The sequence below is a fragment of the Perognathus longimembris genome, chromosome 28 (assembly GCF_023159225.1).
Source record: "Perognathus longimembris pacificus isolate PPM17 chromosome 28, ASM2315922v1, whole genome shotgun sequence".
Taxonomy (NCBI): Eukaryota; Metazoa; Chordata; class Mammalia; order Rodentia; family Heteromyidae; genus Perognathus; species Perognathus longimembris.
In genome coordinates, this window is record NC_063188.1 from 102,921,729 (window position 1) to 102,993,817 (window position 72,089).

General features: G+C 40.9%; 1 protein-coding gene across 1 annotated transcript; it reads right to left on the bottom strand.

Moving 5' to 3' along the window:
• Window positions 1-9,966: 9,966 nt before the first annotated feature.
• On the bottom strand, window positions 9,967-54,501 carry LOC125343232 (F-actin-capping protein subunit alpha-1-like). Its single transcript, XM_048335495.1, has 5 exons — window positions 54,472-54,501; window positions 53,754-53,879; window positions 16,677-16,808; window positions 16,512-16,562; window positions 9,967-11,024 (listed from the first exon to the last, which is right to left on the bottom strand). The coding sequence occupies exons 1-5, from the start codon at window positions 54,499-54,501 to the stop codon at window positions 10,161-10,163; spliced, it is 1,203 nt and encodes a 400-aa protein (XP_048191452.1). The 3' UTR covers window positions 9,967-10,160.
• Window positions 54,502-72,089: the final 17,588 nt, after the last annotated feature.

Consider the following 72,089-nt stretch of genomic DNA (forward strand, 5'->3'; position numbering starts at 1 on the left):
TTAATAAGTTCCAGGTAAGATGATGCTGAAAAACTATTTTTGTGTGGACCACCTTGTTGCCTTAATTGGAGTAAAGTGGCCTTATGTACAGACTCATGATCTGTGCTTCACAGCCAGCCCAGGCAGAGAAAAGTCCCTGTGAGAGTCTCATCTCTCATCAGCCAGCAGAGGGCTGGGAACAGAGTTGTGAGTCACTTTGAGGCTCAAAGTGGCAGAGTGCTAGTCTTGAGCTGGAGAGCTGAGGCACAGAACTCAGACCCGGAGTCCGAGTCCGAGTCCAAGTCCAGCGATGGACCAAGAGAAATGCCAAAGGTGCATTTACCTCAGAATGGAAAAGTCACTCCTGGGACAAATGGAGCATCCAGAGGCAGCAACCTCTGCTTGGATGGCAGAGACAGTGTCAGATCTTAGAGTCATGTGTGCTTGGTCTTTCAAAAGTTAATCAGAGCTGGGAGGTCCTAGAAGAATATTTTGTAAGCATGCCTTTCTAATGCCCATGTCTGTCTACTGGGCAGGAACTTACCGGTCATCTGTGATAACAGGTAGTAAAACTAAGTTTGTCAAATGGGGGATAGTTTAAAATCCCAACCCCCTGCATCTGCTCAAAGCCCTAACAGGCAGTGAGAATTTTGAGCTGGCATATCTGTTCAGGAAAAGAAACATGTGGACCTGACTGATATCATGTCCTTATTGAGACCTGTCTAAGGCCTGCAAAGAAAATGTAGACATTGTTAGGTCATCAGAGATCAGTTTCCGCAGCCAGTCAGGAAAATGCTTTTGCAAACCAGAGTGTTAAAAGGCTACACTGCTGTAGTCCAAGAAGTCTGCATAGTTGTTAAAAGTAAAATGTTTAATGTAATTTCCAGCTTGGAGCAAACCTCCTAATAGACATTTAATCCTGCAGTCTTTTGGTAAAGTAGACTAAGGTTATAGGTTCCTGGCTAGGTAAGGTCAATGCCCCTGAGTCAGCCTGAAGACGTTTCAGAAGATGGATGATCTTCGCCCATCAGCTCCCCTTTAGGATCAAGGGACCAGAGTAATTTTTGGAAAGATGAGGCAAGATAAACTAGAAGCATGGAAAACAGAGGTAACAGGTGTACAGGAATGGAGACTGCACTTGTGAGAAATGGTTACAGGCCAAGCCTGTTGGCCTAAAAAAAATCCTAGCCTTATTTGAAATATCTGATTTAAACTTATTGCCCTGGCAATATTACTCAAGGGCCACTGATTGCCTAAAGCTGTCTTGAAATTCAGTGGGGCACCAGCCTGCAAAAGCCAGTGTACTTAAAAGGCAACCAGGAAAATATTAGGAGATTTCACTAAAGTCAGGCCTAGGTTAAGTTTCTTTAACCGGTCTATGCAGAAAGTTGCAGGCAGCACAGCGGAAGGTGTGACATTCTACTGGAGCCACTGGGAGCCACTGCTGCCTGCTGCCGCCATGTCCCCTGCACATTCCATCATCTGGAAGGATCTACATCTCCACCCCGAGCACTACTACCATGGTAAAAGCAGATGGGTCTTCATCACATGCAGCTGATTCCTGCCGGAAGGCTGCCTTGGATCTGCTGAAACTAAGATTTTGGGGGGACATTCTTTCTGTGGTAACCTTCCCACTCCTCTGAGTTGACTGGAGTTGACTAGCTCTATTAAGACCATTGTAGGGGCTGGGGATATGGCCTAGTGGCGAGAGAGCTTGCCTTGTATACATGATGCCCTGGGTTCTATTCCCCAGCACCACATATACAGAAAACGGCCAGAAGTGGCGCTGTGGCTCAAGTGGCAGAGTGCTAGCCTTGAGCAAAAAGGAAGCCAGGGACAGTGCTCAGGCCCTGAGTCCAAGGCCCAGGACTGGCCAAAAAAAAAAAGACAATTGTAAAGCATGCATGGCAGGCTAGAGAGTCACTCCCAGGCGATGCTTGAAGTGGGAGGTGTGTCCAAGTGTATTAGAGTGTCCAGATGGATTAGGGTGTGACCTCAGAGAAAGGAGGGATGTAACTGCCACCAGGTGTGCCAGTTACCTAGGTAACTGGGTGGAAACTTAAACAGGTAAGAACACCTGCAGCTGTCCTGGGGGTGGACATCACATATAACCAGGTTCTTTCTGAGTGCAAGCTTAAGAGCAACAGTCCCATCGGACTGGCTCTTGTCTCATCCTTGCTCTCCTCAGCAGCCTGTGGGCAGAGTCACTTTACAGTCCAGACAAGATTAAGCTCTCCAAAAGAGAAATCAATGATTTGATTTTTATGTACAAGAAAAAAAGGGGGGAATGTAATATGGAGGTCAGACTGGCCAGCGCCATCATTGGCTGTTGAGGGGTGTCAGATTGACTCCATCTCAGTTAAAGAGAGCAGAAGCTGACTCCCTCTTCACTAAGCTCTCCCCCGCCCCTGAGCCTCAGGGTTGGGAGTGTGCCCCGTCTGCTCAGAACCCAGGGAAGCGTCCCTTCACTCTGATAAGATTGTGTAAACTGCTTGACCACCTGAAGCATGGAAGGTTCAAGGAACGTTCAAGGTTAAACCCGTGCCCTCCCATGAGTAGGTGTATCCACCTGCATGGTGTGAGCCCCGCCAAATCATGCGCCAATTCTAACTAGAATTGAAACCGATACTATGAGACAGACTGTAACACCATTGGCCACCTGCGTGTGACCTAGCATACTCTGTAAGTGTTGTAACCTCATTGGCCACCTGCGTGTGGCAGGGTTGACTATGTGATGTTTGCCTTTATAACCAGGCCTGGAAGGCCGCACATGGTTGCAGTTTCAGCTCCCAAGTCTGGGCTGCGACCCTGGCCAGTCGGTTTGCTTTTTACTTTCCCAATAAATCCATCCTTTTATCATCTTTTTGCTGGAGACTGAGTGGTGGACTCTTGGAGGAACCAGGAATCCTCTCCCTTGGTGTGTGTGTGGGGAGGGGAACTCCATTATATTTCTGACTACCTTATTGATAACTTTTTGAGAAAAGAAAAATCTCCTATAATGAGAAATCTTATACAAATTTTGCTTTTAGCCAGGCACAAAAATTTTATTTGCTTTGTATATTTTGAAATCATATGTTAACTCCAGAGAGGCTCAAATTGTTTTAATTTAATGATAGATTTTTTTCTGTTTATTTATTGCCAAGTAAGGTCCTAGTTTTTGGTTTTTTGTTTTTTGCCAGTCCTGGGCCTTGAACTCAGGGCCTGATTACTGTCCCTGGCTTCTTTTTTTTTTTTGCTCAAGGCTAGCACTCTGCCACTTGAGCCACAGCGCCACTTGTGGCCTTTTCTATATATGTGGTGCTGAGGAATTGAACCCAGGGCTTTATGTATACGAGGCAAGCACTCTACCACTAGGCCATATTCCCAGTCCCTAAGGTCCAGTTTTGTTTCTCCCATGCTTCCACTGATATTAACTCTCCCAGATAGATTTTTATTATTACTTGTCAATCTTACGTTTTAGCATACATTTATCATTATATATATTTTTTGTTTGTCTGTGTGCCAGTCCTGGGGCTTGAACTCAGGGCTTGGACACTGTCCCTGAGTTTTTTTGCTCAATGCTAGTGCTTTAACACTTGAGTCACAACTTCACTTCCTACTTTTGGGTGGCTAATTGGAGGTAAGTGTCTCATGCACTTTACTGCTAGAGCTAACTTTGAACCATCATCTTCAGATCTCAGCTTCCTGAATTCTTAGGACAGTGCCCAGTCTATTTTTGTTTTTAAAAAAATCATAGTCTATCTAGGCTATATCTAGCTTCTGCTTTTCAGTCCCTCAATATAAATGGATTTATCTATGCAAGATAGTGGAATGGGGGTTTGGCTCAAATGATAGAGTGCTTGCCTAGCAAGTGCATGGTCCTGAGTTCAATCCCCAGTACTAATATTTATTAGTGATTAAAGATAAGTATTTTAGTTCATGCCAGTTCATGCATGTAATTCTAGTACTTAAGAGGCAGGAGGATTATGTATTTGAGAGTGAAATCTGAGGTACATATTCAAACTGTCTCAAAAATCAAACAAAAACCTCTAAATAAAAGCAAAATAACCCCCCAAAAGTTAGTAAATAAAAAGATTTCTCATATAGTTGTGTTTAATTTTTGCTTTCTATTTATGTATTCCATTTTATCTTCTTCTTTTCTGGAAGTTATCTAGTCTATCTCTTCTTTATTGTCCATTTCATACACCCATTTCCACTGTCTCTTGACCTTTTATGCTGTTGATGAGATGTTTTCTGAAAGCTTATTGTCTTTCCTTTGCTTGGAACAGATCAAACACATGATAAATATTTATCCTGTGGAATAACATTTACTACATATTTGAGGGCTGTTATTGTGCAGCCAACGACATAAGTTAATATGTTGTTTTCCTTTCTGTGCATAGAGAGCAGCCTAGCTAAGAAAAGCTTCTGAAACTTTCTTTAGTGTTTCTGCAGAAATCATTTGAACCTCCTTCTTTTACATTCTTTTTTCTCATGATTTTTCATCAATAAAGAGGAGCCTGAAAGCCAGGCACACCTGTAATCCCAGAACTCAGAGGACTAAAGCAGCAGCATCTCAGGCTCCAGGTCTGCCTGTGCTAACTAGTGAGACCCTGCCAAGCAATCTAGTCCTGCAAAGTCAGTAGCTTTTATAGGGACTTTCTCTCTCTCCTTCCTTCTTTCCTTCCTTCCTTCCTTCCTTCCTTCCTTCCTTCCTTCCTTCCTTCCTTCCTTCCTTCCTTCCTCCCTCCCTCCCTCCCTCCCTCCCTCCCTCCCTCCCTCCCTCCCTCCCTCCCTCCCTTATTTCCTTCCTTTTGTCTCTGTGTGAATGTTTGGCCCTGTGACAAGTGCACCCTTAGCTGACTTTTGAAAGCATGCTACTTTGGAGTTAAGATTTTAACTGATAGCTCTATAATTTGTAAATGCTCATTAAGTACTCCATCCTGAGGATTTCTGTGGGTTGGTAGAGAATATTTTAGTAGCTATCAGGGTGGCAGGAGTCTTGCAAATTGGAACAGTTTTGAAATTAGCCAAAGGAATAGATAAAGATCAAAAGAAAACTAACAAAACCATACTAACTGTAGCTATAAAGCAGCTACAATAAGGGAGAAAATAGTGTGATCTCCTGGCTACCAAATCGGAAGCCCTCCTTGACTCTATTTTCTTCATAGTATTCAAAGCTCAGGACACTCCCAGTTTTCCTCCCACCCTCTGTCTACTGGCTTTTTCACCTTCTGCCTCCTAGCTACAGATATTTTCCAGATGTTGGTCTGTAACCCTCTTCTCTCTTACTTGATCCTCCCTGACAAAGACCAATCCATTCTTATGGCTCCAAATACAAGCTTTAGAGTTGGGCACTGATGTCTCATGCTTGTAATATTTAGCTACTCTGGAAGCTAAGATCTGGAAGATTTTGGTTCAAAGCCAGCCATGGCAGGAAAGCCCATGAGATTCCATCTCCAAAATGACCAGCAAAATATGTTGGGCTGGAGGCATGATGCCCGGTGTGAGAAAGATGTTGTGACAGGTGAGATGGGATGGAAATTGTCATACAGAGTGGACAAATACTTCTATAACATTGATCCCAATCCCAAACAGGCCACACATTCACCTGCTGCAGATGTTGGCCTCAAGACCATCAGAAAACACGTTTGGGAAGAAAGGGAACTATAATTTAGACAATTCTCCTGTTGGGACCATAGGGCGAATAAGACAGTTTATGTAGGAAAAAAGTTTCATTTGGATGAAGTATTTAGAATCCAATCTCACTTGGGTTCTAACACAAGCTTCTAACCTGGAGGCGAATCTTTAGTATACAAAAAAAAAAAATGACATTCGTTGATTATGTACGTTTCTAGATTTTCTCACATGTCAACATCTCATGTGGTCCTTAGTAGGGCTAGATGGGATAGCCTCAGCCTTCCTACTAGGTAGAGGTCAGAGAGGAAAAGAACTAATTAGAGTTCAGAAGAAATGGCACTTAAATCTGGTGCCAGAGTAGTCAGACAGTAACAGTGTGTGCTAGGAGCTCTCCAGGGTCCTGAACAATTCCATCACACACCACCCCCCCTTCCTACCCCCTCACCCTCAGAAGGAAACTTCCTCACATAATGGATTCACTACTTCTGCTTGCTTTGGCATTTTCCCTCTGGCCTCTGACTGCTTGACACTGTCTGTCTGTGAGTCATAGCTAACAAGAGACTTCAATCACTGCTGTTCTCAGCATGCACTGGCAGCTTCATTTAGCAGTATCTTTTTTAAAGGAAGTCTATTTGAGGTTATCTCAGCAGGAGAGAGAAAGATTTTACTAACTTTTGTTTGCCATATCAGGAAGGAAGGAAGCCCAGGGGAGGTAGTTTTAAGACATGAGTCCTCTCCAATCGGTAAAGCCTGCTGTCTGCCACTCTATTTGGTTTTTGGTGGGATAGTTGAGGAATAACTATTAGAAGAACATATATAAGAAGCAGAAGGGGAAATGTAGAGCTACTGTGTGACTTATCTGTCATAACTTTAAATATTTCCATGATTATATTATCAGTAGGATATAGCACAGCACAGTTCTAGTCCAGACTTTCGTTAATAAAGTAGTTGTGTAACAGTGGGCAAATAAAGTTTTCTACATTAATATAGGTTAACTGCTACAGCAGATGACACCCAAAGTCCAATCATTTAAGACAGTAGAGTTCTTATTCATTCAAGAATCCAATACATACTCCTGGCTGGCAGACTTTCCGGCACAACTGTCCTTGTAGTAGTGACTTAAGCTTTGTCAATATTGTAGCATGGTTCTTCGATTAATCTCTCTAGCTAGTCAGTTGAAGAGGAGAATAGGGACCTTGGACTCTTAGGAGGATACTAAGAATCACATCACTTCAACCCACATTCCATTAAATAGGATCTATCACATTTATAGAAAACCTTAAGGGATCCTGGGAAGTTTTGTCTTATTCGTTGCCCCGAAGTAAATAGGGACATGCTTTTGTGAACAACTGGCCAGTCTTCACTATACTGTCCAGGTCCTGTTATACAAACAATACTTTCCTTTCTTCTCCAGAGTTACTGGGAAAATAAAAGAACTCATCTGAGTCCAGTGCTCCTGGGTCATGACTGTAATCCTAGCTACTCACTAGGCTAAGATCTGTGGAGCATGGCTTGAAGCCAGCTTCGGAAGGAAAGTCAGTGACACTTTTACCTCCAATTAATTACCCAAAAAGCCAGAAGTGGAGTTGTAGCTCACGTGGGTAGAGGGCTAGCCTTGAGCAAAAATTCTCAGGGAGAGCACCCAGGCCCTGAGTTCAAGTTCCAGAACCAGCACACACACACACACACACACACACACACACACACACACACACACACACACAAACATCTTATGTATGGGAGAGAAATTTGGAAATTGTAGAATAGCATGTGAGAATCATTTTTATTGACTTACTTATTTTTGAGTGTTAAATATGGTAGTGAATAAAGGTGTTCATTCTTTGAAAGGATTCTTTATAGTTTCTAGAATATGCCAATATAAGTATACTTGATACAATCATGTAGATTTTTTTCATATGAGATTAAAATAAAGATTTTTTAAATGGACTTTTGGTATTTCACAATTTGAATACTCTGACAGAAGTATACAAGGATAAAGTTAAAGAAAAATACTTTTTGTTTGTGCTGGTCCTGGGACTTGATCTCAGGGCCCAGGTGCTGTCCATGAGCTTTAGTCCTCTAAGCTTGCACTCTCCCACTTGGCTCACAGCTCTACTTCTGGCTTTGGGGGTGCTTAACTGGAGATAAGAGTCTCAAGAGTCTCATGGACTTTCTTTCCTGGGCTGAATTTGAACCATAATCCTTAGATCTCAACCTCCTGAGTAGCTAGGATTACAGGTGTGAGCCACTGATGCCTAGCTGAAAGCAGAGTACTTTTTAAGTGGTGAATTCTACTGTCTTTGATAGTCTTCTTTGGGGTAGTGATTACAAAGAGTGTATTTTGATTGTTATATCTAATGATATCTTATATAGCAATCAAAATACACACACATCCCTCTCTTTTCATTTTTCTCAGACTCTTTACCTTTATCAGCATGTAGTTGCTATTGCTAAAGATCCCCAAAGCAAAATAAAATATAGCAGGATAGCCTGCTCCAACTTCTCAGGCCTTCCCTGACTCAGAGGATCTGATAGAATTACATTATGCTTACATACCCAGCAACACTCCAGTGATTTCCGAACACTGATCACTCTTTAGTTTCATTATGTTTTGGCCTGAAGCTAGCATCAGCCATCTGGGAAGGGCTGTTATTTAAGCAAACATCACTCAGCCAATGACTGAGGCATTGGATCATGATCACTGTGAGATTTCTTCTAGGGATGAAAGAAAGCAATAAGCAATCACAATCGTGAGGGACATACTTTGAGACCTAGCTTAGTTTTCTGAGAAGAGAAAAAGAAAAGATATTTGTTTGAAACCTTGGCACCTTTAGGCAGTTCACCAGAGCACACCTGGCCTTAGGAATAATATCTAATTTATCTTCAAGCAGAATGAGCTAACATGTTAAAAATTCAAAGGAAAGATTGTACATATTGTTATTTTGTCTCTCTCTCTCTGTCTCTCTCTCTCTCTCTATATGAATGTGAAAATGACCTAGAGGAAATGAGGCTGTATATAATCATGTATTTTGGTGCACCATCGTATTAACTTGAAGATAGACAGCTTTTTTTTTTTTCCAGTCCTGGGCCTTGGACTCAGGGCCTGAGCACTGGCTCCTTTTTTTTTTGGACAAATAATACAAATATATTTTATTTGAAATAAACAAAATCTTTACATAGCTTTCACTTAGAAACAAGCCGTTGCTTGACTGTATTACAGAGCAAAACAAAGCTGAAGCACAAACACCCTTCTGTTTTGACAATTATTTGAAGACAGGTAGGAAGACACTACTTGGTTTTAAAAAAACTGACCTTCCCTTAAGGCCTGGTCATAGAAGTATAAACAATGTAAATGAATCCACCATTACCAGTTGTCATATCATATCTATGTTACCTGCATATTCTGAGATCATAAATGTACCTGCCAATATACCTGGGAAGGGTTGCTTATATCACAGTTACATGAGTTCTTGGCAGGTTGGATCAAAGAAGAGTAATTTGGAACAAGTTTTACACCTATTTAGAAGAAAATACTAGTATTCCCTTAAATAACAGGTTACAATAGAAAGATACTGCCTGGAAGTTATCCTTTTCACTTTGGTTCATTTTTAGTTTCTGTAGTTTACATAGCTGTCTGTTTCATTTGCTTATATTACAATCCTGCCACAAAATCTTAAAGCACAAGATACCTACTATTCCTTCAACATCTGCATTTTTCAAGTTTCATACTCTATCACATCCACAATATGTCAGCAGTTCTTGAAGAGGAAAACAGAAATATAAATGGGTAGAACTTTCCTAAAAATGTAGATGTTTTGAACTACAATGGTACTTAATGAGAAGACAATGCAAGAAGGAAAAAAGAAAAAAGCAAACATTCAGGTGCAGGGAATGTGGTTTAAGACTTTGGATTTAAAAACAAGATCCCTCAGAGAAGTTGAGTATTGTGGAATTTCTAAAAATTTCCTCTTCCCCCCGCCCCCTAATAGACCTGAAAAGCCCCAATCTAAACTTCTGCAAACTACATTTGTGAGATGCTATAGAGGATGATCAAAGCAGTCAGGGAGAAGGATGAATGTGTCTTCCATTTAGCTAGTTTGTAGCATAGCCTCTTTAGCTGTTGGTGGATCAGTAAAAACCACTGGTACCAGAAGTGCTTTGAAGAATAGGGGTTAAAAACAACAACAACAATAATAAAAACCCCTACTGACGATATTTTCTGTTTAAATCAATAACTGGAATTCATGGCTAGGAAATTTTTCTAAATGGTAAAGTGACTCCAGAATAGATCTCTCCATTAAATGTAGCAGCGGGGGGTGGGGCGAGATTTATACTAATAGATATGGTGATAACAGAGAACTACAAGGTAGAGAACACACACACACACACACACACAAAATCAAGACAATGCTATAGGTTCAACAGTATTCTATGAGGCTAGAAAATCAGTTAACTTTGAAAGCCCTAGAAAAATATCACTCTTGTTTATAAATCACTTATTTATCATATGACCACGTTGAATCCTTTTCCTTTCATACACTGAAGAATCCTATAGTCAGCTTTTAAGCATTCTGCATTGCTTTACCAATCTTGTAGCTGAGTATCTTGTTCCAGTCGATTTTGGTGCGGGTAACTGGAAGCTGCTGGCGCAAGGCCTTGAATGTGGTATCTGACATTGTTTGATAGTTTTCACTAATTGCTGTCTGATACTCATTTTCTGCACTCTCTACGATTTTAATAAAGTCCTTGGCAGTTTGGACTTCGTTAGAAACAGTTACTGAATCTTGTACATCTTTATGACTAACCAACTGAACATTGCCATCTTCATAATAGTGAACCTGAATCTTTAGCACTCCAACTACCTGGGCTGTAGGTGGTGTGATTGTGAACTTCCACTCTGATCTCCAACGACCATTCCAGAAGTTTTTAGGCTGAAACTGGTGGCTTTCAATACATGCGATTATAGTCTGTTGCCCATCTATAGTTTTAGCATAAACAGTACAGAAGCCGTTGGAATAATGATCTTTCACGTAGGCTCTTAAAGCACTGTCACAGGATTCTCTCCAAGACTTCAAACCTCCATCAACTTCCTCTGGCTGGGGGTCACTTGCTTCTTTCCCTAAGTGATCAAACTTAAAGGAAATTTTGTTCCTTGGATCTAAAAATCTGCTATTACCCAGGTCACCGTGCTCTGTTATTAGGACCTGATCTTCATATCCTTCTATCTTCACAGGTGTGAATTGATCCATGTTATACTGGGCAAATGCATGTGCTGCCCCTTCCCTGAGGAGATTGTCATTATTGAGTAGTAGGGGAACATCATTGAATACTTCATTAAACTCTTCTGGGGGTGCATGGGTGATGAATTTAGCAGCTATGTGTACCTTCTCCTCATCCAACACCCGATCCTCGAAGTTGCCTGGCTCCTTTTGCTCAAGGCTAGCACTCTACCACTTGAGCCATAGCTCCACTTCTGGCTTTCTCTGTATATGTGGTGCTAAGGAATCTAACCCAGGGCTTCATGTATGTGAGGCAAGCACTCTACCACTAGGCCATATTCCCAGCCCCATAATAGACAGCTTTGTGTTTTGTGGGAGTAAATAGAAGTCAGACTGTAAAACAAAGTGAAGAAAGAGATGCCCTAGGAAATATGAATTGGTGTAAAATGAAAGCACAGTCAAGAAAACCTTTTTACAGAAAGACTATCCCCAATAACTGGGTGTCTAGGCAACCTCTTATCAGGAAAAACATGGGGAAGGGAATTATGCCAAAGTAGATCTCTTGGCTGAACATGTTTGTGAAGAATTAAAAACACATACCTACTCTTGACTAATGCTTCTCACTGTATCCTTTCTTCTCCTATTTTTTTCTCCTCCTAGCCATTTGCTGTCTACATTTCTACTTGTTTTACTCTGGCATGTACTGTGTTCATCTTATTTGTCCCAGGAATCCATGCAAATGGGTGCCACAGCAAGCATGTTAAAAATGGAGAGTCCTCTATGGTTTCTCTCATAGGGAATAATTAGCACAGGTTTAGGCTAGTCACAGCAGAGGATCACAAGAGCCTAAAAGCTATGCCCTTATAAACACATAAGATGATGCTAAGTGAAATGAACTCCATGTTATGGAAATGACTGTTATATCACTATTGTAATTACTTTCAACATGCCATGTGAAATGGTAGCTTTTTTTGTTGATGATCCTCTTGTATCCCCTTCCTGTGGTTGTCCCTGCGCTATCACTGTATCTCATCTGAGTACCCTGGATACTGTATATACTGGTATTAGAACTAGGGAAGTGAAAGGGCATATCAAAATCGAAAGACAAAGGATAAAAAGACAAATGACTCCAAAAGCAATACTTGCAAAACCATTTGGTGTAAACCAACTGAACAACTCATGGGGGGAAAGGGAAAGGGGGAGGGAGAAGGGGGAATGAGGGAGGAGGTAACAAACAGTACAAGAAATGTACCCAAGACCTGATGTATGAAACTGTAAAAAAATTTTTTTAAATTAAAAAAAAATAAAATTATTTTGATTAAAAAGTGGAGAATCCTGATTGTGGTTATCATTTATTTGCTGGAAACTTGTATTCATGAATATATTTTTTATTCTGGCTACTAAGCCAGGCTAAAAGTAAAGAGGCATGGTGGCTCTGTAATCTTAGCTACTCAGCAGGCCGCCAATGGGAGAATCACAGTTGGAGGTCAGCCTGGCCAGAAAGTCTATGAGACTCCTCAACCAATAGCTGAGAGTGATGCACATGGCTATCATCTTGGCTACACTGGGAAGTATAAAATAAGAGGATCGCAGTCCATGTGCATGTCTAGGTCAATGAGTGAAACCTCAGAACACACATTGCATGAAGAAATAGAATTGAAAGTGTGGCTCAGTGGTAGAGTTGCTACTTCACAAGTGTGAGGCTCAGAGTTCAACCTCCAGTGAAGAAGAAAAGGAAAGGAGAGTTAGTTTTGCTTCCAGAAGGATTTGAGTATTGAATTGCTACATAGGAGTAAAATCAGTCTCCTTTATAAGAGAACACATTTGGGTTGTTGCAGATGCTGTGAGGAGAGGACCTGGGAGGATGTAGAGTAATGAAACTGGGATTCGGAGGCTCTGAACACTTGACACTTGTTGTCTTTTCTTGAGTCTGGGACCTTGGCAAGTGGATTTCTCTGAGCTTCAATGTGTTCACTTACAAAATCATAATAACACTGGTAATGAGTAATTGAGAGGCCTAGTGGTATGGTATGTAAGTGTGCACATTTCAGCATGAGATTGTCAGCATTCGAGTGGTACTTCTGCTGTAATTACCTTTAACACTCTTCTACCTTGCTTTCTTTTTCTTCTCATTTTACATTTAACAGAAGCTTGAACCAATCACTGCAAAGTGGTACATAGGTCACAATTGCTGAGCCTACATGGACACATCATTCTCTCTCAAGGCTAATGTGAACTCAAAGTATGTCCCAATCCACAGAATATCATTACCACATTAGGATGGTGCAGAATAGTTTCACTGCTTTAAAAAAAAGCCATTGTGCTCTGTCTATACTTCTGGTCCCACAGTCCCTAGCAGTCACTGATTTTGAGGGGTGTGGTACTGGAGTTTGAACTCACAGCCTTGAGTTCAAGCTTGGCTTGCTTGCTCACAGCTGGCACTCTACCACTTGAGACACGCCTCCAGTTCTGCTTTTTGCTGGTTAGTATGAAGATGGAATCTCATAGATGATTCATTCCAAGCTGGCCTCAAACCACCATCCTCCAGAATTCATCCTCCAGAACAGCTAGAATTATAGATATGAGCCCCAGAAATCAAGCTTGCCACTCTTTTTTTTTTTAACTGTTTCCATAGTTTCTCCTTTTCCAAAATGTTATATAGTTGGGACCATGAATTACGTAGGCTTTTCAGGTTGACCTCTTTCACTTAATATTTAAATTTCGTCCATATCTTTTCATTGCTCAATAGCTCATTTATTTCTTTTTTCAATGAATAGTAACCAAGTGCTATATCTGACACAAAGTCCTATTTAGGGTGGTTGGATAGATGAGTATGTAAGAGTATTTGTTGTTCTAGATTTTGGAAATACAGCAATGAATAAAAACAGTCTATCTTTTCAGTTTACATACATAGCAATGGGATAACGTGAAGTTTTGATGTATATAAATATTACATAATGTTTCAATAAGGTTAGATATATGTATCCATTCAAGCATCATTTCTTTGTGGTATAACACTCAAGATTCCTTTAGATTCTAGCACTTATGAAATACATACTATATTACTTTTATCTATAGTCACCTTATTGTGCAATAACATACCAGAAGATCTTGCTCCTATTTAATCATAACTTAGTACCCACTGGTCAGCCCCCACAGTCCACTCCTAACTTCAATCTCAATGACTGTAAAACTTTCAAGCTTTCATATACAAATGCAATCACGCAGTACTTGTCTGTCCTGTACCTGCTTATTTAGCTTAGCACAATGATCCCTAGTTCTGATTATGTTGTTACAAATTGGGATTTCATCTTCTTTTAATGGTACTGGGGTTTGAACTCAGGGTGTTGTACTTGCTAAGCATGTGCTCTACCATTTGAGCCATGCCTCAGCCCTCTTTGTTCTTGTTCTTTTTTGGAATCAGAGTCTTGCTTTCACCAGTAGCCTGAACCATATCCTGTAAATTGTGATTCTCTTATTTATGCTTGCAGCTGGAGGTCACAATGCCCAAGTTTTTGTTGGTTGAGATGGGAATCTTGCGAACATTTTGTGCAGGCCACACTTGAACCACAATCCTCCTAATGTCAGCCTCTCAAGTAGCCAGGATTGCAAGCATAAGCCACCTGCACCCAAGCTTGTTTCCAAACATAAATTTCATGGCTCAACAGTATACTGGTACATGTGTATTACATTTCTTTTATCCATCTGTCAACTGCTGTGCAGTTAGATTGTTCCTATTTCTATTATCGTGAGTAGTACTACAACGAACATGGGAGTACATTCGTCTTTTTGACATACCAATTTCGTTTGCTTTGGGTATATACCCAGCAGTGGGAATGCTGGGTCATATGGTAGTCCTATATTCAGCTAATTGAGGAACCTCAAAACTGTTTGTCACACTGGCTACACTAATTTATATTTCCTCCAACAGCGTGCAAAGCTATTTATTCCAGTCTTTATTATCTGGCTCTGCAACCATATTGAGTTTGTTGTCACTTCCATATTTCAACAGTAGATGGCAACATAGACAGGAGTCTACAGTTGATGTGCTTACACTATTTTAACACTAGATGGCACCCCAAACCTAAGTGGTCTGGGAGTGCAAGGCTGCTAGTTTCAGGTTTTAGCATCAAAGGGCACTCCTAGCCCACGTGCACTTGATTTGTCACTCTGGATGGATTGGAGCAAAAGGATAGTTTGGCCCTGATGACTCTATAATCCTCCCTTGAAATTATATCCACTTGGTTGGTGGTGCTGTTGGGTTCAACCATGTTATAACTGACTTTCTGCTTGTGGGATCTGTCCACCTCAAGAGTGTGTAAGCTTCCAGCTATAATAGTTGATTTATCTATTTCTACTTGCAGTTATATCATTATATCACAATATAAGGTCTTGGCTCTCAGATAGGTCAGAGTTCTTGGGGAAATTGCCTATGGAAATATCTTCCTTTGCATTCCCAAAATGGATCCTGCAACAAGAATTTGACTGCAAGTATGTAGTTTGTTTGGGGAGGCAATACCAGAAAACACTGGGAGAAATGATCAGGGAATGGTGGCAAAGAATAGAAAGCTCATCAAAGGTACAGTTTAAACGAGTTACCAGTGTGGTCAGCCAGGACTCAATTTACTTGGGGAGCTCCGGAATACTGTAAACTGTGCCTCTGAACTCTCTTATCAGGGTCCATGACGCTGGGGTACATATTCCTCAAATCTCTCTTCATCATTGAAGGCTGGCTTCAAGGGCCATTAATTCCTTAGTATTTGCAGTTTGGCCCCACCTGGACTACAGATACAAAACCTCTCTGTGGAGCCACAGGTGTTCATAGTAATCAGTCTTCCATCTAGAGGGGAAAACCAAGGGCAGGGTTCCTGAGGCATCTACTAAGAGAAATGTGTTGAATATACAGTGAGGACACACACAGAGATTTAATCCTCCTAGCTTGACTGATCAACAAGAACTTCACAAAGAAGAGCTTCCCAGGCAGGAGCCAAGTTTTAAAGTGTTTGGGAAAATGCAATAAGCTCTGAGTGACTAGCCCCCTGGAGTGGAGGGGGAGAGAGAGTATTGAGAATGGAGGACTGGCAAGCTAGTGGGGGGAGTCTGCTCTCTCTCTCTCTCTCTCTCTCTCTCTCTCTCTCTCTCTCTCTCTCTCTCTCTCTCTCTCTGTGTGTGTGTGTGTGTGTGTGTGTGTAGGTCCTAGGGCTTGAACTCAGGACCTAGGCACTGTCCCTGAGCATTTGTGCTTAAGGCTTAGAACTCTACCACTTGAGCCACAGCTCCACTTCTGGCTTTTTTGGTGATTACTTGGAGATAAGAGTTTCATAGACTTTCCTGCCTGGGCTGGTTTTGAACCATGATCTCAGCTTCCTGAGCAGCTAGGATTATAGGCATGAGCCCCTGACACCTGCCTTATTTCCTTTTGCTTTTGTGTTGCTGCGAGCATCACCCCATCAGTGGCAATTTGCATCCAATCAGGTCTCAGTTTGCCCAACACGCCTACAAGCCACCTTCTTTAGTTCCCATCAGAGATCTGATCTTCAGCTGAGCAGTGTTCTCTCTTCAGAGACCTTGGTGGCAGCCCCAGATGGTCCATTTCTCTGGCTGCTAGGTTCTTGCCTTGTTTCCCCAAAGCTCAAGGCAGCTACTGCTTTCCATGACTTCCATCTGTGTGGTGTCTGATCATTCCCCACTTACCTTTTTGGTCATCATTAAATACTCATTTAAGCACCGCCTATACTTGGTTTCCTAAAACAAAAACAAAAACTGTTATACTTTGTCTTTGTGCCTGGACCCTAACTGATGCCAGGAGGAATATATGACATAGAGTATGTGAGGTGTGGGCTTAGACTGGAACCATACATTTTCAATCTCTGTGCTTAAATGAAGTGTCTCCAAAGCTCTCACCAGCCAGAACACAGGCATGGAGAAGGCAGATGGTTGCCTTGGGGTTTGTAGATGTTCAGTAGGAACATGGACCTCTAAGATGGTGGACTAGATAAGAGGAACAGCAACCACAGATGCACTTAGAATTTGTTTACTATGTGCCATGAACTCACTCTTTTAAAGGGCTTTCCATAGAGTATTAATTATCTCTCCAGACAATCCTATGAGATAGGGATGCACTATTCCCCATGTGACAGATGAGCCTGAGCAACGTTCCCAAGGTTAAAGAGTTGGTATAGAGCCAAGTTGCTATTTGTGTCTGATCAATCAATCTCCTCCTCCCACTCCCCGTTTGGGGTTCATAGTCATCATATAGATGATTTCCCTATGTTCTCTAATTCCATGGAAACATGACAAACTGCCTCCATGACAATCTGAGGCCTAGCTGGAAGGTTTTGGCATTGCCAAAGAAATCCAGAGAAAGCTAGACTTAGTCTATGAGAATAAAAAGGCTGGGAGAGCTGGTGAGCAGGGGCATAGTAGTGTCTGTGTGTGTGTGTGTGTGTGTGTGTGTGTGTGTGTGTGTGTGTGTGTGTGTGTTTAACTCAGCAGAATTACAAATGAATCTGAGGTGGAGGAAGTATGAGTTTATCATTCTCTGAAAGCTTAATTAGGCCATTGGTGAGGACAGAGTATTCAAAAAAACCTTATCAGCTAAAGACCTGTGGGATTGAATTCCCTTATTTCTGCTCTTTACTTTCAGAATACATGAAACCTTTTTCCTAGTTACCAAAATGATGTTGAAAAAATGATTGATTGCCCTAATGAGGAGAGAGAACAGCTGCCCGACTAGCAGATGTAAGTTTTCTAATCATTTCCTCTCCATTGGTTTTCTCCCTAATGACCCTGGCCCTGATGATAGTATTTAAGAAGGAGGGTGTGGGTGATGGCCAGAGGCCTGGAATGATCAGAAAGCTTAAGGCAAAGAGAGAAATGGTTGTCTGATGCCCTCACAATCAGCTGAATTATTTATTTATTTATTGCCAGTCCTGGGCCTTGAACTCAGGGCCTAAGCACTGTCCCTAGCTTCTCTTTGCTCAAGGCTAGCACTCTGCCACTTGAGCCACAGCGCCACTTCTGGCCATTTTCTATATATGTGGTGCTGGGGAATCGAACCCAGGGCTGCATGTATACGAGTCAAGCACTCTTGCCACTAGGCCATGGTCCCAGCCCCAGCTGCATTATTATTTTTTTTCAAATTTTTATTATCAAACTGATATACAGAGAGGTTACAGTTTCATACGTTAGGCATTGGATACATTTCTTGTACTGTTTGTTACCCTGTCCCCTCATACCCCCCTCCCTCCTCCCCCTTTCCCTTTCCCTCCCTGAGGTATTCAGTTCACTTTCACCAAACAGTTTTGCAAGTATAGCTGCATTATTTTTTTGGTACCAGTCCTGGTGCTTGAACTCAAGGCCTGGGTGCTGTCCCTGAGCTTTTGTGCTCAAGGCTAGCATTTTGCTACTTGAGGCACAGCCCTACTTCTGGCTTTTTTGGTATTTAATTGGAGATGAGTGTCTTGCCAATTTTCCTTCCTGGGCTTTCTTTGAACTAGAGTTTATGGCAACTCAAGCTCCCAGGACTGAGGGCTGGAACAGGCAGAAACAAAACCACCTATGATTTTAAACATGTGTCCAAATCTGCTTTAGCATCAAGAAGGCCTTAGAGAGAGCCACCCTGTAGGAAGGAACAGCCCCACTAGGGTACGGTTGGCAGCAAGTCTGAAAAGAAATTGGAAAATATTCAAAATGGTTGCTGCTGATGGTCACTAGCCTAGCCAGTGACTCTGCGTCATAATTCTAATGCTGCCACTTGTTTGAGAGCCACAGAAGTTTCCTGATCTTTGCATGCCTCTGTTTCTAACTGTGGTCTTGAGCAAGTTATCTTGACCAATTCTAGCTTCAGCTTTTTATTCTGCAACAAGAATGCCTAGCTCATGGTATAGTTGAGGAGACTGCCTAAGTAAATGTTGTCAGTTCAACCACTACTGCTTAGTAAAACTCTTTCCTATGTATTAGGGTAGCTGACCCAAGTTTTGGTTTGGTACATATGATTATGCTTAATGTTAAAGCGTAAACTTTCTTTTGGAATTGGCTTTTGAACTCAGAGCCCTGCACTTGCTAAGCAGCTTCTCTACCATTGAGTCACACTCTTAGTCCTCTGTGCTTTATTTTTCAGTTAGGCACTTGCATTTTTTTCACCAGTCCTGGGGCTTGAACTCAGGGCCTGAGCACTGTCCCTGGCTTCTTTTTGCTCAAGGCTAGCACTCTGCCACTTGAGCCACAGTGCCACTTGTGGCCTTTTCTATATATGTGGTGCTGGGGAATCGAACCCAGGGCTTCATGTATATGAGGCAAGCCCTCTTGCCACTAGGCCATATTCCCAGCCCAGGCACTTGCATTTTTGTCTCACCAATATGTGTTACCTTTCAGTTTTTGATAGTCATTAATCTAATGGGTGTGAGGTGATAGCTCATCGTGGTTTTAATGTGCATTCCTCTGTTTTGATGAGCATTTTTAATATATCTGTTGGTAATTTGTATACCGTCTTTTGAGAAATGCCTATTCAGATGCTTTGCCCATTTTAAAATGGGATTATCTATTTTCTTGTCATTGAGTAAGGTTTTTGTATATTTTGGATATTAGATTCTGTGTGTATATGTGTGTGCGTGTGTGCATGTGTGTGTGTTTGTGTGTACTGGTTCCAGGGGTTTGAACACAGGGCCTGAGCACTGTCCCTAAGCTTTTTGCTTAAGACCAGTGCTTTACCCCTTGAGCCATTTCTGGCCCTTTTTGAGGGTTAATTGGAGATAAGAGTCTCATGGACTTTCTTTATTTTGCCAGTCCTGGGGCGTGGACTCAGGTCCTGAGCACTGTCCCTGGCTTCTTTTTGCTCAAGGCTAGCACTCTGCCACTTGAGCCACAGCGCCACTTCTGGCCATTTTCTGTATATGTGGTGCTGGGGAATTGAACCCAGGGCCTCATGTATACGAGGCAAGCACTCTTGCCACTAGGCCATATCCCCAGCCCTCATGGACTTTCTTTTATGGGTTGGCTTCAAACCATAAGCCTCAGATCTCAGGCTCCTGAGTAGCTAGGACCACAGATGTGAGCCACCAGTACCGGGCTGAATGTTAGTTTTTTTTTTTTTAATTCAGCACATGATTTGCAAATATTTACTCCTAATCTATGAGTTATCTCATCTGGATATTAATTTTTTTGTTGTACAGAGATTTTTTAGTTTAGTTTTTTTTTTCAGAGGTTTTTCATTTAATGCAATCCTATTCACTTGTGCTTCCTCGGGTTTTGGAAGCAATGCCATGAGGCTTTTCCACTATGTTTTTTTTTTTCTTTCTAGTAGTTTTACAGTTTCGGGTCTTATGGGTAAGTCTTCAATCTATTTTGAGTCGATTCTTGTATTCAGGGTCAGATAAAGGGTCATTTTCTTTTTTCTGCACATGATTATCCACTTTTCCTACTACAATTTATGGGAGACTTTTCTTTCCCCATGTGAGTTCTTGGCACCTTTGTTGAAAACTGATGGAATCTGAAGGCCCTATTTTAAGAAGCTCTTTGAAAGTGTCCTCTTATGCCTCATTGGTCCGAATCTGGTCCTATGCCAAACCCTGAACTAATCCTGGAGGTTGGTATGGTGTCACCCTTCCACACTGAATAGAGCTAGCTTATGTCACCAGAAGTGGCAGTGTGTGTCTTCCAAGACTAGGTTATAAAAAGCTGGAAGCTTCTGCCTTGGTTTTCTTTCTCTGGGGGAAGCCAGCCACCATGCTATAAAGGTGCCTCTGTGTATCGGAGGAACTGAAGCCTATAGACATCAGCCTGTACATGCATGATCCATTTGGGGAATGAATCTGGTACACTGCCAGGCAAACCTCAGGTGATGAAAGCCCTGGGTGACTTCTTAAGCACAAGCTCATCAGAGCCCGGAGCACTCAGCTAAACGACAAAATCCTCACGTGAAATAACACTCCGTTATTGTTTTTTTTTTTAGCCATTAGGATTTGGAGTGATTTGTTATACTGCCTTATACAATCAGAGCAATCACATCCTTTCTCCCTTTTTATCTGGAACAAGTGGAAATAAAATGGACAGCTTTCAAGGAATCTCTTTTTACTCTCGGTTACTTGTCCTACTTCATTGACTATACAGCTACCTATGGAATATGTTTTCTAAGAAGGTGCCCCTGAGTTCTTAAAAATTCCAAACTTTCAAGTTGTGCCATAGACAAGACTGATATGATTAAAAAAAATGAACTAAGAAACTGCCTAGGTCCATCTGGATAGGTGACTTAAGGTTAATCCTTAATGCATACTAAGTCTGATAAAAACATCTTCACTCACAATCAAGGCAGAATTTCCTATTAACATTCTAGTAAAGCTGAAAAAACTGTAACCTCTCATTTATTTTTTCCCTGATTACAAAAGTGAAAACTTTTTATTATAGAAAACATGAAGGAAATGCTGAAAAGAATAAAAAACACTAGAAATCACCCATAACTTCACTACAGAGACTGCTATTAACATTTCTTCATTGCTTTCCTCCTTGCATTCACCATAAAATTAGGAACTGAAACATTCAGCTTTATATCCTGATTTGCCTGCAATGTTCTGAGCATTTTCTCGTGTGGTTAAATATTCATTGAAAATATTGTCTTCCATGGACTCTTATGGTTTATTAAATAAACTTGATCCTAGTCACTTCTCTATTATAGACAGAACGGAGAGGATATTCTCTGTACATTAACCATACCATACTTTTCTGATGAGTTCCTTAGTAAAATTTCTAGAATTAAATTACAGAGTCACGTTTATTATTTTTCTAAGGCTATTGATCTATATTACTCAATTACCCTTCAGAATTTTTTTATGCTGGTACTGGGGCTTGAATTTAGGGCCTTTAACTTTTTTACTCAAGTCTAATGCTCTACCCCTTGAGCTACAACTCCATTTCTGGCTAGTTTTTGCTGGTTAATTGGAGATATGACTCTCACAAAATTTTCTGCCTGAGCTGGCTTTGAACTGCAAAATCTTAGCCTGCTGAGTAGCTAGCATTACAAGCATGAGCCATCAGTGCCTGGCTCCTTCAGAAAATCTTACCAAATTATTTATGTTGATTGAAAAAGGCAATGATACTGTTCATGTTACTATATTTGGCAAAACAGCAAATTTTATTTTATTAGCATCAATTAATTGTTCAAGGGGTCTTCATTTTAACACATCCATTTATACATATAATGCATTTTTGGTTAGAGTTCTGCCCTCCTTCATCATTTTTCTTCCGCTTTTCTCCACCTCCCCCTTCCCAAACCTGCCTCAGCAAGTTTCCTTGATCTATTTGAACGGTTATATAGAGTATTTTGGCTATATTTGCTTTCCTCTCCCTTTCTCTCATAATAATATCTTGTTTTCATCTGCATTAGTTGAAAGTAGAACCTTCTTTCATATACTCATTAACCATATTTCCTTTGTGAAGTGTTTATTATATTCTTTAATTATTTTCTCTAACTATATCTAAAAGATATATAGATAAGATTATATCATTTTTAATGTTATGTTTTGGAGATCAGATCTTGCTGGACTTTTAACTCATGATCCTCCTGCCTCTGCCTCTCCCCCTCCCCCCCCCCCCGTGTGTGTGTGTGTGTGTGTGTGTGTGTGTGTGTGTGTGTGTGATATGCCTGCCAATATTGGAGCTTGAACTCAGGGCCTGGGTTCTACCTCTGAGCTCTTTTGCTCTAGGCTAGAGCTCTGCTAGTTTGAGTCACAGTTCCACTTCCAGTTTTCTGGTGATTAATTGGAGATATGAGTCTCATGGACTTTCCTACCCCGGCTGGCTTGGAACCACAATCCTCAGATCTTAGCCTCCTGAGTAGCTAGGATTAAAGGTGTGAGCCACTAGTGCCTGGCTAGGATTATATCTTTTTGAAGAGATTGATTTAAAAATACTTACATGAATAACACTAAATATAGACTTAGGTTGAAAGCCATATAGTAAGTAGAAGGAAGCTAAGGTAAACAGGTCTTCAATGTGAAGTTTTATATTTATCTGGCTAAGAGTAGGTTCTGTTTACTGTTCGTTGTGACTACAGGTGTTAGAGGCTACAGTTTTCTTTCTTTCTTTTTGCCAGTCCTGGGCCTTAAACTCAGGGTCTGAGCACTGTCCCTGGCTTCTTTTTGCTCAAGGCTAGCACTCTACCCCTTGAGCCACAGTGCCACTTCTGGACATTTTCTACATATGTGGTGCTGGGAAATCAAACCCAGGGCTTCATGCATACAAAGTAAGCACTCTACCACTAGGCCATATTCCCAGCCCTATTTCTTTTTCTTAATTACACTTTTTTCTTTATTGTCAAAGTGTGGTACAGAGGGGTTACAGATTCATATGTAAGGTAGTGAGTACATTTCTTATTCAACTTGTTACCTCCTCCTTCATTTCCCCCCTCCCCCTCCCCCTTTCCCTCTCCCCCCAAGTTGTGCACAGTTTTATTTCTTATGTGCTTTCCTTTGTTTCCCCTATTGTTTTTCAGTTTCCTTAAAGACTTCTTTTTAAGTAGTTGTACAAAGGAGTTGCCATTTAACAAAGCAGTTTATGAGCACAATATCTCTTGATCAATGTCACCCCTTTTAAGGTACAAACATAATTTGTTTAGGACCTTACTGATGGGGTGGCAAGGCACGGGGAGAGGAAAAGTATCCCACTGTCCTATAATTACATCTCAAGCTTCTAGTGAGCCTATGCACTTGGCTGTGACCTCCAACGCTTCTTAACTCCCTAATAGGCGAGCCAGGAAAAGCTGCAGTTGGCTACTTCCCTTTCTCCCGGGTCAGTTAGGCTCTGGTAAAAACCTCAGCACAGTCAGGCGCCCGTGGCTCATGTCTGTAATCCTAACCACTCAGGAGGCTGAGAGCTGAGGATCGCAGATTGAAGCCAGCCCAGGCAGAAAAGTCCCCGTGAGACTCTTATCTTCAATTAACCACTCAAAAACCAGAAGTCATTCTGTGGGCGCTGGAAATGTGGCCTAGTGTCAAGAGCACTTCTCTCGTATACATGAAGCCCTGGGTTTGATTCCTCAGCACCACATAAACGTGATCAGTTTTGGCTAATCAAATATAGGCTTGGCCCCATAAATCATCCCATGTGACCCTCCACATTCTTTGACTTTATTTATTAGAAAGCCAGATTCAGAAGAGCCACTGGAGTAGGGAAAAGATGTGTAGAGTCTGGATCTTGGAGTCACTATGTAAAGAAAAGCCACCCAGGAGCGCTTTTAAACTAAAAACATTCATGTTTGTATTTTGCATGAGTGAAGATATTAATTCGTCATTGGAGTATACTCTAGCTTAAGCTGACTAATTCAGGGGCACAGAATATTTAATATTCAAAAGTAGAATTACTCCAGAAGTTTAGAGACTTGAAATATAGGGGCAGGCATTGGTGTTTGTGCATATCAAAGGACAAACACATCTATTTTCATTAAGATGATGTAGTGTAAATAATTATAATTTCAAAAAGCATGGCAGCAGAATGATAAAATTTGTCAATGCTGCTCGATTTTGCTAAATTTCCTGGGGGTCTCATTGTCTCAGCAAGACATCTGAGTCAAGGTAGGAATAGCACATCATCATTCTCCATAATCTGATTCTGATTACACTGTCCAGTACATTCTTTTTTTTTTTTTTTTCTGTTGGTTGTGGGGCTTGAACTCTGGGTCTGGGCACTGATCCTGAGCATTTCAGCTCAAGGTTAGCGCTCTACCACCTGAGCCACAGTAACACTTCCGGTTTTCTGGTGGCTCATTGGAAATAAGAGTCTCATGGACTTTCCTGCCCAGGCTGGCTTTGGACTGCAGTCCTCAGATCTCAGCCTCCTGAGTAGCTAGGATTACAGGCCTGAGCCACTGGCACCTGGCAGCATGCACATTCTTTTTTAAAAACAGAAACCAGAAGCAATTTTCCAAACCCAGAAGACAGTTTACATTTTGGTTGCTTTCCATAGAGGTTGAAGAAAGAGATGAAGAGAACCATTCAGCCATATGTAGATAATAAAACAATCTATCCAATGGCAGATGTTAAATGGAGGCCAACCATCCAGATGTTTAATCCTTCACATTAATAAAAAAAAATCCTGTGGCATGTGAAGGGTTGGGGGACAACAGGTTAAATTTATGCATGTATTTTTTTCAGATAGTACTTAAGAAAATTGGAAGTTTCTTCCTCGAAAAATGCAAACAGCATTCCTCTATTTCCATATTTTATGTGGGAAGTGGCAGGTGTGAATTGAACTATGTACTACCTTCCCAATTGTTCCCCAAACAATGCAGAAACATAGAGAAAATTATATGAGAAAAAACTGATAATAAAGTTGGGGACTGAAATGAGTTCTAGTTCAGAGTGTATTCCATCATGGCACATTCTATAATCCACACACATCTGATCATGAGCGCAGCAAGCTCTTTTATGGTGTTTCTGACTGTCTGGATAGACTCACAGGAAGGAAAATTCATTCCTCAAGAAAAGTAAAAGTAGACTCATGATAGGCAAAGAAATAGCTTTCGGGTTTTAAGAATTCTTTCCCATCTGATATAAAATTCTTTATGAAAAAAAAGTTGGTTTTATGCTTTGGCTTTCCTTGGTTTTATGCTTTGGAATAGGGCCTATCATATATATAAATCATATGAAGGAATGAATATTATATGAAAAAATGACAAGTCAATTTAAACCTTTAGCCTAAAAAAGATGGAAATGAAGGATATCTTTGTAAAAACAAGTATTATTTTTGGCCAAGTTCTTCTGTGTATTGCTTCATTGAGTGAGGTGATTGGACCTTGGATTGAGTATGTACTCTGGGAAAACCTGTCTCCTTAATTTAGAGATCTCCCCTTCCCCAACTTCCTGTTTCCACTCCCTTCTCCTCGTATTCCCCCTCCTTTTCCCTCTTTTCCTCAAAGTGGTAGTGTGACCCATAGGGCTGTCTTGAGGTAGAGAGGGTTTCAGGTCTGGGGAGCAGAGCCTGCTGGAACTTCTTCGTTAATTCACAACATTCCTCAGGCCACAGGTGGCACATTAAGGACATTTCCCCGCTCCCCCCTTTCTTTCCTCACTCAAGGCCCTTTGAAAACTTGCTCTGTTTAAAGCTATCTTTTTATTCATGCTCATATCTATTTGGGGGGGGGAGACTCCCAAAGGTCTGATTTTTCCCAAGCAGGAGAGCATGATTATTGGCTGAATGGGACCAGACATAAATCAGAAACCAATCAAAGCTTTGCTTCTTGATGGTTTTGCCTGCTTCTTTTAAAATATTTTTGGATTTTGATTTAGATTATTATCTTTAAGTAGTTGTCCTCTCCTTCTCAAAATCACTTATTTTCTTGCATATGCTTGTTCACTAATCTTATTGCTTGCTTACTTTTCCATGTAAATGCTACTATCAATTTGTCAAGTTAAAAATTTTTCAAATGGAAATTTGATTGTAATTGTGTCAACCCAAATCATTGCTTTTCACTTAAAACTGAATTTGACACTAAATAAAGAACTAGATAGGACGTTTTGCTCACTCAGATACCCAGGACCCTATATTGCATGCTTACTGGATGTTATTTTTTTGGACACCAGGAGACATTTGAGAGAAATGGAAGGGGAAGGAGAGATCTTACTTGCTTTAACCCTAATCCTATCCCTCCTGGAAACTATTATTGTGCCAGTCCTAGGGCTTGAATTTAGGGCTGCATGCCGTCCCTGAGGTTTTTTGCTCAAGGCTAGCACTCTACCACTTGAGCCCTTGCTCCACTTCCAGCTTTTTTGGTGTTTAATTGGATGAGAGTCTCATGGACTTTCCCGCCTGGGCTAGCTTCAAATTGTGATCCTTAGGTCTCAGCCTCCTGAGTAGCTAGGATTGTAGGCATGAGCTACCAGTGCCCAACTAAATCCTATTATTATTTAATTTTTATCTGATCTACTTCATGGGTTTTTAATATTGATTTAAACGTTTTACAGTATTGCATTGAACTATAGATTTGAGCTAGGCACCAGTGGCTCATGCCTGTAATCTTAACCACTTGGTGAACTTTTTAATTTTGGGGGTTGGCTTGGAATTGTGATCCTTCTAATCTCTGACTCCTTGACTGGCTAGCATTATAGGCATGAGCTACTGATACCTGGCTTCAACATTCTTTTTGTACTAGGAGAGTGTTTTGCCTTTGAATTTGCTAGTTCCCCACAATGAAAGGTGCTCACTTCCCCAACTTCCTTTGCAGCTGGAGATCAGGGCTTAGACAATCAAACACACAAATTCAGCATTTGCTTGGAAGACGCCATTAGGACAATTGTAGCAACATCAACTTTCAGAAAAAGAGACCAGTATTAGTGGGTGGGTGTGGTGCTGCACTGATGGTGCAGAGGTATCTCTTCCAGATCAGTTCATGGATAAAATTTGTCACCATTATTCTTGCTGCATAATCTTTCAACTGGAGCTATAAGTGATTCTGTTTTCTGCAACTACAAACCTGATATAGGTGGTATGTTTGTTGTGTATTAATTCCCCAATACCTACATGGTGCTTCAAACAGCAGGAAAAGACTCTTACTTTAAGACCTACTTTGTTTTCAACACTATGATAGCAGCTAGAGGCATTCAGAAAAACAGCTGTGGATGCCTCATTCCAGCAGCACTTGAATGTATGTTCCTAAAGCTAATGGAGACATGAAAAGATGATTTTCTCAATGACACACAGCAGACCCAAGGACTAAAAGTATCAGATTTCTTCATATTCACAATAATTTCCCTACTGGGTAATGGGAGATAACTTTTCTGCCCAGTCTGGCTTCAAACCACAATAGTCAGATTACAGATTCCCAAGTAGCTAGGATCACAGGCATGATTGGCTATTGTCTGAGGCAAGAACCAAAAAGTGATTTTTGAGTGTGCCCTTATACATTGTGGTAGGAATATAAATTGCTGCAAACTCTTTGTACAATAATCCAGAACAAGCACTAAGACCTTTTGAAGTAAATAGTGTTATGAACATAGTAATTCAGCTTTTATCAAATCTATACTAAGAAGAGAATCAGAAAATTGTGAAAGATTTATGTGAAAAGGATATAGTGGGGTGCTGTAATCCTAGCCATTCAGGAGGCTGAGATCTGAGGATTGTGGTTTGAAGTCAACCTGGGCAGGAAAATCTGTGAAACTTTTTTTTTGGCCAGTCTTGGGGCGTGAACTCAGGGCCTGAGCACTGTCCCTGGCTTCTTTTTGCTCAAGGCTAGCACTCTGCCAACTTGAGCCACAGCGCCACTTCTAGCCTTTTCTATATATGTGGTGCTGAGGAATCGAACCTAGGGCTTCATGTATAAGAGGCAAGCCCTCTTGCCACTAGGCCATATTCCCAGCCCCTCTGTGAAACTCTTATGCCCAATTAACCACCCAAAAGAGCATGAAGTGGAGCAGTGGCTCAAGTAGCAGCGTTCTAGCCTTGAGGAAAAAAGATCAGGGACAGCACCTACGCCCTGAATTTAAGGCCTAGCACCAGAGCAAATAAAAAGTACAAACTTAATCATTCAGAAATCAAATGTTTGCAAAGAATAGGATATGGAAAAAGCAGAAGATAATATTGTGTAATGACATATTATATATATATATGTATTCTATGATATAATATTCAATGAGGCTATTCATCTCCATATATTGGTGGTTTCCTTTATTTTTTGTTAGATCCATAAAGAAAATACATGAAAGCAGTAGTTATTATCTGGGGTGTGGGACTGTGGGAAATCTTTGTTTTTTTCTTAAACACTTGTGATTTCCCAATGGATTTAAATAAGCAGAGAAGAAAATCTATTTGTTTGCCTAATTCTTACCTCTAGGCATTGTGATTGGTGCTGGGGAAATGTTTAGCAGATATTAGTGTAGGTTTTAGTCATGTTAAGATTGTACTGTTTAAAATTAGGTACACAGTGTTCAGAAGCCATCCAACCAGCATGACTACAGAGAGAGGATACATTGACAAGTAAGTGCCTTCCTAGGGGTTGGCTCTACTTTCTGAGTCTCATCGCCTTGTTTCTGTGAACATCTCTTAGAGATGGGTGTGCTGTCTGTACCCTTTTTCATGCGTTGTGGCTTCTGTTTCCTTGTCCCTAATGGCTTCCTTCCTCATTGTGCTTCTTTTTATTCCTTGTATGGAAATAGCCTCCTAGTCTGCTGTTTTCTCAGCTTTTCTCGCCACTGAGTTCCAGTAGTGGTTTCTTGGGGACTTCATCTCCTTTACCTGCTGTGTTTTGCTTTAAGAACTGCCTTGGGGATTAAACACTTACCAGGCAGATGAAAGAAAATGAGCTGCCTATTAAATAGATCACCTTTGGACTTTTCAGAGATGTCAACTTTGCTAAACGCCACAGGAGCCAAAGCCTCCCCTGGCAACACTTCCTCAAATGCATACTCACTTCCAAAGCCCCTGAAGAACACAGACCCGCTCTTCTTTCCCCTACACAAGGCTGTTGCTTTTGTCCCCCAGGTTGCTACCATGTGGAATGTCATGGTGTGAGAAAATATCAATACCCAAAATGCAGATTGCACTTGCTTTTCCATCAGCTATGAAGGGGCCATTAATCATTCTCCATCCTTGCATCTTTCCCCTGTCTATTACAGAGAAACTGTTCTTATAACTTTTGAGGAGTATCTGTGGGGGGTGACTAACCTTTGGCATTATCCATGTGGTCTGACTGATGGGGGAATACTCTAGAGTCTCCTAGCATCAGCCTGGAAAGTTTAAGGGCATCAGAGGTGGGTCTGTGGCCAGGTGCAGCCAAGCAGAAGGGAACAAAGATGTTGGATTGGGACCAGCCTGTGGCTGGCATTTGGAGGCCTGAGGGTGTTGCATTCTTGTTGCTTTGCTGAATGGGGTTCTGAAAGCATTTTCTTTTCTTTCTTTCTTTTCTTTTTCTGGTCCTTGGCTCAGCAGACTAAAGATTGCAGGTTCAGCACCATTCATCAGAAAACCTCTTGTGATGGAATACACGAAGTGTCCCACAGTTCCACTTCCACAAGCATCATTGTTCTTGCAGTCTTGCACTTGTCCCAATGCTACTGTAGTTCAAGTCCACAAGGCACTGTGATCTGTTGAATGTTCAGGGCAGGAAACAGAAGTCCCATTGCATGTTTACACAGAAAGGTCCTGAATTCAGAAAACCAAGTGCTTCTCATCTTCTAGAAAGGGCTGAATGAACAGAAGGATTTCTTGAATATTTGCTTTCTATAATTAGTTGCTTTGATGTTGGATGCATATAGTTAGACTTGTTATTTCCTTATCATTTTTCTATCTTTTTGTACTGCATTTGACTTAACACTTGTTTTTATATTATTTTATGTTGCCTATAACTTAATATATTATAATGGAGTTATTTTTAATTGGCCTTTATGTTCTAAGGATGTGAATGTTTTTGTACCATGCTTATGGAATTGGAGCATTCTGAATTTGTGTAATTATTTTTACCAAAAATGTATACTTTTTCCCCCTGTTTTCTTGTTTCTCATTATATCTCTTTGTACCAGTTGAAGGATTCCTTTATTATTTCTTCTATGATAAGTGTGGCAGAGATCTTTTCTCTTGGCTTTTATTTGTCTGAGACTGTCTTTAGTTCTCACTTATTTCTAAAGGAAACCTTTGTTGATATTGTATTCTTGGAAGCCAGTGGGCTTTTTGTCCTTTAGTGTTGTGAAAATCTCCTACTTACTCTCTCCTGGCCTATAAGATTTGTGCTGAAAACTGACTGTCAGATGAATTGGGATAGCCTTGTATGTTATTTCTTTTCTCTTGCAGTCTTGAGAAATTTTTCTTTATCTTTACCCTTGAAAGCATGATTATAGATGTTTTGATATAGACTCGGTTGAGTTAGGTTTGACTTGTACGTTTTGACCTTACTGTACCTGGATATTTCTATCCTCTAAGTTTGAGAAGAAGTTATCTGCTATTGTGTCCTTGAATAGCGTTCTACTCTTCAGCTATTCTTAAAACCTCACATATTTGCTCCTTTAATGGTGTCTTGACATTCTTACGAAATTTCTTCAGTCATTTTCATTCTTTTTCTTTTTTTGTTGGCCATGGGGCTTGAACTCTGGGCCTGGGCGCTGTCCCTGAGCTCTTCAGCTCAAGGCTAACACTCTACTACTTGTCACAGCGCCACTTCTGGTTTTCTGGTGGTTAATTGGAGATAAGAGTCTCACAGACTTTCCCACCCAGGCTGGCTTTGAATCACAATCCTCAGATCTCAACCTCCTGACTGTAGCTAGGGTTACAGGCGGGAGCCACTGGTACCTGACTTCATTTTCATTCTTTTATTTTCCACTGCCTATGTTTTTCCAAATAGTCTATCTTCAAGTTCAGTTTTTATTTCTTCTCATTGATCTATCCTGTTGTTGATTTTTTTCTATCATTGTTTTAGTTTTTTTTGAGTGTATTTTTCAGCTCAAGTGCAGGGAACATAGGACTTTGCCCTGGTATTTGGTGCCAGGCCAATGAAGCCTAATTTTCCTTGATTTAAAAAATGCTTATATATTTTTATTCTGTTTAGAACATTGGATCCTCTTTCTGTATTTTCTGGTAGCTCCTTGAGTTTTCTTCAATTAAAAATATTTATAAATATCTTTTGTTTTTTTTACTGGTAATTACTATCTGCTCAATTTCTGGGACCTTATTTTGACCATTTGAGATGAAGTCATAGTTTCCAAAAGCTCTTGATGTTTGTTGGCATATGACATCATGTAGGCAATGACAGATTAGGCGTTTATTACAGTGTTCCTAATCTGTCTTTACTTATTGCCTGTCTTTCCTGAAATGCTAAACAGGCTGCTTATTTTCTCTGAAACTATCCTTACTTCCACTATTTCAGCACTTGATGGTGTCCAGATCTGTCATTGGTGTGTCATCAGTTTTTCAGTACTAGAGGCTGATCCAAGACCAGGATTGTCCTAACTTCATAGTGTCGTAAAATGAACCAGGGGACTACATAGAGAAAGTAGTCTATCCCTATGATCCTCTTCCTGGTTGAGGGTATGCCTACTCACTGTGTCGTACCTGGGTATTGCAGGATTCTGCCCAGTTCTGGGCAGAATCACTGTGGATGGGTCAGCTCTAGGCATGTACATCCAGCCTATGGCTCTTAGTGCCACCAATTTGTTATATCCAAAATTTGTCAAGACCAGTGCATAACTGAAATAGACCACGGCTCACATTGCTCTGGGTTGCCTATTGATAAGGTAGGCTGTAGCCCAAGACTATTTGCAACCAGCCATGAGCGATGCTAGTTGGAATATAGACTGGGACTGTGGTTCTTCCCTTTGAGTACCTGGCCTGTTCTGTAGGCTCTACCTTCAGGCACACTTGAGCACAAGGGCTAAAGTTCCAGGACAAAGGTCTATGCTTACAACCAAATGGGATTGTATTCTATGTTGGATAGCCTGATGTTGGGGTACTCTTGGTAAAGGCAGATTCTTGGTTATCTAGACTGATGCTAAGCTGACTTGTGCCTGAATCTCACAGCTACAAGATTCTGCATTAGCAGGCCAAAACATGAGTCCATCTCACTGGAGTACAGGTCCTTTGCTTCTTGCTGGGGCCCCAAACTCTGCCTGCAAACACTGACCTGGCTGGAGTGATGAGTAGTAGGAACAGTCCCTGGCCACCAAAGATGCAGGGTTGTACCTTGGTTTGATAGGAATCTGCACAGTTGTGGAGACAGTAGGCATGCCCCAGGATCCTGGTAAGAACAGATATAACGTAGGCTGAAACTCTAGTCTGCTCCTCTGTCACACAGATCTCTGCCTAATTCTGGGGCTGGTCTAAAACTTCAGCTCTGCCCTGTGTCCAGGGTTTTTGCTTTCTAGTGGGTGCTTGGTCTCACTGCCGTGGGCTTGGCACTAAGATATGAGACAAAGTCCTGGAGGTAACTTTTATGTTCTGTTCTCCACTTTGTCCCTGAGGTTGGAGGAGGAGGAGTGGCGGCCATTTCTTTGCTTCTGGGTCCAGTAGAGCTCCAGCGGCCCAATAGGCTTGTGTCAAGTGTCAAGTGGCAGGCCTAGTGCTTGGGTTTCAAGTATAATGGCTAGAATTAATTCCATCTCCCTTCCCCAAGTATGAAATATTTCTCTCTGCTCGAAACTGAGATGGGTGTCATATGCAATTCTTTCTTCCAGTCCTGCCTTTTTTTTCGGTGCATCATTTGCTTTTGTGATATTAAGAACAAGCAATATATCCTCTCATCCAATTTCCTTAGCTCTTGTGAAAGTACTTTGTATGGGAATAGCTGGGGAGACAATCACCAAAGAACATGAGTCACCATGTGTTCAAGCTCTTTCTTTGGTTCTGCAACCCTGAAAGAATTTTGAAAAACCACATACTCCCTCACATTTGCACAGCCAATATCTGAAATCTTTCATACATTTCAGTACTGTAGTTGCAAAGGATGTAACAATCAATATGTTGTAAATGTTGACATTTAAGAGGAGAACTCTTATATTCTACCTACTGCAATCAAAATATCATGATGACAGTCACCATCATCCATGTAAAAGCTCTTCCTTTGACAGAAATTTTCCACCATTTTTCTTCCTGCTCTTTGAAATTATATTTGCATTTCATTTCTTCCTCCAAATTTTATCCTGATGTATTTTTATTCTTGAAGGTTTTTACTATCACATATCTGGTAACAAACATGTACAGATTTGTTGAACTTTTATTTTCTACAACTACAGGGATAGCTAATAAATACAAGAAATGAAAGCCAGATATGGTGGCACATGCCTATAATCCCAGCACTTAAGAGGTTAAGTCAGGCAGATCAAGGCCAGACTGTGTCATACAGCAAGTATGAGGTCAGCTTGAGCTATGTAGGGAGACCTTGTTAAACACAAAAAGAGAGTTCGAGGCATCTGAGTGATAGAGACTCTGCCTGGCACGCACAAAAACCTGAGTTCAAACCTCAGTACCACACAAAAGAATATAATAATGGGTAACAATAACTGGGACAAAAAGAAGCAAAAGTAACATTTTACTGGAAAAACATTTTCTCTGACAAATTGTTGCATTTTATTGAGTGTTAATAATATATGTGTCAAATGATCACATTTTTGCAAGTAACTTTTGAATTCACGTTGTATGAAATTTAATTTAGAGAAATATCAGTTGTATGATTTGCCCCTGAAATGGACATATATGAGCTTCATTACAGGTGTTCCAAAAGCATTTTCTTCTCTTTTTTTGCAGTACTACATTTGAACTCAGTACTCATTGCTTGCAAGGTAGGCATTGTAACACTGAGCTCTTTTTCTGCTGGTCAGTTTTGGGCTAAGGTCTCACTTCTTTACCTAGGCATGTACCTGGCTTTTGATCCACCTATTTTAGGCTCCCTGTTATAGCTGTGATGACAAGCACATAACCACCATACTCAGCTGTTGGGGTTTTTAGCCCCCCACGCTCCCCTGACCCATGGGAGAGATGGGGAAGGCACACCCCGACCGGATGAGCCAAGCAAGGAAAGGGTCGACAGACCGCCGCACCCAGCCCTCCCTCACCGGAGGACAATCAGAGGGCCTGGGAGTCAAGTCAGCGCAAGATCTCGTTTATTGGGGAAGTACGTGCCACTAATATAAGGCACAGGAGCCAATCAGGTCTAAGATCAGCAGGAAGGGGAGGGGTGTACGTGCACCTATCTAGGGACTGTAAGGGGAGGCCTGAGCTGTCCATCAAGGGTGGAGGGCCGAGGGACCAATCCTAAGAGGTGGCCTAATTTTATGTCACAGCCCACAGGACCGCCTCCGGGTTCACCATCAGGTGCCATCTTAGGCACAAGTGGTCCCAAGGCTGGGAGGCGTGGCCAGCTAGGACCGCCTTTCCGGGTTCTGGCATAATAGCCACACATGACCCGGGGGCTGGGAAACAGGCAGGGCCAGCTAGTTGCCTCTTTCTGATGTAACATGCCCTGGCATGTCCCACACTCAGCTTCTTCCACAGAGATGAAATCTTGTGGATTTTACTTCCATGGGCTGGCCTGGAGCCATCATCTTCCCAATCTCAGCCTCCCATGTAGCTTGAGATGACAGGCATGTGCCACTGCACCCAAATACAGGTTGAGAAAAGGACTGGTAAACTTTTATGCCTAGGCTGACAAGGAACCATGATCCTGGAACCATGGAACCATGATTTTCAGCCTTCCATATACTTAGGATGGGACTTGGTGGGACTGGAGTCTGAACTCAAGACCTTGTGATTACTAGGTAGAAACATCATCACTTGAACCTCTCCTCAGTTTTTTCTTGAACTAGTTATTTTTCAACTAGGGTTTTAGTTTTTGTCTATACCATACTATTTATGGTTTTCATGTAGCTAGGATGACAGGTATGTCACTACACTCAACTTTTTATTAGTAGAGATGAAGTTTAGTATACAATGTCAGCTGCCACCACAGTGAATTAGCAATGCCTTTTTCCTTTTTTCTAGGCATCAGAGAGCTCTTGGATTTTTGTGTGATACCAGAACAGGAAATAGAGCTGTGATAATGTAAAAAAATTAATCTTTTTACAAACATGAAAGGGTGGTTGTTTAGACTTACTCAGCTTCGAATAGTACAATGAGCCAAGCACAGTGACTCAGCTCAAGTCTGTAATCCTAGCTACTTGGGAGGCAGAAATCAGGAGAGTACAGTTCAAGGCCAGCTCATAAGACTCCATCTCAATGAATAGCTGGGCATGGTAGCACAGGCCTGTAATCCCAGCAACAGGGGAAGCGCAATGGCTGGTTGTAGTGGACCTGTCATCTTCTGGGACACTAGGAAGTACAAGCAGGAAAATCACAACTCAGATCAACCCAGGCCTAAAAGGCAAGACCTGACCTAAAAAAGAAGGTAAAAAGAGATTGGCTGTATGGTTCAAGAGTGAGGCTCTGAGTTCAATCCTCAGTAGCACCAAAAAGAAAAAATAAGGCAAACACAATGAAATGAATTTCTGGTATAGCTGAATTCCTGACATTAAATTTCATGCCTGGAAAGAAGGGAGACAGAGAGCATTGGGGTTGCATGATAATCAGAGGTGAGACTAGCTGTGTGTTCTCACCATCTCTTAATAACTGAGTGACCTCAGGCAACTGCTTATTGGGAGTCCTTTTCTTTCTTTCTTTTTGTCAGTTGTGGGGCTTGAACACAGGGCCTAGGTGCTGTCCCTGAGCTTTTTCTGCTCAAGGCAGGTGCTCTACCACTTGAGCCACAGCACTACTTCCAGCTTTTAGGTGGTTAATTGGAGATAAGCGTCTCACAGACTTTCCTACCTGGGCTAGCTTTGAACTGTAATTCTCAGATCTCAGTCTCCAGAATAGCTAGAATTATAAGCAGGAGCCAGCAGTGTCTGGCTCCTGTATTTCATTGTCCACCTATAAAGCAGTGTGAAAACTTGTCCTGGACAAGTTCCTGGGTTTTTGGAAGGCTCATTTGGAATCCAGTGCTGCTTGTCACATCATCTTTGAAATTATCAATGCCTCTTATTTTTATTAAAAAGTTAAAGCTCTTATTTTAAAAAACATTATAGACTCACAGGAAGTTGGAAAGACGTGAACTGGGAGGTCTTGTGCAATCTACATCCACCTCCATTGTGACTTCTTAATTATATACAATATTAATGCCAAGAAATGGACATTTGCACAATCCTCAGAGCTTATTCAGACTTCAATAGTTATAATATACTTAATTGTTTGTGTGCATTTATGTGCACATACCTGCTTCTATAGGCTCATGAAATTTCATCACGTGTAATTTCATGTAGTAAAAATAACAATGAAGAAGTCAATTATCACATTATCCATTATCACAACTCTCACTCTACCTTCTTATAGATAGCCACCCCCACAATGCCTAATCCCTGATGACACAAATCTGATGTTTTATATCTCTATAGTTTTATTAATTCAAGAATGTTATAGGGACTGGGGATATGGTCTAGTGGCAAGAGTGCTTGCCTTGTATACATGAGGCCATGGGTTCGATTCCCCAGCACCACATATACAGAAAATGGCCAGAAGTGGCGCTGTGGCTCAAGTGGCAGAGTGCTAGCCTTGAGCAAAAAGAAGCCAGGGACAGTGCTCAGGCCCTGAGTTCAAGGCCCAGGACTGGCCAAAAAAAAAAAAAAAGAATGTTATATAACAGGAAACCATGCTATGTAGGCTTTTTTCATGTAGCCTAATGCCCTTGAGTTCTAAGTTGGTGCCTGTATCAATAGTTTGTTCCTTTTAATTGCTGAATAATATTTCATATTATGAATATATTACTGTTTAATTATTCATTATTGAAAGACACTTTTTTGTTATTTAAAGACACTTGTTTTGCTTTTTGGAAATTATTAATAGAACTATAGACATTTGTGTACAGGATTTTTTTCTCTCTTTTTTTGTGTCAGGACTGGGGCTTGATCTCAGGGCCTCAAGTTTTCATTTGGCTTTTTCACTCAAGGTAGCCACTCTATCACTTGAGCCATGCCTCCACTTCTGGCTTTTGCATGGTTCATTGGAGATAAGAGTCATACAGACTTTCCTGCCCGGGCTGACTTTGAGTCCTAATCCTCAGATCTCCGCTTCCCGAGTAGCTAGGATTACAGGAGTGACCCTTCCTCTCCCTGCCCCATGAGATTCTTATCTCCACTTAGCCAGCAAAAAGCAGAAAGTGGAAGTGTGGCTCAAGTGGCAGAGATTCAGCCTTGAGTGAAAAAGCCAAATGAGAGCACAAGGCCTTGAGTTCTGGCATAGTTCAAGGCTGTAGTCCTGGCACAAAAGACTAACAAACAAGAAGTTGTTGGGATGCATCTTGAGAGTGTTTTTGGAGTGGGACTTCAGTATCTAAGGTACCCTTGCTTGATTGTCACCTCCATGAGGACAGGCATTGGATAAACTCGTTGGCAGGTCTATTTCCAGAGCTGATCTAACATCTTGGTTAGTAGAAAGCCCTCATCAGTACTGAAGGAAACAAAGAGGAACAAATTGCCAACTTGCTTCAGTTCAAAGGTTTCATGATTTCCTCATTCCTAAATGGACTTAGCTGGTGTACTCTGTTTCCCTAATGACCCTATGAAGGTGAGGAGAAGTTGCCATAGAGCTCAATACCCACACATTTTCACATTACACTTTTGCTGGAGTCTTTTTGGAAGAACTCCTGCCATTGACAGCACAGTTTGCATCCTGGAAAACCTATCCATTCTATCGGGCACACTTTATTTTGCTTTTGTATCCTGTGGGTTTCATCTGGTGCATGAACCTTTTTGCACTGGATCTTGAAGGAGGATTTCATTTCAGAGAGCTGTTGCCCATTTGAAAAAGTACATGTAAGGTATTTCCTCGCCGTCGGGCTCCTCTGCCCAATGAAAGGCAGGGGTTCATAGCAATCACCAAAGACGTCTTTAGTGCTTGGCTCCACACACAGGTTGAGGAGGTAGCCTTTTTTTTTCCTGGGGTGAAGGAGGCTTGAGAGGGACACAGGCCTTCAGAGCTTGCTATTTGGAAAGCAAATATTATGTGGAAAAGAGAGAGAGGATCCTAAAGAGACAAATCATGGTACTTGACAATTCTGCTGCTGCTCAGAACTGTATCTCTATGGAGTGAAAACTTAAGTGTTAGTAAGTTCAAAAGAGTTACTCTGATTTCAGCTGCTGAAGCTGACTGGGGTTATTAGTAGTGGCTGCCTGTAGGAATGCTGTCCACTCCCCCATCGGCTTTGGCACTTTCATCCAGCCTGGTGGCCACAGGACCAGCGTGGGACTACCAGAAGCAAAGGAGGAGGACAACCTGCTCCTGCCATTGGGCTTGTCGGCCCTAGCATGCAGGCCCCCAGAATTCTGACAGCAGAGAAGAGAATTTCCCAGATCACCACCCATTTGGGTTTTATTTCAAAATCTGAGCTATAGCCACTTTCAATTTCTTGGGTTAATTTCTACTCCACTATAAACAAACTCTTGTAAAGCTGAGTACCCACAAGGGGAAAAAAATCTGTTTTTTCCCGATTGTAGTTCCTTTCTCCTGATTGCTTTTGAAGTGATTTTTTTTTAGTAAGACACCCCAAATTTTGGCCTGGGGATCTGCATGGACTGGATTGGGGAGGAGAGGAAGGGGAGGTCAGTAAGAATATACTAGGGCTCCTCTCAGTGCCAGGGGCTTTCACGCTATTGAGTCAGGGTGAGGGAGAGATTTTTTGTCCCCTTCCTTCCTAGGGTCTGAGTTGAATGGTAATTCTCACCATGTACAGTGGAGCAAAATGTAAACACAAGCACAAGAGTTGTCTGTTTGGCTATCTTAGGCCTCAGCCTGTATGTAGTTAACTGCTACCTAAATCTGTCACTGAGTAAATGTGTTAGTATCAAGCTTTCCCCTAACACAAGCTTTCTATTTTACTTTCGGCATTTTGGGAGCATTGATGTTTAGGTTGTTTAATTTGATAATTTTCTGAGAGCTCTATTTGCCACTTCAAATCCTAGCTTGTTTGGAGATCACTACAATTGTTGCTCACTGACCTCAACAAAATTGCTTAAAAGAGCCAGATCTAGGATCATTTCCTCCTGTGTGTTCCTCCTCCTCCTCCTCCTCCTCCTCCTCCTCCTCCTCCTCCTCCTCCTCCTCCTCCCCTCCCCCCTCCCCTCCCCTCCCCCTCCCTCTCCCCCCTCCTCCTCCCCCTCCCCCTCCTCCTCCTCCTTCTGTTTGGAAGTACTAAGATTTGAACTCAGGGCATCAGTGCTTTTCAACAAGGTGCTCTGCCACTTGAGCCACTTCACTAGTGCCTTTTTGTATTGGTTATTTTCAAGGTGCTGGTTGTTTTCTAGATAGAGTCTCCCTTTGTCTTGGCCAAATTGCACTACAGGCTTCCTACTTGTGCTTCTCTTTATTACTGACTTTTTCCAGACCTGCTTTTTCCTGGTTATTTTGGAGATGGAGTCTAATAGACTTTTCTACCTGGGCTGCATTTGAACTGTGATCCTTTGGATCTCAGCCTCCTTATGAGCTATGATTACAGGATGACAAACATGAGCTACTTAGGCACCCAACTCCAGCACATTTTTTTTCTTATTTTCATTCTATAACGTTCATAATTGCTTTTCCTATTCTATAGTTTGAATACTAGTCCTAACAATAATTTCATTTTAGTTGTGTCTAATAATAAAACTTAGAACACGTCTGTTTTAATATCAGGATTTTTTTCTAGATATGGTAGTAAAATGAGAGTTTACTGAGTAAGTACACATGATTTAAAAAAAATATACACATAGTCATCTCGTATGCACAGGAGATTAGTCCCAGGACCCTCATAGGATTTAAAATCTGTGGATGCTCAAGTGTCTCATATAAAATGGTAGATTATTTGAATAGAACCTTTGCATGGTGTCCTGTATAATTTAAATAATGTCTGTGTTACTTATAATACCTATTCCAAAATAAATGCTGTGTAAGCAGTTGTCATATATTGTCATATCATACTGCTTACTAAGAGAGAATAATGACAAGCAAAAAGTTAATACACTGTCAGTACAGGTACATTTCTTTCAAATATTATCCGTCATTGAACTCGTGAATACTGAACTCAAGGATATGAAAGGCTAGCTGTATATGTAAATGGAGTCCATGTTTATGATTGCTGAAAGATTGCCTTGACATATTCTCTTCCAGGCTCTAGTTAAATGTAGTTTATACATGACTGCTGTGGTTTGGGATCCTTTAAAATATTAAAGTATGAACTGAGATTATTTTAATTCTAAACTTTATGTCAGCAACAGATTGTCACAGGAATAGTTTCTTATGGGGCTCTGAATGCACTGGGTTTATACAAAGTCTAAGATTTAATAAGTTGGAAACGTTGAGGCGCAGCAATGTCTGTTCTGCCTCTGGATCTTTTTTATTTTATTTTGCGACAGTCCTGGGCTTGAACTCAGGGCCTGGGCACAGTCTCTGTGCATTTTCACACAAGGGTAGCCCTCTACCACTTGAGCCACAGCTCCACTTCTGGCTTTTTGGTGGTTAATTGGAGATAAGCATCTCACAAGCTTCCTCCCAGGCTGGCTTGGAGCCTGTTCCTTAGAACTCAGCCCCCTGAGTAGCTAGGATTACAAGTGTGATCCAGTGACTATCTTTTTCTCCAACATACCCACCCATCACTTACAGATAAATACAAATCAAAGTCTCTTTGCAATTCCCTTCCTAGTGCCCTAGTTATGAGTTTGACAACACCTGAAGCTTAAAGCCAGTTTTGACCCTTTGGGGAGCTTCATGCCAAGCTGGATTGTTCCTATTGCTGCTCCCTTCCCCATCTGAAGTCCCAAACCCCAATGAGATTCTATTTGTAGACATGGCATATAAGGAGGTGATTAAGGTTAAGTGGAGTTTTAAGTATGAGGACGATAGGACTGGTGACCTTAAAAGAAGAGATCCCAGAACACCAGAGCCGTTGCTCCCTCCTGCAAGTATACAGAGAAAATGCCACAGGGCATGCAGAGAGAAGCTCGCTGTCTACAAGCTAGGAAATCCCTAAGTAAGATCCAAATTTGCTGGCTTTAGTCCTGTCAAAATCCTTTCTGAGTACCTGTAAGTGCTGGGCACTGCCATAAGCTTGAAATCACAGCATGCTGAAGTCCTGAAGTGGATTAATCTATCCACATTTTCAGATGATGGCTTAGTCTCAAATGTCAATGAAAGGATCTGAGGTTTTACCAAGCTCTTTATGACCCATGGTTCTTGACCTTTCTGTATTATGCCTCATAGCACTTTATACAGATAGAGGCATTCTAAGTGTGGCTAAATATATTAACAGTGAGAGAAGCCAAATAGAAATTTAGATTTCTAAAGAAGTCTAGGCTCTGAGAGGTGAATTAGAATAGTACATAGCCAGGCTGAATGTGTAGAGGAGGATTGATGAAATAGCTATAAACATTCTCCCGGGGGTGATCCATTCAGACTTGAGGCAGGGTCAATGGTGTGAGCCCAATCTTCTGCTTCCGGTGGCATTGTCTTGAGTGCCCATAGCTAACAATACAACCTTACTTTCTGCTTTTAGTATCATCTTACAGAATTTTTTGGGATGTAATCATGTTGAGTGGTATGGTGTAGAGTTGTGTTTCTCAGGTTGTAATTCCAGGACCAGCAAGCAGTATCAGCATTACTGGGAACTTGAATTTGTTAGAACTGTGGACTAGCAAACTTGGCCCTAGACTTGCTGGATCCAAACTGTAATGTTGAGCCTCAAATATTGTGGGTTTTTTCCAGGTGATTCTAATGCATGCTCAAGCTTAAGAAGATGTTGAAGAAAAAGGGTGAGAAGAGACAGTTAATAGTAAAAGGGAACAAAACCCTCCAGCTGGAAATTAGAAAATCTATAGTCCAATCCTATTTTCTTGTTTATAAAATGGAACTGAACACATCAGCATCACTAAATAATCTGCAGGATTAAACACAAGGGACTTTTTTTGAGAAGCAGCATAATCCATAGCAATTAAGAACACAGGTACTACAGTGAAATCTGGGTTTTAATGATTAGTTTGGACAAGTCATTTCTTTATATTCTGTTTATATATGTATATATACATATGTAAACACACAGAGTACATGCATATATATACACACGTACTATGTGGCACACATAGTAACTGCTCATTAAAACACTCAAGAGAGAAACTGGCATGAAAACTGGCATGGAAAAAGGAGTAGGGCACCCCAGAGAATATTTCTGAAATAAGAACACTCTACCAACTCCTAAAGACCAAGAGAACCCCCTCTTTGCCACATGAATACACTCCCTCACCCCAAGAGACCTATGCTAGTATAATTGACAGATATGAACAATGTCTGTTTATGGTGATTCAGAATGTGGTAGAAGTTGTCTGTTGGTGGGATTGCAAACTTGTCCAACAACTTTGGAAAGCAGTATGGAGGTTCCTCAAAAGACTAAACATATAACTCCCTTATGATCCAGCAATTCCACTCCTGGACATTAACTCAAATGACCACAAACAAGGCTATACTAAAGCTACCAACACAACCATGTTCATTGCAGCATTATTTACCATAGCTAAGATATGGAACCAACTCAGATGTCCCTCAGTAGATGAATGGATCAAGAAGATGTGATATATATATATATATATATATATATATATATATATATTTATACACACACACACACACACACACACACACAAAGGAGTTCTATGCTTTCATAAAAAAAGAATGACACTGCCCCATTTGTAAGGAAATGGAAAGACCTAGAAAAAAATTATATTAAGTGAAGTAAGTCAGACCCAAAGAAAAGTAGGTTGCATGGTATCCCTCATTTGTAAGAATTAGAATATGTCTATGACATTCTTCTTAACAGGGGATCTCAATAACCCAATTGCTGGCTGGGAATGTGACTTAGTAGTAGAATGCTTGCCTAGTATACATAAAGCCCTGTGTTTGATTCCTCAGTACCACATTAAACAGAAAAGGCCAGAAGTGGCATTGTGGCTCAAGTGGAAGTGTTCTAGCCTTGAGCAAAAGAAGCTCAGGGACAGTGCCCAGGCCCTGAGCTCAAGCCCCAGGACTGTCAAAAAATAACTCAATTGCTTTATGCATAGGACCATATACAATGAAGCATATCAACATGAACTCCAAGATATGGGAACAAGAGGTTCTTACTATGTTCTATATGTATATGTAGTTTGTCTGTCTTCCCTCCCTCCCTCCCCTCCCTCCCTCCTTCCCTCCCTCCCTCCCTCCCTCCCTCCCTCCTCTCTCATTCTTTCTTTCTTTCTTTCTTTCTCTCTTTCTTTCTTTCTCTCTTTCTTTCCTTCTTTTCTCTTAGTTTTCTGTACCTTGTGTCCTGTATGTAAGATGATTTGATATGAAGAAGGGAAAAGGAATCACAGAGACAGCAGGACAAAGGATGAACCAATGCAACATTGATACTAGTCACTTTGCTGGATATCAACCTCAGTACTTGGGGTAGAAGGGAGTAGGGAGGGGGAAACAGGAAAGAATGAGGGATGGGTAACAGTATTTAAAAACAAATGCACTCATTACCTTACTTATGTAATTGTAACCCCCCTGCTCATCACCTTTTAAATAAAAAAAGTTTCTGTAATAAAAAGAAATTGTTTGCTGGGGGAAACTAGCCTCTGAAGATCTCCATTCAGATATGAGCATGTAGAAACCAGGTTAGTACCATCGATGGTAGCCATGCCATCCCCCCCAAGACAACTGAATGGATTCTGGGGAGGTTCCTGGGGGTCTTGAGCACAAGCAGACTACAAAGGGAGAAGCTATAGGATGAAAGGGCTGGTGTGCAAAATGTCACTCTTTTTCCCCCTTGGTTCTGGGGTTTGAACTCTGGGCCTGGGCTCTGTCCCTGAGCTTCTTTTGCTCAAGGTGAGCACTCTACCACCTGAGCCACAGCGCCACTTCCAACTTTTTTGAGTAGTTTATTGGAGATAAGAGTTTCATGGACTTTCCTGCCTGGGCTGGCTTTGAACCGTGATCCTCAGATCTCAGCCTCCTGAGTACCTAGTATTATAGGTGTGAGCCACCAGTGCCCCGCCAAAATGTCACTCTTAATTAAAACTTCCTTGGAAAATTTTACTGAGATGCTGAGATAAAATTCACCCATTAAAGTGTGTAATTTAATGATTTCAATCAGTGAATTTACCGATTTGCACAACTATCACCACACCCTACTTTCAGAACGTTTTAGAACTGCTGTGAGATTCATTGCATCCGTCTATCATTTATCTGTCTTTCTACCTTCAGCCCAAGACCACTGTAAATCTATTTTCTATCTCTATAGATTTGTCTGTTGAAATAGATAGACCTTTTGCATATGGCTTCTTTCATTTTAGCAAGATGTTTTTGAAGTTCATGCTCTAACATATAACACTTTGTTACTTCTCATTGCTGAGTAGCATTCTATTGTTATATCTGTACTGCATTTTGTTTATTGATTCACTATTTAGGTTAGTTATACTGGGAATATACTGGGAGTGATGTTGTGATGAGCATTTGCATGCAAGTCTTTCTGTGCACCTATGTTTGCATTTCTCATGGGTAGATACTTAGGCGTGAAATAGTTGGGTCACATGTTAAACTTATGATGAACTGTTTTCCATTATCAACTATACTATTTTACATCCCCACTAGCAAGGTAATGAAGGTTCCAGTTTCTCCATAATCTTACTACTGCTTGGTATTGTCTTTAAAAAAAATTAGCCATTATTGTAGTGTCAATTTTCATTTCTCTGATGACTGATATTGAGCATTCTTTCATGTGCTTATTGTCCATACATATATCTTCTTTGCTGCAATGTTTGTCTCTTCAAATAGATGGAGTTTTTCATTTAAAAGTAAATATGATGTGGCTGCCATACTGCTCTGCCCTTGTATACTCAGACAGTAGGACTAACTACAAATGGATCCCAGTCCTTCGGCTTGGCCATAGGCTGCATTTTCTAGGATGCTAAGTCACTTCTACATCAGTCACCTCTCCACAAATCTCTAAACTGCTTAACTGAAGGGAAATACATGGGACAAAATGAGTCCTTGACTTGCTTTGTGTGAAGTGCATTTTTCCTTTTTGTATCCTTGTGCTTGCATGCACACATAAGCTTGCACACACATGCACACCGGTCCTGGGGCTTGAAATCAGGGCCTGAGTGCTGTCCTTGACCTTTGTTATTTTCTTCAAGGCTAGCACTCTCCCTTATGAAACACAGATCTACTTCTAGCTTTTTTGGTGGCTAATTGTAGGTAAGACTCTCATTGACATTTTTTTTTGCCTTGACTGGCTTTGAACTGTGATCTCAGCCTCCTGAGTATCAAGAATCACAGGTATGAACTCCCAATGCCCAGCCTTTTTGTATCTTTTTAAAGCAAGGTAGTTTTTTGTGGACAATGAAGTTCACCAAGATAGAGTGGGATTTACTAAATTGTCCTTACGATACGCATGTGTCTTAGAAGACAGAGAATTTTGTGGTTTTTCTATTTATTTACTATTTCTTTTTTTATTCTGAATACCTTCATTAGCAAGTGAGTTTGCAAATTCCAAGCAATTTTCATTTGTGTGAATCTGATTAACAAATGATGCCACTAAGGAAGACTGTCAACTTTCTTGGAGGAAGATATAGATGACACATAGTGGGTAAAAGTAATTCAACTAGCAAGTAGCAGTAGATTATTTGTATAATGGCATATTGAGCTCATGCCATTAGGGATAATGGAGAAGGGGTGATGAATGGGAGCTAATATTGTTTTCAGAGCTTTGAGTGATGGTCCTGATAGGCTGAGCAGGAAAGGTTGTATTACAGAAAAGCTCTCCAGTGCTTGTAGAGAATCACCACATAGTTTACATTTGGGTATCCCTGAGGTCTTCTAGTCGGTCCATCCAGAATGGCCTGTAGCATGTTCCAATAATGCTACTGTCAAATCTGGCCAACACAGATGTAGTGCTGGTAATGGTGGTGGTGGTGGTGGGGGGTCATGGTACGATGCATGATTATTTTTGTGTGTCAAAGCTTCCTTCAGTAGTCAATTGTGGCCATTAGTCAATTGTGGCCATTGGTTTGCAGGAGGGCTGTCAGAGGAGTTGCTATACAAATAGGCTGAGAGGGAATAGAGGCCAGATTTCCTCCTTATTCCATCTATCTTTTTTTTTTTTTTTTGGCCAGTCATGGGCTTGGACTCAGGGCCTGAGCACTGTCCCTGGCTTCTTTTTGCTCAAGGCTAGCACTCTGCCACTTGAGCCACAGCGCCCCTTCTGGCCGTTTTCTATATATGTGGTGCTGGGGAATTGAACCCATGGCTTCATGTATAGGAGGCAAGCACTCTTGCCACTAGGCCATATCCCCAGACCTCCATCTATCTCGTCCCAAACACTGAAGTATATTCTTGAATGGGGCACACAGGAAAGGATGCCAGCCATAAGGAATTCATGCATAACTTGGCTTATTCATTTTTAAAGTGCACAGAATAAGTTCACCCTAACATTCATGTCATGTAATATTTTTTTTTTAGGTCTAGATTCACATACAAGTGAGAACAGGATGTTGAGCTTGATTTATTTCATTTAAACAGAGATCTATACTTTTAGCCATGTGTCTGAAAAAAATATAATTTCCTTCTTTATTGCTGAAAGCTACTCCACACTGTGTATGTTTGTGTGTGTAACACTACATTTTCGTTATCTATTCATCTGTTGATAGATACCTAGGCTGATTTTAAACCTTGGCTGTTGTGAATGCTGCACTATAAACATGGGTGTGCAGGCATCTCTTTTGTATGCTGACTTACATTTCTTTAAACATATACCCCATGGTATACTTTGCCTTGAGTATCAGCTAGATAGCACCAAGTGTTCAAGGCAAAGAGAATGCAATGATGCATAGAACAGAGTCACTATCCTCAAGTTGTTCAAAGAGCTTTTCAGGTAGTTCATTCTAGAAGACTGTGTCAGTGGCTTTGACAGAAGGCCAAATATAAGTATTATTGGAAGAGCATGTTCATTGTACCTGAGGATAAGGAAGAAGTCATAACAGGCACTGTAAAAATAGTGATATTTAGGATTGATTTTTAAGGATAAGTATGCATTTATTAGGTAGAGCTGGCAGGGATATCATTGCTAGAAGACAAAACAGGAAATAATATGTGTCTAGTTGGGGTTTGAAGAACTCTAAGTCTCCTAGTAACTAGAAGAAGGGCATGAATTTGTGTGGTGGTCGGGTGGAGGGAGTATGAACAGGAAATCGATTTCAGGTTGGAATTTCCTAAGGCCTTAAATAGCATTTTAAGGCTTTAAGCTAGGCAGTGTAGGTACAAAGAAAACAATTAGTTTTAGGAGGAACAGTATGGCTATTTTCTTCAAATTAATAGGATTTTTCAGTTTGCTAATAAACCTAGTCCAGTCATCTAATCTCTGAAGAAAAATGGCTTATGAAATGGGAGATCTAAAATTCAATAGGCAAATAGGTAAATCACTGGACCTTTGACCAATGATTTTTTGGAAAAAAAAAAAAGTCTTACCACAATAAACACCATTAGAAAGACCGCCTGCTACAAAGCTATTTCTGTTTCTAAGCAGATGGCTCAGGCATAACATGTTCTTTTTTATCTAGTCACAATAATTTATGAACAACAAGTAACCTGGCACAATAAATTCCATCCTTGTTCCCTGTGTGCTTAACAGTCCCTTGCTATAGAGAAAGTAACTGTTGCGATACCGCATGCAGGAAGAGGAGGCCGGGTTCAACTGGAGCTGAACTCCATTTAGATTTTCTTTTGAATCCTCAACTATTCCGTCACTCTCTTTCCTATCTCTCCCACAAGTGTTCCAGTCCCTTCATCCAAGAAGGTCATTCAGACTCCCAAACCACCCACTCAGCTTCCCAAGCAAAATGCCAAATATCAGGAGCTCACAAAAGGAACCTTTGTTTAATCCCAAATAAGATGGATTCTTAGCATCTGAAGTTGGATCAACTGCCATTCCAGTTCTCTACAAGTGAATCTGATAGTCATTTCTCTTTTTGATGGGGGCATTAATTTTGAGTTCTGCAGCAGGTTTTTACTAAGGGAAGTCCAGCCAACTGCTAGTGTCTATATCTCAGGGTCTCCAGATGGCTATATTTTCTGTACTTGAGAAAAGAAATATATCGCACATATATATTATTTTTTATTGTGTGTTGGTTCTGGGGTTTGAACCCAGGGCCTGGGTGCTGTCCCTGAGCTTTGTTTCTCAAGGCTAGTGCTCTACCACTCAAGCCACAACTCCACTTCTGGATTTTTGTGTGCTTGTATGGAGCCTCATGGATGGCTTTGAACCATGATCCACAGATCTCATCTTTTTGAATAGCTAGAATTATAGGCGTGCGCCACCAGTGCAGGGCTCACACATACGTTTTTGCATGGGAGTTATATATTTAGTGAGGAATACTATGTTCCAAGAATAATAAGTAATTTGAGAATTCAAGGTCTACAAACATAGTGTTAAAGACCTATTCTGTTCTTTAACATTTGCTGATACTGAGTAAGGGTATTGTGTGTGTGTGTGTGTGTGTGTGTGTATGTGTGCACACGCATGTGTGCATGCACTCCCTTACACATGCACCGGTAGAGCCTGAACTCAGGACCTAGGCTCTGTCCCAAAGCTAGCATTCTACCACTTGAGCCAGAGCTCCATTTATGGCTTTAATTCTCATGGCATTTCCTGACCAGGCTGGTTTTGACCATGATCCTCAAATCTCAGCCTTCTGAGTAGCTGGAATTACAAACATGAGCCACTATTGCTTGACTTTTATTCTTTATTTTTGTAAAGAAAATATTCAAACTTACAGAAAATGGAAGAAATAGTATAACAGACTTCCATAAAATTTCTCCTAGATTTGCTTATTGGTATTTTCCAGAAGATAAGACAATCACAAGTCAAAATACCTATTGGTTAAGGTAACACTAGCTGCTCTCACAGATTCCCAAACCCTGTATATATGTGCATATATTTCTATATATTATTGTTAGTATTATGTGCAGGACCATTTGAGGCTACCTTGCAGACATCATGACCATTTACCTCTAAATATTTCAGTATGTAATGACATTCTCTCACAAAACCACAGTGCAATTATCTAATTCTGGAAATTGAACACTGATATGCCACCAGTTGCTAGTATCCATATTGAAATTTTTCTGATGGTTTCAATAGCATCTTTCAGAGCAATTAAAAGAACTATTCATATTCCAACCTAGGATCAAGTACTGCATTTAGCTGTAACACCTTCACTATCCTTTAATCTAGAACAGTTGGTAAGGTTTTCTTTCTCTTTCTTTCTTCCTTTCTTTCTTTCTTCCTTCCTTCCTTTCTTTCTTTCTTTCTTTCTTTCTTTCTTTCTTTCTTTCTTTCTTTCTTTCTTTCTTTCTTTCTTTCTTTCTTTCTTTCTTTCTTTCTTTCTTTCCCCTTCCTTCCTTCCTTCCTTCCTTCCTTCCTTCCTTCCTTCCTTCCTTCCTTCCTTCCTTCCTTCCTTCCTTCCTTCCTTCCTTCCTTCCTCTCTCCCTTCCTTCCTTCCTTCCTCTCTCCCTTCCTTCCTTCTTGGCTCCCTCCCTCCCTCCCTCCCTCCCTCCCTCCCTCCCTCCCTCCCTCCCTCCCCCCTCTCTCTTTCTTTCTTTTTTCTTTCTTATTATAACTGACTTGCTTTTAAGGAGCATAACCTCTTTGTTCCACACAACTCTAGAATTGGGTTTTCTGATGCTTCTTCATAATTGGATTCAGGTTCTATATATTGGGACAAAGCTTGGATTTACATTTCATTCTTGTTAATTTAGAATGTGATTTTCAAATAGTTCAGCCATTATAAAAATTCTTCAATGTAATATCATAAGTCAATTCCAAGGAGACTTGTGTTACTAAGATTTTTGCCCCTATACCTTTCAGGAAGGAGACACAGCATAGAGTCCTGGTAGGTCACTTCTTTCCAACATTGTCAACCAGTCCATGGTATCCGTGTGTCCAGCATTATCTTTTTGCCTCACCATGCTTCTAACCCTTAGTAATGCCTGTGACAATCAACCATGGAGAGCTAGTGGTGGCTCATGTTACTAAATCTTTATCAGTTTTACAAAATATACCACAAAAATCTCATAAATAATTCACATTATACTGCACTTATCAAAGCAGGAAAAGTTCCTTTGGTGATATAGGACCACTGACTTAGATCGTTGCAAATTCTTAATTATTCATTAAATGGACAAAGAAGTTACCCATTTGCTGACACTAGTAAGAATTCGCTGATTTAAATGGGGACTTGCTGAGTCTTATAAGATGGAATGGGGACACATGTCCCTCTCATCATTCTTCCTTCCCTCTTTTCCTCTTTTTCTTCCCCCAAATGAAAAGCTTCTTCTTGTATATGTTTATCTGATTTGGGGATGGAAAGGGGAATCACAGAATGGTGAGACAAAGGGCAAAAGGTGAAGCAATGCAAGAGTGATACTCACAAGAAACTCTGTTGAAAATGAACTTTAGAATTTGCGGGGAGGGGAGTCAGGAGGAGTGGAGTGAGGAGGAGGGAAAGTGGGAGATCATGAGGGAGGGTTAACCATGTTTGACAAGAATTGTTCTCATTTCCTTCCTTATGGAACTGTAACTCCTCTTTACATCATCTTTACAATTAAAATAAATGAGACGCTTTTTCTGACAAGCTCTGTGATAAATATTGAATTGTAGTGATTAAAGATCAAATGGCTGATCCTAAGGAGCTCTTAGGAAAACCTGATATTTAGACTAAAATATAGAACACCAGATCCCAAGGTTTTGTTTTTATGGCTTTAAAATATCATTCCTCATGCTGTCTTAGTTTGGATGGTGGTGAGGTCAAGAGATTCCTCTGAGAAATGTTGTGACACTCGCTTCAGTTCATCAGCACAGTGTCGTTGACATCATATCTAGGTTTTCCCTTGAACTTGCCCAGGAGCTAAAAGGACCTCGTGTATTGCTGTTCCATGCTATCATTGTGTCTTTGACCCTGCTATTGACCATTTTAGTCTGTATTCTCCCAACTTTCAAAGTCCCTTGATTGTGTTCTATGTTAAGGTCTGCAAAATGTCCTTCACATCTTGGGTTCTGCAAAGCATACCTATCAACACACTAAAAATCGATTACAGTGTGAACCTAGCATAAAAGAAATAACACTGGACTTGAAGCCAGGTGATGTGGATTCCTGGCTGTGGCTGAGATGGGCCAATGTGATTCTCCATAGTGTGTTCTCCTGGGGAAAACAGACTTCATTCCCCAGGCAATTTTATTTTGCCAGTCTTGGGGCTTGAACTTGGGGCCTGAGCACTGTCCCTGCATTCTTTTGTTCCAGGCTAGCACTCTGCCACTTGGGACACACACTGCTTCTGGCTTTTTCTGTATATGTGGTGCTGAGGAATCGAACCCAGGGCTTCACATGCATGCTAGGCAAGCACTCTACCACTAGGCCATATTCCCAGCCCCCTGCCCCCAGGCAATCTTGCAGTGAGATGTAACTAGTTCTAAGCAACAGAAGGTGAGCAGAAATGATAACTCTATCACTTCTGATCTAGCTATCTTTCTGGGCCTGACCACCAGAAACCTGCCCTGAATGTTTTTCTCTTGATGCAGACAAAGTCCATTTTCATGGAGTCATATCAGATGCCCAGATCTCTGAACCACTTCAATAAATAGATCACCATCTTGGACTATTCCAGAGCCAAGTAATAAGTGACCTATGTATTAAATAGTTGAGATTTTGGTGTCTGTGAGAGTAGCTGATATTACCTTAATGAATACCCTGTCACACTAATAACTGATTTGTCACATTTTCTGTCTATCCTCAGGCAAGTCACTTAACCTCTGCACATTGCTATGAACTCTTCTGTCAATGGGGATTAGAAGATAGCATTCTTGGCCCTATTTGATAGATGCAAGGATTAAATGCAATAACATTTTCATTTGTCAATGAAATGACAAACATTTACTTTGTAAATGATTATGCAAATAGAAGATGGCTCTATTACTACTGTTGGATTCACACTCCCTATAGGGAGCTAAAATAATGTTTTCCATTCAGGTACTTCAGTTGTTCCCCAGAAAAATCTATTTTGTGTTCAATATATGGCTGGAGCTAGCTTTGCAGCCCCTGTGCTGCTCGGGCCTGTGTAAATCCGAGTGAGAAGCATGCTGATAGGCCACTCTCAGGACTGTGCTTATCTCAGGCAGGCCATTGATGGTGCCTTACAATTTAGGTGATATCCTAGTACTTGCCCTCCTGATCAGCTCATTCCCTGTATACATCTTGGGCACAATCATAGGCCTAAGAATTGTGAGTTGCTCAGGTCTTTTCTACATGGCTGAAGGTTTTATTATAATAGCAAATATAATATTGAGTGGCCATGATATGCTGTTTTTGCATAGATCACCCCAGGCCATCCAACACGTAAGGAAGGAACTATTTTTGTCATTCCCCATTTTGCAGATGATAAAAATAAAGTTTTAGCAATTTGTTTAATTAGGTACTGACAGCTCATGCCTGCAATCCAGCTACTCAGAAGGCTCATGTGCAGAGGATCAGAGTTTAAAGCCAGCCTGGGCAGAAATGATACTCTATCTCTATTTAAGCAGTAGTAAACTGGACTGTAAGTGTGGTTCAAATAGTGGAGTGTCAGCTGTGAGAAGAAAGCAGAGAGAGAGAGAGAGAGAGAGAGAGAGAGAGAGACAGAGATACAGAGACAGAGACACAGAGAGACACAGAGAGAGACGGAGACAGAGACACAGAGAGACACACAGAGAGAGACAGAAAGGCTGTAAGTTCAAGACCTAGTACATACAGATGCACACACACACACACACACACACACACACACTCACGCACACCCCACAAAACTTGTCTGGTTGTTAAATCTGCTTTATACCCTAATGTTGCCTTTTCCTTTCTGAGAGTCTCCCCACAGGAAAAATCAGATCTTATAGGAGAAAATGCTTTAATTTTTGTGTGCAGTTTCTGGGGTTTGAACTTAGTGCCTAGACACTGTTTATAAACTTTTTTTCTATAAGGCTAGCTGTCTACCACTTGAGCCATAGCTCCACTTTCAGCTTCTCTGGCAGTTTATTGGAGACAAGAGTCTCATGGACTTTCCTGCTGGGACTGGAACCTTGATCCTCAGATTTCAGTCTCTGAGTAGCTAGGATTACAAGTGTGAGCTACCAGTGCCTGGCTGCTTTCACTTTTTAGAATAGCCAGGAACAGTTGCTCTTTGGATGCTTCAAACGGACATTAATAGTCTTGATCACTTCCTTCAAATTGACTATCTATTCATTCAATTTCTATTTAAGTTTTCAAGAAGTAATTTTAAACAAAGTGTTAAGAAAGAACCCTCTGCGAGAAGATGCATATGAACATGGTAGCATCAACAGTTTCTAGGCATGAGTTTCATGGTGGATGATGATCTTACCTGCATAGGACAGGATGCTTCCAGTGCTTTCTGTGGGGCTGCAAACCCTAATCTATCCCAAAATGCTTGACAGTAGTGCATAAAGGGTCTGTCTGGGACATTTTCTACTCTACTAGTTGTAATTGCCTGAAAAACAAAAAGGCAAAAACAGGTTATTTTGCCCAATGGATCAATCAAACTTTCCAGATTATATGGCAAATCTGTGCGGGATCAATATTTCATGGGATCTTCCTAATTGGTTCTCAGCTTTTTATCTATCTCCTATGGAAATTGAAGAGTTTGCTTGCTAAGCACGTGTGTTGTGTATCATTTAAGGAAATAATGTATTGGATAATTTGTTCTTATGAAATATATAGTCAGGAGTAAGTTGGCTTGTAGTTCAAATCTTGAAATTCCAAAATGTTCAAATCCCTCTGAAATTTGTAGAGACTGAATTTGCTCCTGATAACTGTATCACCAAAGATTTCAACTCTTGAGTTAGGGACTCATTCCATAGGACAAGAACACTGAATTTGTCACTGAAGTCAAAAGGAAGTTCATACTTGATCTGCCAACACTTTATGTATCTCTCCTCTAATTGTCCATTTACTCCACCGACTCCATATTACAGATAAAGAAGCTATGCTAAGCAGATCAAACTAACCTGTTGAAGATACACAGCTAGCAAGTGGCAAATTCAGGGGTGGAAACCAGACAATCTTGTCCCCACAGCCCTTACCCAAAGATCTCTTCGCTTGGAAAACATCATGTTCCTAAAGAAGAAATTCCTATCACCTAAACATCCATAGGAAGTTGTTGGGAAGGGTTATGAAGTAACAAGTAGGAAACAAGGCTTGCTTTGCCTGAGCCCTCTGGCCTGTCATGCTGAGCCTGCCCTTTGCATTGTGCATTTCCTGCAAAAGAACCTCTGCTGATGCCACAGGCCTGCCTGTCTTCAGGGAACCAAAGAGAACAAGTAGGGGAGATCTGGTATATCTGAAAGATGGAGCCAGTGAGATCCATGTACTTCCAATTAGACAGCGTGCCTTCCATGGCCTGCTCCATGGCCTTTCCTTCTCAAGGCATACCCGGAGAGTTTCAGCTTTGGCAAAGGCCTGTGAGATTTCATGCTCCTTTTCCCCATGTAATAAAAGAGTCATTTTTTGCCTCAAGCTAGGGAAAATCCTGGCAGTTTTAAACTTGAAAATGTTTGGGTGAGGGATATATATATATATATATATATATATATATATATATAGTTGTTGTTTGGAAAGCTTGTGGACATTTGCAGTTTTTATTTCCTTTGGTGAGCTTTTCTGGAAACTTCCACGGAGATGAAGTTTCAAAGCAGAGGTTAAACTTTGAATGTGATGGGAGGGTAGAGGATTTTAAAGACTGTGACTGTGGGTTTGAAATAGCACACAGCATGGGGAGATAATTAGTAGTATATGGCTTCCTCTCTGGGGTCTTCACTTTCCAAAAAGTATGAAAGAAAGCAGGTGAAAGGCTTGCTGTTGACTCTTTGGGAAAACTAGAATAAGATGTACACATTCAAGGTATGCTACTTGATTTGACATCCACACACACGTATAATCACCACAGTCAAGCTAATTAACATGTATACAATTAACCCCCCACCCCAAAACCAGAGGAAGATATTCCCATTCTGTGTTTACTGAGCAGTCTTGGGAGGTTTGCCCAAGTGCGTGTCTTCCTTTGCTTATTAATTTCCCCTAAAAGGAAAGCAGGAAATAAAGATCCAGCCCTCCATAATCTGAACCATCAGGAGAAGAGGCAAAACAGGGCTTTCACCAGGAATTCAGATGTTCAATGTGGTGGTCAGACCTCACCCACCACACAGACTCCAAATTCCAAATAAGCTTTGCCTACCTCCCCCCCTTTCTCTCTTACCATCTTGGGCCTGCACCAAACAGTATTTCCCTTGGCTTCCTGCAGACCACACAACTGCAACGCACAGCTTTACTTTCTTGCCATTGAGTCTCCTTTCTGTTTTAAGGGTGGAGGAATGGACCCGACAGTCATACCCGTTTTAGTTTTATGTTTTAAAGACACTAGGGTTTGAACTCAGGGTTTTGTGCTTGCTAGGCAGACACTATTCCACAAGCCACTCTCCTAGCTAGCTATAGTGATTCTCTCTTTAAAAGCTAATCCTCTCCCCGCAACTTTGTCCCTCTTAGAGTCAGCCCCTCTCATCCCAGTGAAATCAAACTCCTCTGGGTTTTCTCTCTTCTTGTTTGAGTGTAGAAACATTCCTTTGTTCTTTTTTGATTTTATGTATTGACTATGTCAGATGGAATAGTCAGGCAAAGTTCTCCACATTCTCTTCAGGTTTCCAGGTCTTAGAAGAACATCTGCTCCATTTCCCATAGCTTCCAGTTTGGGGTCTTCAGTGAAGGGAATAAATCATTCAGCCGGTCAGCAGAAATCAGTGGAGTGGTTACCTGGTGCTGGACCCTGGAGATGCAGCAAGACAAAGACATAGTCCTGCTCTCTTGGGGACTTCTACCTTCTAGATTACTTCTGTGAACCTACATTCTAACACTAGTCCCAGAGGGAACAAGTATATGTGGTCCTAGAACCTTTCATCCTAACATCAACTCCTTGCTTACCACTTCATGTCACTTCTGCCACTTTCATGACACTCTTGGGGCTTTTCATCTAACTGTGCACTCATGTTTAGGGGTGCTCATAAACACCCTCAATTCCTGGAGTCAGGCTCCTGAACACATTTTTAAAGAAGAAACAAAACCTCTCTTTCTTCCACAGGAAATCTTTTTTTTTTTTTTTTTGCCAGTCCTGGGGCTTGAACTCAGGGCCTGGGCACTGTCCCTGGCTTCCTTTTCTTCAAGGCTAGCGCTCTACCATTTGAGCCACAGCACTACTTCCGGCTTTTTCTATATATGTGGTGCTGAGGAATCAAACCCAGGGCTTCATGCATGCTAGACAAGCACTCTACCACTAAGCCACATTCCTAGCCCTATGGACAATCTTATATGGAACATTTTGGCTACACCAGGACTACATCCTTTGTACTTCCTCCTCTGTTCACAGACGACAGTGATTTCTAGCTTAGGGCAGGTCATTATATTCTTACTCCCCCTGCCAAACCCTAACTACGCATTCTCCTTTGAAGTAGGGATAGACTAGAAAGAAAATAATTATCTTAAATCTTATTTTCCATGTGAAGATTCATCCCAGACACAAGTATGCATTCTTAATTATAATCACAACATTGATCTGAGCAAGTAAAAGATATATGGCCGTGAGCTGCTGGTTCTGCAGGACCATTTTGCTGTAGTTAATGTCTACCACGAAAGTTCGATGTTCAGCACAAGACAGAACCTTGAAATGTTAGATCCTAGCCAGGAAATGTTGTTACGATTGCATTTTAAAGCTGCGAAGTGAAGGGTTTCATTTTTAATTACATTACTGAGTGATTCTTCTGAAGGGAACTTCATTGTGAAGCATATAAATGACTTTGCAAGTCTATGGTGAGGGACTAGTAATTCTTCTGGGAAGCGGATAAACAAAGCAAATTAGAATCTGGCAAGTCAACATTCAAGTTTAATATTTCTGTCTTTAAAAAAAAACTTTCATAGAGGAATATTGAAACGAATAATGAAATCACTTAGGAAGCCTTTTCAATAGTGCCAGGCACTGAAGCCAAATCAGTTTCAAGGATGCTGGTGTTTCTTTTCTAGGCTTACCTTCCTCCCAGCGTGCCTTCTCCATCTCCATGAGTCCCTGACATGTTCCCACAGCCCACCTTACAGTCCACCTGCCATGTTTTCTCTAGGGCAGTACCCCAAGTTTGCAAATTCAACCTTCCTCTGCTACAATGAGAAGAGCTAGTCTTTCCCTGCTGTTCAGCAAGCTGTTTGGGGAAACCAGCTGATTAAACAAAGTCACACTCCAGTGTTGATGACTCAAAGCACTTAACAACGCTCCCTGGGGTGTCTACATCAGAGGCAGGCCTGTAATGCTGCAATTTCAGGCAATGGGAAGGTAATTTTTGGTGGGAGGGAGGTGTATGTTTTGACACCACTCAAATCATACCACTTGTAGATGTGAAAGGATTTTTATAAAATGACAGTTTGCTTCGGGTCTTTTCTCTAGGGCCTTAATTAAGGAATAGGGTTTCGAGTTCTCTTATTCAAAGCAAGTTGGGTTTAGAGTGTTGTACCACAGGAGTATGGTGGTTATCTGCAGCACTGATTGTAGCTAATTGAAAGTTGGGTGTAGAGTTACATCCATTTGCCCCTTCTTTGCCCTAGGGCATGACCCTCAACCAAAGGCATTGCCTTGCACAGGTAAGAAAATGTTCATGTGTGATTCATTCTTCATGAACAGAATCCAGTCTTTCAGTAGAAATAGAGCAAAACCTTAGTATTTGCCAAGGAGGAAGCTCTAGACCTTTTATTTTCCTCATAAAAGTAGACGATATATATTCGCAGGGGTGGATACTTGGAAGGATAAAAAACAGGAATCACCTCATCAACTACATTTCCAACTGTCTTTCACATGCTTTTCATAGACCCAAAATGAACTCACAAAACTCAACAAGTGCAAAATGAATTTAAATAATTTATGGTTTTTTTTGTGGTGCCAGGGCTTGAACTCAAGGCCTAGGGCATGTAAGGCAAGTACTCCATCTCTGAGGTGTATCCCCAGTTAAGTCATTTCAACTTTAAATGATAAAATTTACTCGTTTAGAGCAACCATACTTCTGAAGTCGAAGCTTATTCAATGGCACTAACACTTGGCTCATCCTATATTTACTCATTTAATCTCTGGGACAACCAGAATGCAAAGATTGCTATTTATTAATGGGTAAACCAACAGTGTTGTGTGGTTAACTAATTTGTTCAATGTCATAGAGCTGATAAGCAGTGTAATCCCATTAACCCTTGGTAATCATTAGAAAACAGTAGACATGCTGTCATTCCAGAACAACTAGAATCAGTTACAAGTCAAATACCTCCCCCTTTCTATATCAGCCTCAAATTACCACAATTTTATTTCCTCCCTCAGCACGGTGCAACGTTTCATATGTTATAGATCTTCAGGGTTATCATTAAGCTCACAATCATAAGTGAAAACTAGGACTGCTAAGGTCTCCTGCATTGGCATTCCATGGTATTTCTAGGACAGATGCTCAGCGCTACTCCCTGAGTGATTCTCAATCTATTGAATCAATGTAGCACTGCCTCATTTCCCTCTTAATGTTGTCCTGTACATGTCATGGAACCTTCCTCCATATACTCATTACTCCTCAGCCCCAGAGCTAGACAGAGGGTCTGAGGCTGTCTACATCATTGCCCTCAAGTCTTCTGCCTTCTCTAATAATATGGAAAGCACAGCGCTCCATTTTGGGGGGGGGGGTAGGGATGGGGAGTCCTGTCTAGGCCAGAACTGGACCTGAAGCTGTATTATACCTGTGATCAGGCAGTCAATCAGCCCTCATTCCTAGGCTTCATTTGTCCTTCCCAGATGACCTGTGTCTCCTTTTCAGACTCACTGGCCTCTAGTATTCTTGGTTGGGAGACTGGTCTTTCCACTTTTGCTTTCTTGGCAAACCTAACCCCTGTGACCTTGGCGAGTAGCAGGCATTAACACCTATGAGCGAGAGGGCTCTGTCTGTCTTTCATGACCCACAAACACAAGGTTTACTTGTGGACCTAACTTTATGTCATTGCTCCTGGCACCTGGAGCCTCCTGAGACAACCCGGGTCCTATTAGCTAAGGCTTGTTTAACAGTACTTTATTTCTTGCTGCCATTTCTGAAATCTGAGAGGTTGCTTGGGATTTTCTGAGTCTTGAGTTGATTAGCCGTTAATGATGTGTGTTTTGATGGAAAAATAAAAGATTTTGTTTATCTACTTGAGAGGAGGAAAATTAGGAGTCAAAAGGAGAGAAGAAACAACACAGTTTCTCAGTTTTTCAATAGAGGTTTAAGTGGTTTACGTCTGTTAGTTCCTCGACATTGCTGGAAAATTCTCTGGGTGTTGATTTTACATATCAGCTCTCAGGAAAATTCATGGGGTGCTCCATCCCATTAAAGCTGTCAGGAGGCAAAAAGGAAGTTCGGAAGGGTTGTTGGATAAGTTACTTTACTCTTCAGAGAGTATGTGAATATAGCCAGAAGAGATGCATTTATACTTCTTCCTGAAAGGGGGAGAGAGAGAGAGAGAGAGAGAGAGAGAGAGAGAGAGAGAGAGAGAGAGAGAGAGAGAGAGAGAGAGAGAGAGAGACAAAGACAAAGACAGAGACAGACAGACAGTGACACGGAGAGATGTGCCCAAAGGCCTCATGACTGGATTGTCAGCATCATGGCTCAGAAGGTTGTCCTCAACTAGGGCAATTCATATAGAAGAGTTCCCAAACTTGCCCTTGGGCCACCATTACTGAAATCATGGGGAGGGCTGGCTCCAGTAAGGCAGAATATGCTAATCTGAAAGAAATGGGCTTTGGAATCAAACCAATCTAGATTTGAACCCTTCCTAGCTATTTCCTATCTCTCAATGGCTCCGATCTTGGTTATCATTCATAAAATGGATCAGTACTACTTGCAGAGTTGCCACAAAGACTAAATATATTTTTGTGTGTGTCAGTCCTGGGGCTTGAACTCAGTCCCTGAGCTTTTGTGCTCAAAGCTAGTGCTCTACCATTTTAAGTCAGAGCTCCATTTGCAGCTTTTTGGTAGTTAATTGGAGATAAGAGTCTCACAGAACTTCCTGCTTGGGCTGGCTTTGAACCATAATGCTCCGATGTCAGCCTCTTAAGTAGCTAGGGTTATAGGTGTGAGCCACCAGTGCGCCTGACTAAGAATAAACATTTTAATAAATGAAATGACTGGCATAGGTCAGGTACCAGTAGATGTTATTTACAACTCCTCATCCCTTTGTATTCTCCATTCTTCAGAGTGCACATGATCTTCAACTGTTGATATTACAAACAAATACACCAAGGTGGTAGTTAACATCTGAAGGCTTGAATTCTTTTCAAAAAACAACTAGGAACATTGTGATCCATAGCTCTCTCTTCCAGTGATCAAATCAACAGTGTCATTTATAAAATGCTGACATTGGAGTTTGACAAATGGTTTGGGCTAATAAACTTGATTGGAGTTGGGCAGTCAAGGTCTATCTCAGTCAAGGCAAAAATAGGTTCTCAAAGCAATGTCCTTTGACATCAGTTAGTCCTACTTTGACCGGACTACTGGTCATTACAGATGAGTATTGATGGTTACAAGTGGGACTAAATGAGAGGTCAGAAGAGGGTCTTTCCCTATTGCTATTTCTGAAGCAGCTTGGAGCACATCTTAATGGGCAGCATCTTTTCTTGCATGGCAGGAATTGCCCTCTGGTGAGCATGTGCTTTGAAGTATTTACTGCTGTTCATGTGGCGAGTCCTAAGTCTTGGGCTGAATGAGAACATCAGAGAACTTCACTGGGGTTGAAAGAGTCAAATTTGTGACTTGAGTCTTGTAGGAAGAATTATTGGAAAGGCAGCTCCAGCTGTGGGGTTACACACTGTAAAAATATTGCCACTATCCAGAATATACCACAAAATCATCCACATATTTCACAGCAGGGGAAAAAGAAAGCCCTCAGTCTAAGCAGCCTTCAGACCAATTCTTTTTTCTTTTTTTGCCTTGTAGACACATCAAAATTGTGTTCTTTACCCTTGGAGGGAATTTGCAGCCAAAGGTAACTTTTTCTTTTATACTGGCACTGATCTAAGTCTTTTTTTCTTTTTCTAATCTTTATGTAGTTATACAAAAGGAGTTTATGAATAAAATGCATCTTGATCAATGCCACCCCTTTCAACATTCTTGCCCATCCCTCCCCTTCCCATCCCTACTCTAACTCATCTTAGTTTTGTGGGATAGACATTGAATTCCAGACTGCATTCTCCCCTCCTACTGATTTAATTCTATAGTGTTATTTTAACAGAATAATTTGGTTCTCAATTAAGAACTGGTATCAGGAGCAGCTCTTGGACGGGAGTTGATTTACTGTGTTGGACAATCCAAGGGCCATGCAAGGCAGCTGATTATTTTTCATGAGATGAGTTGATGGTGAGTTCACCAATGACATCAACAAGTTTTTTAAAAAATAAAACTGCTTAAAACTTGCACAAAGTCATCAAAGTTTAAGATAAAAATAAAGAATATTCATTTTTCACATAGGGATAATCATAATAACTATAGAAAGGAGACTGTCATCTGTAAACTAAAAGACATTAGCCAATAGGGAAATTATTTGGTGATTGTGGCTAAGATCAAAGTCATATGGAGAATTCAGTGGGATATTTTACCTCTTATTTGGAGAGAGATGGACAAGTACATTTTCACTAGTAAAGGCTAAGCTTCTTCATATTCTCTAAACATGTAGAAATATCTTCTATAATCAATCCCAAGCCAGGAAGTAGTACACCACAAATTCCTTGGGTACCAAGGCCTAGCAGTTGTATTTATCCAGTCAGAGAATTGCCTCACATATGTGTTTACTTGATATTACTGTAGAGTGTTCAACTCTTCTTGAATCTCCTTTCTTCAGGCACTTTGGATAGCTACTGATATGGTTCTTTTAAAGATGCCTTTAAGGGGCTGGGGATATGGCCTAGTGGCAAGGGTGCTTGCCTCGTATACATGAGGCCCTGGGTTCAATTCCTCAGCACCACATATACAGAAAATGGCCAGAAGTGGCGCTGTGGCTCAAGTGGCAGAGTGCTAGCCTTGAGCAAAAAGAAGCCAGGGACAGTGCTCAGGCCCTGAGTCCAAGCCCAGGACTGGCCAAAAAAAAAAAAAAAAAAAAAAAGATGCCTTTAAGGCATGATATATTGACAGGTATGAAAGTTGGTGGGTGAATATTTTAGGAGAAATAGGTGATTGTCTTTAAGGTATTTATTTATTATAAGGGGTAAATAGTAACTTTACAGTAGAGTAGCCCACCAGACACACCTTAATCAAGTAATCAAAGTTAACATTACTGGTAATCTGACATGCCACTGTAATGTCCCCTCTAGTATGATAGCCTGAGGAGGATACAGAATCCCTTACATTATAATCTTGCCATCAGTGCATAATCTCAGCCTAATTAGGACATCAGATGAACACAATATGAAAGATACTTTACAAGGTGACTGTCCATTATTCTTCAAGATGGTCAAGATTAAAAAAGACAAGGAAAGCCTGAGGAACTGTCACGACTGAGTACTTAGAGTAGACCTTGGAATAGAAAAAGAATATGATAAGGAAAACTGGTGAAATTCAGATAAGGTCTGCAGTTTAGTTGACAGTAGTATGCTAATGTTAGTTTCTAGGTTTGAGGATTGCATTACAGTTACGTTAGGGAAAGTTGAGAGAAAGGCATACTTGGATTCTCTGTACAACATTCGCAAAAGGTCCCATAAGTCTAAATTTATTTCAAAATAAGACACTAAAATTATTTCATGGAAAACAAAACAAAGAATACAAGAATATCGCCAGCTAGTATAGTATTGCCTTACCAAGTACCTCAGTGCCTCTGTGACCCAGAGGAAAGCACATACTTATCTTCCTCCACATTTTTAATTCCTACAAGTTGTAACATGCGCAGTTCCTCTTAGTCCCACGAGGAGCCTAGCAAAATGATATTTCATGTTTCAAGACTGAAAGGGGAAAACTGAGAGGAGTCTCTCTAACTTGGTTTTACAAGCTTTATGACATATGAAATATGTCTGCAAACAAGTTAGTATCAATAATATATTAAATGATTTTTTTAAATAAGGCAGAAACATGGATGATGGCTAGTTATTTGGTCTTTTTCCTTAAAAGCTGTGTACTTCTTTTGAGTCAGAACCCGGTGTTCTTTTGAGTCAGAACCCGGTGTTTCCGAGTCTTCATTAATCAGTGATACTATTCATCAGATCAGACACATTGGCGTAATGAGTTCTCATAAATACAGTGTTTGTGATCTATGATTTTTTTGGGAATATTAGAGTGAGGAGTGGGGGTGGAAAGGATGAAATCATGCAGCATTCCCTCTATTAAAACACAGTTACATATGCCACACTGAATTAACATTCTGTCACCTTTTCAGTTTTGTGTTCCTGTCTTTCTCTGCTCCATATATAACAAATGAAACAAGAGCACCTGCCCCAGTCTCTTAATTGAAGCAGTTCAGGTCAAATCATGCTTCTTAGCGGCAAGAAACCAAACCATTTGTCACAGAGCTTAATTTCACCTGTGCTGCCTGATTTCCTGCTGTTAGTTGTACTTAACAGTGTTGATAAAAGTAGTCACCACAGGAAAACAAATCCTAGCTGCAATCCAAATCAAAGTACCTGGGGCTGTGCAGCAGCTGGCCTTGAACAGCTACTTCCCCCCCTTCTCCCCCCAGCCTTGGTTGCCCCTTAGTTTGATTGAAATGAAGTAAGCCAGTTTTGAATGAAAGCTCACTCTTGCCTTTCCAAGCGCTATCTTTGGTCTCAAACAAGTGAGCATTTAGTGTTATTCTTGAGAAAATATGGAAACCTGAGAGTTCTTTTCTCCAAATGTACAGACTCCTCTCTGGTTTCTGAAATTGCAATTCATGGACTTGGAACCACTCACATGGTAAGGTGGAGAAGGACTGTGGGCACATTGGAAATCAGACAGCCATTACTGAGAGGCCAGGAAAGAAGTGGGGGAAAGACAAAGGATGTGTTTTTGGAAATAATAACCCCTCAAAATGTCACAATTTCAGCATTGTGCTCCAATGTTCACGCTGCTAATAGCCTGTTGGCTCCAGATGTGGTGCCAGTTTTGAGACTTTTGTGGAGATGGAGAAATAGGTAGGATAGGTGTATCTCTGGTCAGAAAGGAGGTTCAGAAATAACACAATAGCTGCAGTTCATTGTGAGTCTTCCGAATGCAGACCCCGAATGCGGCTTCCCTGGGGCCACTCTAATGCAGGTCAACGAGAGAGTGTGTTTTCCCAGCTGGAATCCAAAGGTGGCCATGGCTCAATCCAGGCTGTGTGTGTGTGAGGGGTGTGTGTGTGTGTGTGTGTGTGTGTGTGTGTGTCTGTGTGTGTGTGTGTGTGTGTGTGTCTGTGTGTTCTGTGTTTCCCTGTGAGGGGTGGGGGGTTATTTGGACTGAAAGGGAATAGAGCCAGAGAGGAGAGATTGGAGAATGCTGCATATCCCTCTGGGATGAGTCAGTTCTGCCTTCTGAAGTCATTGCTTTTGAGGACTTCTGCTTTAGCTCACAGGTTTCCATGTCTGGCTGAAAGTGCCAGTCACCTGAAGAGGTTTTAAAAGTATAGATTTCTGGGCTCTATTCTAATCTTGACTCAGACTATCTGGGAGGAGGGCCAAATATCTTTCCCAAAGTCCAGCACATGGCTTAGACCATGATCCAGGTTTGGGAGCCACTGTTCTTGACTAATATTAACCAGGTACAATTCACAGACATTTTGGAATGCAGTGAATGAATAATAAGTATAACATTTATAGTCAGGTGTTGGTGGCTCAGGCCTGTAATCTTAGCTACTCAGGAGGCTGACATCTGAGGATCATGGTTTGAAGCCAACCCAAGTAAGAAAAGTGTATGAGACTTTTATCTCAAATTAAGCACCAAAAAGCCAGTAGAGCTGTGGCTCAATGGTAGAGTGGTAGCCTTGAGCAAAAGAAGCTCAAGAACAGTGCCTAGGCCCTGAGCTCAAGCTCCAGGACTAGCACGCATGTGCACACACACATACACACCCCCACACACACATCACTTACTGTGTTACAGTGATAAGAGATTTACATGAATAATATTATTTAACACTTACAGTTGCCCTATGAGAAATGTACTATTACAGCTTCTATTTGAAAGATGAGGAAACTGAAGCTCAGAGGGAGAAGATAGCTTTCCTAGGATTTCAGAGTAAAAGTGGAAAGGTTTGGATTCCTACACAAAGAGGGGTGGGTGACTTCTGAGTCTAGGTTTTCACTCAAATAGACCCTAACATATTGAAAGGCTGGATGTTCTCTGAGAAAATTTCAACCTCAGGGCATGAAGAGTGAAAGATGGAAGTGACTACGTCAGATAGGAATTAAGCACTATGTGTCTGTCTGTGCATGCCTATGCGAGCCTACCCACATGCGTGCTAGTAATGGGAGGAGCACATGGAGTATTGAAAAGACTCGTAGATGACTAAGCCCGAGGAAGGCATACATGGGATCCTAAAACACAAATGAATTTTAAAAAGATTTTTAAAAATTTTATTGTAAAGGTAATGTACAGAGGGGTTACAGTTACATAAGTCAGGTAATGAGTACAGTTCCTTTAAAACAGCATCACCCCATCCTTCATTCTCTCCCATTTTTTCCCTCCCAATTTCCCTCCCCAGCCAAGTTCCATGGTTCATTTCCAACACAAGGTCTAGTGGGTTTCATAGCTGAATTGATTCACCTTTTGTCCCGCTATTTCTGCGATTCTCCTTCCCCTCCTCAAATCAGATAAACTTATAGACAGGACAAAGGGCACAGAACTAAAAAAAAACAAAACAAAAACCAGTGACAGATGGGAATAAGCCAATGAAAAATAAAAGAAGAAAAAAGAACTGCAAACAGTACAATTAAGAAAAACTTCTTGCTTCCATTTCTTGGACTTCATTTCAATAAGCATCATTTTATATGATCATATGCACATAGCTATTGAGCCCTTGTGATTCCTCTCCTAAGAATATCCTCCTTTGTCCTCACTGTGTGAATATTCAGATTGCTATCTAATTAGTTGTGTCCAGGTGTAATTATTTGTCTTTTACTATCCATTGGGTTTACTTGTAGATTTACAGGTGCATTCTAATGAGATAAACTATAAAGCCTATGTGTCTTTGGGTCTGGCTTACCTCACTTAGAATAATTTTCTCCCCAAGACTTTCCATTTCTTTACAAATGGGGCAGTGGCATTCTTTCTGATCGAAGCATAGACACACATGAATTTTGAAGCTAATAAACTTAAGAGTGAATCCCAGCCTTGCCAGTTGCTAACTGTATCACCTCAGGCAAGGGCATTTTGCCTCTTTGGGCCTCAGTTTCCTTTCTCAAGTAGAACTTGCAGAATAACAATTTTATCTTTGTAAATCATGGATAAGGTTTGTCAAACGCTCTACACACAACAGATCCTACATTATGGTAGTCATCATTAAATGTTAGTGTGCTTCAGAGGCAAAGGGAAATTATTTTTTGAAGAACTGATGTCCTGACCCCAAATTTAAAGCTGTGATGAGAAATAATCCAACTAAATAAACAATCTAAAGTGACTATAAAATGCTGAACAAAATTACTTTAAAAATTGCCTAAGACATCACATCTTGCTCTTTTTTCTTGTCGAGACTTCTTGTACTATGTATCCCAGGCTAGCCTGACCTTCTTAGTGCTGGGATTACAGGCATGTACCTCCATATTTGGTGACATTGTATCTTTAAATGTGAAAAACATGTAATTCAAAGCACACTTGCTTTCTGGCTTATATAAGAATCATAGGGATTCTGGGTGCTTGGGAAGGACCTGCAGAGTGGGTACAGATGCTTTCAACCTCCTCCCCACCCCTCGCCTTTTAAAATCTTGTTCTCAAAGTGATCTTGTATTTTCGATAAGATACTGCAGTTCTAACCATGAATGAGATCCAGGAACAACAAATTCTTCCCTAAGATGAAGCTTGTATAAATTTAACCCAGTATGGTTCTCATGGTCCTTGCAATTTAGTGATGGGCATAGACCCTAAAATTTCCAAGTGGTAACAGAAAATAGGAGGACATTTTGAAATTGTTCTATGAAAGTAAGAAGAAAATCATTATAGCCAAAGGATGACTAAGAGGGAGCAATAGTCCTGGAACATTGGAAGAATATAATGGTCCCAGGGAGAGTAATTAGATAATATAAAAAGGATTCTTGGGAAGGAAATTCAGCCTCTCTCTCAGGAACATTTTCTACATGTCAAGACCTGTGAAATAGTGTTCCAAGAGAAGAGGCAGAAACTGTCCTCACTGAATCATGAAAAGTCAGGTGAAAATTGAACATGATAAAACACTCCAGCTGGGTGTCTTCAATCTAGCTCTTGATGATACATTGATAAGACGTAGACTTAAGATTTTGAACTACGACCATGAAAATGGATAAACTCTTCATGGAGAACGTGGATCAATCTCCAAAGCATAATGTTAAATGAAGAAAGCTGGACACAATACACATACTATACCTAGCTCCAAAAGAGGCAAAACTATCTACATATTCAAAACCAGGCACCATAGCAACCTTCCAAAAATAGTAATTGGGGAAAAGACACAAAGGAGATTTGTGGGGTTTTGGTCATATTCTGTTGTTTTAATCTGGGTGCTATTTGTACAGATGGTTCGGCTTATAAATGTCCAAAGAATTGGGTATCCTAATGTGTGTATTTTTGTACATTGTACGTCAATAAAATTACGAAACAAAGGCTTTACTGGTGAGCAGAAACCAATTTGTTTCTAGAGATAAAAAATCCTAATATTTAACCACAGAGTTTCCTTCTAATTGCTTCACCTATAAAAGTTTTGCATTTTTGAACTACACATTCTTCAACTTCTTTTACTGACCAGAGTAAGTGTATTATGTCTGTTTGAATGTTCTGAGAAGCATGTGCTAAGATGGAATATAGAAGAGATGCAAGAGATGTATCAGGAGAAATTCCTTTGCAGGGTAAAGGACAGTGGAGATGCCTTTAGGCCAAAATACAGGTAGCTCTGGGACTTTAAAAGGAGAGAAAAAGGATTAGAGAGCCAGATTGGAAAACCTTTATTTATTCTATAGCATTTTCTTCTTTTTTATCTTTAAATAGTTATACAAGCATTTTAATTCAGTGCATACACACACACACACACACACACACACACACACACACTTTTTTTTTGCCAGTCCTGGGGCTTGAACTCAGGACCAGAGCACTGTCCCTCCCTTTTTTTTTACTCTACCACTTGAGCCACAGCCCCACTTTTGGCTTTTTCTATATATGTGGTGCTGAGGAATTGAACCCAGGGCTTCATGTATATGAGGCAAGCACTCTACCACTAGGCCATATTCCCAGCCTTTATACTCTTTAAAATTTTTTTATTGTACAGGTGATGTCCAGAGGGGTTACAGTTATGTAATTAAGGAAATGAGTACATTTCTTTTTGAACAGTGTTACTCTTCCATCATTTTCTCCCACTTTTTCCTCTCCTGACCCTCCTTCCCCCCAAGTTGTAAAGTTCATTTCTAACACAGTGTGTAGTGAATCTTGATCACTGTCACTTCTTCATTCTCTCACCTCCTTTCCCATATATTCCATTTCCACCCATCACCTCAAGTTTCCTAGATACAAGAAGACCTTTGGACCATACCATGATCCTAAGAAAGTCTCAGGCAGGTTGCTGGGGGTGGAGGAGAATGCTGGGTAGATATTCAGTGAAGGAATGCTATACTGGACAGAAATTAGGCTATTCTAATAGCCCTGCCAAGTTTAGTCTTTTTTTTTTTTGGCCAGTCCTGGGGCTTGGACTCAGGGCCTGAGCACTGTCCCTGGCTTCTTCTTTTTTTTTTTTAATGTTCAAGGCTGGCAATCTGCCACTTGAGCCACAGCGCCACTTCTGGCCGTTTTCTGTATAGGTGGTGCTGAGGAATCGAACCCAGAGCTTCGTGTATACAAGGCAAGCACTCTTGCCACTAGGCTATATCCCCAGCCCTCCAGGTTTAGTCTTGACCCGTGGTGAATTCAAAGATTCAAAGATGAGGACCGACTGCAGCTCTTTTGATAGAGAAATCTTCCCTAGCACATTAATGACATTCAAGATGACTGTACTCCAGCTTATCTCGCTACTCCTGAGTAAAGGGAGGGAGAAACAAAATCCAACACATAGAACACAAGCAGGGTTATTTCCAATTATTCTCCAATGCTTGATGGGAAACAAATAGAACTTAAAAAACAAAGGATTCTCATATTGCATTTAAGCCCATTTTCTAAAGATTATTCCTTGAGCTACTTAAAAACAATTGTGTTATATACCAGGGTTATGGCATAAAATAATGTGAAAATGGAGTTTCAAGTTCTCATTCATTTTCAAGAATGATAAATGGTGGTTGAAATTAGTGAAACCTTTCATATAACATTTGAGTTAACTTTTCTATCTACCAAATAATCTACAAACAAAATCTAGTAGCAACTATTCTATTCTCAATCTCCAGAAGTTTCCTGTGGTACGAGGGATTAGTTTTTAACCTCCTTTATGTCTGAATAGTATTTTTTTTTCTGTTGGTTGTGGGGTTTGAACTTGGGGCCTGGGCACTTCCCTGAGCTGTTTTTCTCCAGACTAGTACTCTACTACTTTGAGCCACAATGCCACTTCCGGTTACTGAGTGGTTAACTGGAGATTAGAGTCTCATGGGAACTTTTCTGCCCAAGCTGGCTTTGAACTGTGATCCTCAGATCTCAGCCTTTCGAGTAGCTAGGATTACAGGCTAAGCTACCAGTGCCTGGCTATGTCTAAAAAATATTTCATTGTTGTTTGTACTACTTTTTTCAATATTCATCAGTTGATGGAGACTGGTTGTTTCCATTGCTTGGTTATTTTATATAAGGCTATAATTAACTTAAGAGTTCAGATGCCTCTTTGTATTCTAATTTCATTTCCTCTAGGTATATATCCAGTAGTGGAATTGCTGGATCAATTTTAAAGCTTTTTCCTTTTTGCAAATGCTTTTTTCCCCTCTCTCTGTACTTTAATATATCCTTGCAATTGTTCAATGTCCCCATGACCGAACTTTAGCAATTGTCATCAACAAATAATACAATTTTCCATATGTAGGCTTAAAAATAAGAATTCTTTAAAAAATGACTACAGTGGCTTAATAATAGCAATCTGAAAACGTTGAGCTCTCCATGGATAGCACAAACTGCCTCAGGAAAAAGTGAGAATCCATTAATTGACATGTGTTCCACACTTGGGTTTTACAATGAATTCTACAGATAAGCTCAAGGGAGCTGATGTTCTGCTGGAGGTCTATCAGTTGGTCAGATAAAATGGGGTCTCCTTTCCACAGAGCCCCTCCACCATTATCTGTGTCCAAGTTTGTGTGTGGAAGGAATTTCTGCTTTACTGGAAGACTGGTTCATCTTTACATTTAGATATTTCTTGCCTCATGATGTTGATGTAGATGTGCTAAGGAGTTACAATTCATAAATCATGGTATGAGTATAATGCTTCTTGGTCAATGTCACCCCTTCCTTCATTCTCCCCTGTCTCCTCTTCTTGTTCTTATCCTCAAGTTACATAGTTCATACCCACTAAGAGGTAGATAGCCAGCGCAGCCACTAGGCCATATGCTGTTATCTCTGTGAATATTCAAAAAAAGCACACCTTGCCCTAGATACAGCATGACTTGTTTTGCAGACTGTAGAGATGGGTTTCAGTACCTTTGTTTCCTTTCAGTCAGGTACTCAGTTATGTGGCAAATAAGCTCTATACTACACAGGAGACCTCAGGTGATTCTCTGATCAAGGTGCTTCTCTGATTGTTTAGGTTGTATGAAACCTATGTTGCTTGCCCCCATATACAAGTCATTAAAAAAATCCACTGGTGGCTCATGCCTGTAATCCTAGTTACTCAGGAGGCTGAGATCTGATGATTGCAGTTCAAAGCCAGCTCTGGCAGGAAAGTGTGTGTGACTCTCCAATTAACCACCAGAAAACCGGAAGTGGTGCTATAGCTTAAAGCACTAGAGCACTAGGCTTGAGCAGGTGGAAAAAAAGCTCAGGGAGAGTGCACAGGCCCTGAGTTCAAGCCCCAGAACTGGCACATACACAAAAATCCCCTGAGATGCAAAGCAGAGACATGGCATGCAATTGTGACAGATATCCGCTACTCACTTGTCAAAATCCAATTGTGTGTGAGAAACATTTAGTTGGTGGTAGTGTTAGGAATATAGAACATGCTGTTTTACCAAAGTTCTGACTCTACTACCTGTCAGGTATGTGAATCACTTCCTACAGAATGGGATACTTGTCTTATTGGATGCCTTTCTAAAAATCATGATACATAAACAATAAATCCAGGGTTTATAAATTGACTCTCCATCAAGAAGTATATGTCATTATAATGTCTGTTTTCATGGAAATAGTTGAGATGTGTTTCAGTCATATGAAGGAACCTAATAAGTAGATTGAAATTGTGTGGATGTAGGCTGTTCTGTCCTTTCATTTTTTTTCCATTCACTTTCCAAATGGCAGAAGAATATATCATAAGAATGAAAAATCCTAAATATCTTAGAACTCATTTCCTCTCCCCCCATCTCCAAACAACAGAAGAA

What these genes read in the sequence shown, in the direction of transcription:
- LOC125343232 (XM_048335495.1), bottom strand. Translation starts at nt 54,501, where the DNA reads ATGATGTTTTCCAAGCGAAGAGATCTTTGG. An exon ending in CCAAGCGAAGAGATCTTTGG is followed by an intron (nt 53,880 to 54,471) that starts GTAAGGGCTGTG and finishes TTTGTTTTTCAG; the next exon opens with GCAATTACAACTAGTAGAGT. An exon ending in TAAGCACAGAGATTGAAAAT is followed by an intron (nt 16,563 to 16,676) that starts GTATGGTTCCAG and finishes TTTTTGTTTTAG; the next exon opens with GAAACCAAGTATAGGCGGTG.